This window comes from Apium graveolens, chromosome 6 (genome assembly GCF_009905375.1).
Source record: "Apium graveolens cultivar Ventura chromosome 6, ASM990537v1, whole genome shotgun sequence".
NCBI lineage: Eukaryota > Viridiplantae > Streptophyta > Magnoliopsida > Apiales > Apiaceae > Apium > Apium graveolens.
The window spans coordinates 137,323,324-137,395,412 of record NC_133652.1 but is presented as its reverse complement, the minus strand read 5'-3'; the positions used below and the strand labels follow the sequence as shown (position 1 = coordinate 137,395,412).

The window sequence follows — 72,089 nt, the reverse complement described above, 5'->3', positions numbered from 1 at the left end:
CCTTCCTGGAACGCTATTACAGATGATCAAATTTTTTCTTCGTTTTGTTTTACACTTTCAGTTCTTGAAAACTTTTTTTTATCGCAAATGCCTATCCATCTAGATAAAACCTCGCACATGTTTGCAGTAATATCACACTAATTCTACCAAATTTTTGATATCTGCTAATGCCATAACTTCTTCCAAATTCCTAATTGCTTTGATTTCGGAACTGAAATTCATGTCAGAGTTTGACTTAATCTAATTGGAATCGATCTCCATTTAACTAACCATTAGTTGGTAAAGTTGATCAATTAACCCCTTTAACTGATCACTTAAACCAAGTGCTGACTAGCTAACTAGAATCAAAGACCAATTATATAAAGTCGGTTTGATCATAACATTCTTTCTCAAGAACCGAGATCGCAATCATTTGGAGTACCGATGAAAATGACAAAATACTTCTTTATCCTTGAACGTAGGGTAATTTATAAAAATTTGGGCAGCACTTCCCCTACACCATTGACTACCAGTCGGACTCAAGCCGACACCATCAATCAACCAAATCATCCACAATCATATCTACCCACTTCCATCAAACAAATTCATCAATTCAACATAATTCAGATTATATCATTTTGATCAGCATATGACTGGCATAGCATATATCTTTTTAATTGGAATTGGGTCTTACACCAAAAATGATTAATATAACCATACCTTTCTCAGTTCTTTCAGAATATTACGAATTGTTATTAATGAACTTAAAATTTGATTTCGTGATTCTTTTAATTTATTTCTGACCATTAATAATCGGATTATCTTTTAATAACCGCGCATGGTCTTCATTATTATCGTCGCAATCTGGTGGAAACTTAATCGTTATATCATTATTTCTTAAAAGGTTTCACAGTCGAGTCACCATTGCTTCATCTCCACTTATGGTTCCGCATCAAACTTTCGTCACTAGTCCAGTTATGGGTATCCAATTCACCATAACTTATTTACTCAAATTGGAGAACCTCACAGTTCCTTGAAGAATACGTCCGAAATTTGGTTGTAATTAAATTTTCTCCTATCTTGAATCTTCACGATAAATATCTTCCCGCGACGAAGGGGTGCTTCACATATTCATTTCTTGTCTGAATTATTGTTCAGAATTTCCTTGATCTTTGATTGTCATCCCGATACTCATTTGCTTTATCTGATGCACACAACCTTACTCCCTTATTTTGTAATTAATTTATTTGTTATGGTTCACTAACCATTCATTTCACGTCGAAATCCTCTGATTTGAAGTGCATCGCGTAATCTACCATACTGATGAGATCCTCGCAACACGAACAACTGTCTGATTTGTTATCTCTACCACGACCGCGTTGTCGGTGTATCCATTTTTCCTTGCTCACAATTGTCCACCATTTATCGGCTTGCAATCGTATCCTCCTTCGACACGTTATTCTACCCGTCACATGGGATTATTCCATTTCTTTTATAATCGTCAAAGAACAGACTCTACGCAAAAGGAGAGTTTACGAATATGACTTTGATTGGAAATTGAATAAGGAATAACAATCCACAACGATTTGGAGAATCTGTAAATCAGAAAATTGAAGGAAGAGAAATGAGTGAAGAATGAGATAACCATATTCGTACTCAAGATGGCCAGTCTTTCATACTATATGGCATACAGCACATGATTAGGTGGCGTCCCACCCGACTCTTCGTCATTTCGACAAAGTGTCATACCACAACACTGTTTGTCTCAATCAAGAATCAATAATTTGAGAAAAGAAATAATTTAGAAGGAATACAATAAATTTTCTTTCATTTTCGCCTCATATGATTTATCAACAGAAGAAGCTCATACGTATTCAAGAATCAAGAAGAACATATGTTATTGTATTAGAGGAAAGAATGTCAGTGTTGATTGTCGTCCATGCTTCACTTACGTATGCCTTCAAGAATCATTGGAACAAGAGATTCATAATTTAGATCACATCATTGCTTCGGAATGTTGTCTAGAAACGCCTTCACATCAAATATTTTAATGATTCGACCATAAGCACGTCCTTACGAAATTTATAATTATTCCTTCCGACTAATCAATCCCGCAACGTTTCAACTTCGTTGATAGGAACATTATTATTCTCCAATCATCTGGAAGATTCTTTCATTTCCTTCATTCACCCTCTAACCGCTCGAATCACGCATCTTATTAAATTTTGATAATTTCATGAATTGGGTAAATATTGTTTTAGCATGTTGATTCAATTATTGATATTATTAAATAAAATTCATGTTCGTTTCTCACAGAACTTTAAACTTTCTCCCTGTCGGTGGGTCTACTTGATCCTTCGGACTAACAACACTGAGTCTAACTCCATTCTTCTTTTTAGGTCATTCTCTGTTTATAATAACAAGAACATAAATAGTAATTAGACAACCAAATTGTGAAACTCATTTATCCAAAAATCTTCTAAAAGTTGATTAAGAGAATCTGTTTGGAAATCTCATTTTGAAATTTTGAAAGTCACATATTTAGTCGTCATTACTATATAAGTTACTTGCTATTCTCAGGATCTGCTAATGAAATATCTAATTAAAAGAATGCTCATATAAGGGTCTCTCCATTTTGGTACATCTTCTACTTTTCCTTGGATTCTGCTCGCACTTATTAGTCGACGAAACTTCATTTATCGTTGTATATCATTTTATAATGCTGACATCTGGTACTATCTTTGACATTTTGGTCATCGTCCGTGACGTTATGCTTGCAACCACGCATGCGATTCGACGTTCTTTCTGTAGATAAAGTCGCTGTTAGGAATATGTGTATTAGTTTGATGATAAGTTAAACAAAACACTTAAGTAGAAATCTAGTGTTTGTAGCCTCAACGGATAAGACCATCTTGGCTATCCGTTGAAGGAGTAGCTTTACTTAGCAATAAGTTTAGTATTGTAGCACATTTCATTCTCTGGATTCAAGTTGTAATTCTTAGATGTTGTAGGAAATTATCAGTCAGGTTGACTACTAATGGATATGCAAATAGGAAGGCTAATTGTAAATATTTCATGCCTTGTAATTTTGTATAAGTGAAGAAGTATCAACGGATATTGAAGACCTTCAACGGATAAGAAACAAAGCTTCAACGGATGTCTCTAATGCTTCAACGGATAATATCCATCAACGGATAAGTGCTTCAACGGATAAAGACTTCAACTGATAATGCATCAACGGATAAAGCTTCAACGGATAAATCCTCAACGGATAAGGCATCAACGGATGAAAGCTTCAACGGATGCTTAGTTCATTAGCAGTTGATAGTGACAATTCACAAGCTAACAGAGGCACATGGGTTGACAAAGACAAACTGGAATGTGGAAGCCTCTAGGAGGAATCAAGAAAATGCAGCATTTATATTCTGATGCAAACAAGGGAGTATTCAAAGATTCACAGATTATCCTAGATTGCATTGGATAGAGAAATGAAGAAGAAACATGTGAAGAATCTTTTTAATTGTATTTTACAGTTTTGTCTTCACTTGTAAACTTGGTGATATATAAACCAAGTAGCAGCTAGTAATTAGACGAGAATTTTCTAGAGTTGTTTAGAAATATCCAGAGAGAAAATCATCTAGTTTGTACTAGGAAGCAGCTGTGATTTAATTCTTTGAATCACAGATTTTCTGAAATAACACATCTCTGGTGGAACAACAAATCCACCAGAAAAGTTTTTAAGTTCTTTGTGTTCTTTACATTTGTGTTTGAATATATATCTGTCTGTATTAGCTTCAAGTAATTCACACACTTGTTCTCAAAAACACTTAGCCTTAGAAACTGCTCAAAACTTGAAAAAGTTTTGAGATTTACATTCAACCCCCCTTCTGTAAATCTCATTGTTAGTCCACTGGGAATAACAATTGGTATCAGAGCAAGCTCTTAACATACAAAGAGTTTAAAGATCTATTCTGCTAACATCATGCGTAAGAAGGATATTGGTATAAAGATTCCAATCCTGGAAAGAGATAACTTTCATCACTGGAAGGTGAAGATGCACTTACATCTTCTCTCTCAAGATGAAAGCTACATCAACTGCATTGATAATGGTCCTCACATCCCACACAAGATGGCAACAACTACTACTGCAACAGTTGCTGTTGGACAGTCTATTCCCAAGCCAAAGACAGAATGGACTGTTGAAGATATTGAAGAGGTCCACAAGGACAAGAAAGCCATGAACATTCTGTTTAATGGCCTGGATCAAGATATGTTTGACAATGTCATCAACAGCCAAACTGCTAAGGAAATTTGGGATACTGTGCAGCTTATCTGTGAAGGTACTGAGCAAGTTAGAGAAAACAAAATGCAGCTTCTCATTCAACAGTATGAATATTTTCACTATGAAGAAGGAGAATCATTGAATGATACCTTCAACAGATTTCAAAAACTGTTGAATGGATTGAAGCTGTATGGGAGAGTGTACCAAGTCAAGGACTCTAATTTAAAATTTCTAAGGTCTCTACCAAAGGAATGGAAGCCTATGACTGTTTCTCTAAGAAATTCTCAAGATTATAAGGACTTCACACTTGAAAGATTATATGGAATTTTGAAGACTTATAAACTTGAGATGGAGCAAGATGAGCTGTTGGAAAAGGGAAAGAGAAAAGGAGGATCAGTTGCACTTGTAGCTGACAGTGAAAAAGTTGAAGCCAGGAATGAGGAAAAGACAATGCCAAGTCTCAAAATTGGCACAAGCAAATCAGAATCAAGCAAGGGTAAAGAGCAAGTTGTTGAGGATGAAGACAATTCCAGTCAGGATGACTCTGATGATATTGATGAACATCTGGCCTTTCTGTCCAGGAGGTTTGCAAAGATGAAGTTCAAGAAAAATACAAAATTCACTAAGCCAAACAAAAACATGGTGGACAAATCAAAGTTCAAATGTTACAACTGTGGCATTAGTGGACACTTTGCAAGTGAGTGTAGGAAGCCAACTTCTGATAAAAAGAAATTTGAGCAAGTTGATTACAAAAAGAAGTATTTTGATTTGCTCAAACAAAAGGAAAGAGCTTTTCTCACTCAAGATGATTGGGCAGCAGATGGGGTCAATGAAGATGATGATGTGGAATATGTCAACCTAGCCCTGATGGCTAATTCTGATAAAAATGAAACTAGTTCATCAAGCAACCAGGTAATTACTACTGATCTCTCTCAGCTTTCTAAACATGAATGCAATGAAGCCATAAATGATATGTCCAATGAATTATATCATTTGCGGGTTTCCCTTAAATCACTAGCTAAAGAAAACACTAGGATCAAAGAGAATAATGTGTTTTTAAGTGATAGGAATGCTGTGTTAGAGAATCAGGTAATTGAGCTTGAAAAGATTAAACTTAAATGCTTGACTGTTGAGAGTGAACTAGAAGAAGCTGTTAAGAAAGTAGAAATTCTTTCTAAACAGTTAGAAAGTAAGCAAGAGGTAATCAAGGCCCGGAAAACATCTAGGGATGTTAGTGTTCAAATTGCCAAGGTTCAGGGAATTGAATCATTCTGTGAGGATGCCTGGAAGAAAAACAAAAAGGAGTTAGAATTGATTGATGGATTGTCAACGGATGTGGAATCAACGGATGATGAAAGTTATCCGTTGAAGGAAGAAAAGGAGCATCTGTTGAAGGCTCATCAATTAAAACAGGCAAGTAATTTTAAAAATAAAAACCTTAATAAGAAGAATGATTCTACTCTCAAGAACTTTGTCAAAGAAGGAGCTAGCACATCCAAAGATGCCAGTAAGGTGAATATAGGACACATGACTTTGGATCAGCTGAAAAATAGGCTTAAGTTGGTTGAGGATAAGAAGGAAATTAAAAGAAAATCTAAAAGAAATGGGAAGGTAGGGATTAACAAACATAACAATTACACACCTGATAGGTATGCTCCTAGAAAAAGCTGTGTGCATTGTAAAAGTGTTAATCACCTATCTGATAATTGCAAATCTGTTAAAAATGCTCCCATGCCTTCAAATCCCTCCATGCCTAACATGTCTATGTCACCTCTGCATGTTATGCCTGTTATGTCTCATCAGAATCCTCATGCACATTTTGCAAACATGCCATATATTAATAATCCTTATTTTACTGCATTTAGTATGCCTCACATGCCATACAATATGCCTATGTGGAATAACATGTTTGCACAATCTATGCCTTATCAATCAAATGTGCTAAATGATTCTGTGACTAACCCTACACTTCAACCAACCACATCTGAGATCAAGGTTGACCCAAAGTTACCTAAGTCAAAAGATGCAGGAGGAATGAAGTCTAGGAAAAAGACTAACAAGGCTGGACCCAAGGAAACTTGGGTACCAAAATCAACTTGATTGATTTTGTTGGACAAAGAAGGAATCTATGGTACTTGGACAGTGGCTGTTCAAGACACATGACAGGAGATTTCACCCTGCTCACAGAGTTTAAGGAGAGAGCTGGCCCTAGCATAACCTTTGGAGATGACAGCAAATGATTCACTATGGGATATGGCTTGATTTCAAAAGGAATTGTCATCATTGACGAAGTTGCATTGGTTGATGGTCTCAAACACAACTTATTGAGCATCAGTCAACTATGTGACAGAGGGAATACTGTTTCCTTCAATTCTGAAGCCTGTATTGTCACAAGTAAAAAGGACAATAAAGTGGTTCTAACTGGAGTTAGAAAAGGGAATGTGTACTTAGATGACTTCAACTCTACAGATGCAGAATCCATTACTTGTCTTTTCAGCAAAGCAAGTGCAGTTGAAAGTTGGCTATGGCACAAGAAGCTGTCCCATTTGAATTTCAAGACAATGAATGATCTAGTCAAAAAGGACTTGGTTAGAGGAATGCCTCTAGTGGAATTCACAAGGGATGGACTGTGTGATGCTTGTCAGAAAGGAAAGCAAAAGAAAGTATCATTCAGTAAGAAGCTTGAATCTGCAATTGATGAACCATTGCAACTGCTACACATGGATCTTTTTGGACCAGTCAATGTATTGTCAATTTCAAGGAAAAGATATTGCCTAGTGATTGTTGATGATTTCTCTAAGTTTTTATAGGTCTATTTTCTTGGATCAAAGGATGAAGCTAGTGAAATCATTATCAATCATATCAAGCAAGTCAACAATCATCCTGATTTCAAAGTAAGGAATATTAGGAGTGACAATGGAACTGAGTTCAAGAATTCAACCATGAAGTTGTTCTGTGAAGAAAATGGGATCATGCATGAGTTCTCAGCTCCAAGGACTCCACAACAAAATGGTGTGGTGGAAAGGAAGAACAGATCACTAATTGAGACTGCAAGGACAATGCTTGAAGAGTCAAAACTCCCAACTTACTTTTGGGCTGAGGCTGTTAACTATGCATGTTACACTCAGAATATTTCTCTAATCAATCAGGCAAAAGGCATGACTCCCTATCAATTATTCAAGAGAAGAAAACCAACTTTAAACTTTCTGCATGTCTTTGGTTACAAATGTTACATCTTAAGGAATCAATCTGATCACAAAGGGAAGTTTAATGCAAAGGCTGATGAAGGAATATTTGTTGGTTATTCTGCTGGAAAATCTTATAGGGTCTACAATCTAAGAACCAACATTGTCATGGAATCTGTGCATGTTGTGTTTGATGATAAAAAGATTGATGGACTAACAGATGAGGGACATCATGAAGGACTCAAATTTGACAACATTGAGATATATTGTGATGATAGTGAAGATGAGAATGATGAAGAAGGCATCTCAAGAAGAATTCAGAATCTGCCTTTGGATAATGCACAGAATGCTGCATCCGTTGAAAGTCATAATTCAGCTTCCGTTGAAAGAAGCAATGCAGCATCCGTTGAAAGACAAAGTGCATCATCCGTTGAAGTTCATAATGAAGCATCCGTTGATCACAGTCTGTCAACGGATAATCAATTCACTTCATCAGTTGATAGAGCTCCCAATTCCTTTCAAAGGATCAGCAACTCAGGGGGAGTTTCAACCAATCAACATTCTATCTCACATCATGACAATACTGAGGCAACCTCATCTAGAGCTAATCTACCACCTCAAAGAAAATGGACCAAGAATCACCCTTTTGAACTGATCATTGGTGATGCTACATCTAAAGTGCAAACTAGAAGGGCTACTCAAGATGAATGTCTGTATAGTAGCTTTCTATCACAGGAGGAACCTAAGAGAGTGGAAGAAGCTCTATTGGATCCAGATTGGATTTTAGCAATGCAAGAGGAGCTAAACCAATTTGAAAGGAACAAAGTATGGAAGTTGGTACCCAAGCCAAAGAACAAGAGTTCTATTGACACAAAATGGGTATTCAGAAACAAGATGGATGAAAATGGCATTGTCATAAGGAATAAAGCCAGATTGGTTGCTAAAGGCTATTCTCAACAAGAAGGAATAGATTTTGATGAAACATTTGCTCCAGTTGCCAGACTTGAGGCCATCAGAATATTTCTAGCCTATGCAGCTCATGCCAATTTCAAAGTCTATCAAATGGATGTCAAGAGTGCATTTCTAAATGGGGAATTGGAGGAGGAAGTTTATGTAAGCCAACCTCTAGGATTTGAAGATCCAAACTTTCCAGACTATGTGTATTATCTGTTGAAAGCACTCTATGGACTAAAGCAAGCACCTAGAGCCTGGTATAAGACTTTGTCAAAATTCCTTCTAGATAATCATTTCACAGGAGGTACTGTTGATAAAACTCTCTTCTTTAGAAATGTTAATGGCTCTAAAATACTTGTTCAAATTTATGTAGATGATATTATATTTGGATCTACAGATGATAAGCTTTGTAAAAAGTTTGCTAAGTTAATGCAAAGTAAATATGAAATGAGCATGATGGGAGAGCTAACTTATTTTCTTGGTTTACAAGTTAAACAAGTTAGTGATGGAATTTTCATTAGTCAAACTAAATATATTTATGATCTTTTAAAGAAGTTTGACTTAATGGACTGTTCATCTGCAAAAACTCCCATGGCCACTGCCACCAAGCTTGAATTAAACAAGGCTGAAAAGTCTGTGGATATTTCAAGTTATAGAGGCATGGTTGGCTCACTTTTATATTTAACTGCTAGTAGACCTGATATAATATTTTCTACATGTCTCTGTGCTAGATTTCAAGCTGACCCTAAAGAATCTCACTTAGTGGCTATTAAAAGAATCTTCAGATATCTCAAAGGGACTCCAAATCTAGGAATTTGGTACCCTAGAGAGTCTGGTTTTGATCTAATTGGCTACTCAGATGCAGATTATGCAGGCTGTAAAATAGACAGGAAAAGCACAACTGGCACCTGTCAATTTCTAGGGAACAAGCTTGTGTCATGGTTCAGCAAGAAGCAAAATTATGTTTCTACATCAACAGCTGAAGCTGAGTACATTGCTGCTGGTAGTTGCTGTGCACAGATACTATGGATGAGGAATCAACTATTTGACTATGGTTTGACTGTTGACAAAATTCCAATATTCTGTGACAACACAAGTGCCATTGCCATTACTGAAAATCCAGTGCAGCACTCAAGAACCAAGCACATTGATATCAAGTACCACTTCATTAGGAAATATGTGATGAAAGGTACAGTGGAACTTCATTTTGTTCCAAGTGAAAAGCAGATTGCAGACATATTTACCAAGCCACTTGATGAATCAACATTCACAAGATTAGTAAGTGAGCTAGGTATGCTTAATTATTCATAAATTTATGTCCTCTATATAACATGCATTGAAGCCTGAAATGAATTTACTGCAAGAACAAAGTTGGCTTCAAGAAAGACCTATCCTATCAACGGATATTCCCTATCCGTTGAAAGCCAAAATTGTTCTATCAACGGATGTTCATTATCCGTTGAAAGACAAATACATTTCTGGTAATTTTATCCCTCAACGGATAAAATAGTGTTGGTCATCAACGGATAACTATTTACCTTATCCGTTGAAGTGTCACATCAGTTACTTTCAGTAAATCACAGCCGTTGATTTCTTTACTTAACCGTTGATACAGATATACACTGTTGTATGTATTTATTTTAAAGGCAGTTTAGAATTTCTACAGTTTTATTAATTCTTAAACGGCTGTAATTTACTTAAAAGTATCATTTTATTTACGTTTTAATTCAAGAAAGTATAAAAGCGCATTGAACTCTTATTTTTCACTTTACGCTTTCTTGCAATTTTCATTCTCCTTCTCTTCCAAAATTCTCAAGTTTTTTTCTGCAACCTCTACTCACAACTATGGCACCAGTAGTCAAAATTATGTCTCAAATAGGATTTGTTTATGAAAAGAATAATTTCGTAGCCTTGGTTGAAAAGAATGAAGCCCATTCTGATTATCACAAGATGATGGACTTCATCAAACACTGCAAACTGAGCTATGCAATGCTGGAAGCCCCAACCATCTACTGTGAGGTGATTGAGGAGATTTGGACAACTGCAGAGTTCAACTCCATAGATATGACTATTGCCTTCTCTCTCAAAGGTAAGGATTATTGCATTAACTGTGATGATATGTAGTCTTGCTTTAAGTTGCCTGAGAATAATGCCATAACACCACACACTGATAAAGATGTATCCGCTATGTTAGATTCTATAGGCTATGCTTTTGATTCTGCTAGTTTAGGTAGCATTAGAAGGAAGGTCTTAGGAAAGAATGGAGTTTTCTTGGAGATGCCTTTATTAAGGTTTTCTCTGGGAAGATTAGCAATTTTGATGCCATAACTTCATCTCTTGTTAATATGCTTTATATGCTAGTTTCTGATAGGTACTTTAATTTTAGCAACTGTGTCATGCTAGAATTAGGTTCCAGATTATGTAACAAAGCTAATAGACCACATAACATCTACTATGCTAGATTCTTTATGTTATTGGCTAACCATGTTGCTGAAGGATTGGTTATATCAAATGAGAATAATAAACTCAAATGCTGGGCACAAGAGAAAAGGGTCCTTGCAGACCTTTTGAGAATGAACCTCAACAGCCAGGTGTCATTGGTATATTTGTCAATCATGAATGCACCACAGGTAAGTGAGGTAAACACTTCTATAACTCCTACTATCTCCAACCCCATTGTTTCTTTATCTTCAAGTGTGGCAATGGGATCTGTGTCTTTGCCCAAACAGGTTCCTACCAAAGCCACCAAAACTAAAGTTTTAAAACTCAAGTCAAAGAAAACTACCTCTGTTGTTTCTCAAAAGACAACAATTGTAACAACTACCATAAACCCTGAAGGGAGTGAACAGGGTGTGAGTGGTGAGGGGAGGGGTGAACATCAAGAAACCCCCCAGGATAAGGTGGGAGAGGTGAGTGGTACCCAAGACAGCCAAGCCATAGTCTCTCAAAAGACTGTGGTGGTTCAAAAGAAGTCTAACACATCCCTAGTTGCATCCTCCCAAAAGGGTGCAACTATTGAAAATAGTCCCCAACCAGGGACACAGACCAAAAGAGGGAGGGACACTGAAGCCACACATTCACCAATTAAAGCCTTTTCAAGGAAGAAGAAGGTCAAGACCCTAGTTTCCACACAAGGGACACACACAGCACAGATACATCCACCTGTATCCGTGCCTTCACAAATTCAGCTTGATGTGATTCCAGCAAATGTGGAGTCACAGCTCCATTCTCTCATAATAAAAACACACAAATCATCAAACTCTCCATCACCCTCTCTGAATGTGGATATGATATTCACATCAATTCCTGATTCTCCCTCATTAAAACTCAGGGAGGAGCCCCACTCAAAACCTGATGATCATCATCTTTTAGATGATTTGTTGGATCATCAGCCAATTCTTTCAGATGTAGTTGAAGAATCTGTGTTACCTCACTTAAAATCAATTCACACAGATTCAACAATTATGTCACTTTCTATATCTACATCTTTTCCTTCTTCAACGGATATCTCTCATCCGTTGACAAGTGGTTGTTCTTCAACGGATAAGCTTAACAGCAGTTATCCGTTGATACCATCAGTTTCCACTTCAACGGATACTCCCTATCCGTTGATGGTCTCTACACACATAACAGAAACAATTCCAACTGTAGAGGACATGGCTACTGTACAATCACTTTTAGGTTTGAGGGAAGGGAGTGATCTTTTGAGTGAGAGGCTGGGTTGCTCCCAGGCAAAAGGAGAGGTTGAGAGTCACCATATGCATGTTATTTCTTCCAGCATGGCAAAAGTGAGTGAGGGGAGTGCCACCTTAGAAGGTGAGGGTGAGGGTGTGAGGGTGTGTGTGAGCCAGGGGGAGCCCCTGATGCAAGAAAATAGAGAAAAGGAGAGAAAGGCAGGTACAGAAGCTATAAGGGTGAATCCAACCATTGCTAGTGAGTCAATGAAAGTGGATGATGCAGAAAAGGAAAGACAATTTCAGCAACATTACAAAGCTGAAATTGATAACATTTCCTTGGATACTGACACTTTTACTCATCCTGTTTCAGCCTATCAATTATTGGCTGCTCAGGGCAATATGGAGGCAGAACAAACATTAAACATTGTACACACTTCAGAATCTCTTCTCAGAGACAAAGCTGCTGTTAACAAGCTGCCTTCTCAAGCTTGTGAGCCATCTGAAGAATTTGGAGTAAATTCTAATGATGATGACTCTGATTCTTTGGATGAGAGCATGAACTTAGGGGGAGTAGCAGGCCCAAGTTCTGTTCTAGATCTTCCTGAATGGGCATGGGCAAAAGCATCAACACCAGGAGAGTTTGGTATCACTTTGGTCAGACAAGTCATGACAATTCAGAAGGCCCTTCAGGAGACTACAAATGCTGGTACCAAGGCAATTCTTCAAGCTCATCTGGAATCTCTGCATCTCCTGCAGTTGCAGCACTTCAAACAGAATCTAAGTGTGGATGAGCTCAAGCAGGATATTGCAGATCGAAAATCCTACAATGCTGAGAAGTTAGATTCAGTCATACCTTATGGTACTATGTAAGATTTGTTGGGGAGACTGAGGAAAGAATCTGATGCTGACAAGAGACTGGCCAGATTGGAAACCAGAGTTCAGATCATTGAAGACTCTATGGTCACCATTCTTCAGAATCAACAAACTCAAACAAATCTACTCATGCAGCTGGCAAATGCACAAGGCTTGACCCTTACCCTTGATGATAACAAAAAGGGGGAGAATAAAGGGGAAGGGGAAGGAGAGCCATCAACAACAGTTCAAATTTCTCAAGTGCTAGTTCCTGCCATCACCACTTCTCCAATTATTCAAATCAAAGGAAAGCTTGATGGAATTGATCTAATCCAGATAGCAGCAGCTGAATTGCAAGTCAAAGAGCAAAGGAAGAAGATTGATGAAAAGATGCAACAAATATTTGGTTCTACAACTTCTCAATCATAATCTGTGAAGCATAGCACAAAAGTGGAATCAATTATTATGGAACTCAAGCCAGTAGGGAGGAATAAGGTTGGAGAGACTTCTTCCAAGGATCTGAAACCTATAATTCTCAAGCCCAACAACAGATACAATAAGGACTCTACAAAGAATCCTCTGAAAGAAGTGGATTTTCCTCTTCCAAAGGCTGATGAGGACAAGCTTTTTGGTAGAAGTATCTCAAAACTCAAAGAGACCATGGATGTGGCTGTAAGGAGGAACATAGCTATTATCTTCAGAGAGGGAAAGAGCATATGTGTGATGCAAGGACATCCCAAATTCTCAATAGCCAAGAGGGAAGAAACCAGAAGGTTGAAGGAAGAAGCCAAACAGCTAAAGGCTGACAAAAGAGCACAAGCAAAGCTTGAAAAACAGCTAAAGTCAAGTCAGGCTGAAGAACAGAAAGAAATTGAAGACAAAAGTGAAGATGAAGCTATGAGGGACATGGTTGATACTGATATGGAGGAAAGAAGTAAGGGAATAGAAGAATGGCAAAAAGGGAACAGAAAGAAGGTCAATGCAAAGAGAAAGATGGTAGATGAGACTGAAGAAACCCAATCAATATCCAAACCACTACCCTCTATTCCTGAACCCATTGTGCCTGACCCCTTCATGAACATTCATGGTGAAACAATCATTCCCAATGGGGAACCAATTGATTGGGACACCATCAAATTGCCCACCTTCCTAACCTCTTCTCCACCATCAAAGAAGCTGAAAAGAAGAATCAAATCAATACCCTCTAAAGCCTCAATCAAATTCACACAGAAGCCTAAGCCTAAGCCTCAAGCCTCTAAGGATGATTATGTTCACATCTGTGATATAAAAGAATTTTTAGACATTGAACTCTATCTGGATGAGCTGGAGGAAGTAAGGGGAATAGCTGCCTACAGACAGCTACCAGAAAGACTAGTGTTCAAATATAAAGGAGATGGGGAAAGAACCTGGCCTCTTTACAGAATTCTGAATGAAGGCTACTCTACCTTGATTATAGTCTACTCAGCCATACAAAGGGATTCTGGCTTTACCAGGACTGCCAAGACTGAGATTCTCAACAAGATTGCCAACATAAGGAAAACTTGGAGAGAGCCCAATGCTTTTCCTAGAACATTACTCATTCAAGAAAGAGGAATTATAATTCACAAATCACCTCATTGGTTGATGGAGTTCAGAGACAATAAAGGAGTCAGAAGATTTTTCAGAATTGAAGATCAGCTCAAGATTGCCAGTAATGAAACTCTCAAGGATATGCAATCTAAGTTAGACATCAATGAAGAAGATGAAGCTGAATTCTACAGACAACTTCAACTTCAAATAGAGGAGAATGACAGGAGGCTAGGAAAGAAAACAAGGAATCAAAGGAAAAGAAACTAATCTGCTCAGGCTAAAGGAGCACCCTTGGAAATAATGTAACTCTTCAATTCCATCTCAGCATACACATTTTTGTAGCACTTTTGAATTTCTGCTTTATTACAGTTTATATATTTGTCAAGTGTTTTGTTATCATCAAGCTAAATCCAAATTTATGCCTGCAGTTCTAGTAGACATAAATAGGGGGAGATTGTTAGGAATATGTGTATTAGTTTGATGATAAGTTAAACAAAACACTTAAGTAGAAATCTATTGTTTGTAACCTCAACGGATAAGACCATCTTGGCTATCCGTTGAAGGAGTAGCTTTACTTAGCAATAAGTTTAGTATTGTAGCACATTTCATTCTCTGGATTCAAGTTGTAATTCTTAGATGTTGTAGGAAATTATCAGTCATGTTGACTACTAATGGATATGCAAATAGGAAGGCTAATTGTAAATATTTCATGCCTTGTAATTTTGTATAAGTCAAGAAGTATCAACGGATATTGAAGACCTTCAACGGATAAGAAACAAAGCTTCAACGGATGTCTCTAATGCTTCAACGGATAATATCCATCAACGGATAAGTGCTTCAACGGATAAAGACTTCAACTGATAATGCATCAACGGATAAAGCTTCAACGGATAAATCCTCAACGGATAAGGCATCAACGGATGAAAGCTTCAACGGATGCTTAGTTCATTAGCAGTTGATAGTGACAATTCATAAGCTGACAGAGGCACATGGGTTGACAGAGAAAAACTGGAATGTGGAAGCCTCTAGGAGGAATCAAGAAAATGCAGCATTTCTATTCTGATGCAAACAAGGGAGTATTCAAAGATTCACAGATTATCCTAGATTGCATTGGATAGAGAAATGAAGAAGAAACATGTGAAGAATCTTTTTAATTGTATTTTACAGTTTTGTCTTCACTTGTAAACTTGGTGATATATAAACCAAGTAGCAGCTAGTAATTAGACGAGAATTTTCTAGAGCTGTTTCGAAATATCCAGAGAGAAAATCATCTAGTTTGTACTAGGAAGCAGCTGTGATTTAATTCTTTGAATCACAGATTTTCTGAAATAACACATCTCTGGTGGAACAACAAATCCACCAGAAAAGTTTTTAAGTTCTTTGTGTTCTTTACATTTGTGTTTGAATATATATCTGTCTGTATTAGCTTCAAGCAATTCACACACTTGTTCTCAAAAACACTTAGCCTTAGAAACTGCTCAAAACTTGAAAAAGTTTTGAGATTTACATTCAACCCCCCTTCTGTAAATCTCATTGTTAGTCCACTGGGAATAACAATCGCACCTTCTTACTAGTCTTACCTACACCTAGTAAGGTAGACCATCATTCCTCGCGCAGCGCCCGGTATGTGATAAGAATCATCTCGCAACGGTGGTGCCTGTGCAGCTTGCAACTTTGGCTCTTTCTCAACTTCTATCAACTCGTTGCCTCCGGCGTGGAGCTCGTCCTACTACCTAATTCTAAGTTAAATCGTAAACACTCACCTAGCTTCCCTTACACAAGTGCTCACCAAATCAATCGTATTTTCTTCAAAACCACATGAAAAGTAGGGTAACATACCCAGTCTCCGTCGATCCGTCAATTCCTCATTATTGTAGGATCTGAGAACTCAATATACCTATAACGTTACGATATTCGCCTTACACTTTCTCAACAATCCTATCTTATCAACTTCATATCGGATCTACCAATCCTAATTCACACTAAACTTAACTTAACATGAGTATGCCTAGGGTCTTTCCTACCTCAGATGGCTTAATATTCCTATCTTACGCTCACCTATTCTTATTTCAGTGACCAATAACCTGTAGCACTGATGCCAACTTATAACAACCCAAATCCGGGGTTAAGATTTGGTGTCACTAAACAATCTTTACATAAAATAAAATAATAAACAAATAACCCGTTGAATCCGGATCGTTTACAGGTTATGGTATGAAACAAGAATCTAACCTTCTACAACTCATAACAATTACAATACAAGTTTAAATACCTTTATGCTAACGTCTTTGTCATATCTTTCTAACATCTTCGTCCTCTCGCATCGGAGATCTCTTTAACTTATGTTGTCTAACGAAATCTATTCACTTTTCTCTTTATCTGCTTCTGGAAAAAAATAAGAATTTACAAAGCAAGAGTGAGCCAAAAATGCCCAGCAAGTATATAATTTGAGTTTCAAGCATTAGTATCAAAGGAACATTTCCGGACAAAATCTTTAAACAATTTTAAACAATTCTATTTATTTGAGTGAGTTGAGCGAATAAACGTTGGCTGTCACCAGCTTTTGATTATAAATCCAAAAGTGACAAGCGATTCCCAGATTCATCTCCTGAATCAGGGTTTTGTCCGGTTTTGGAATCATAAAACCTTTCGAGAGAGAATGCCGTTAATGGCGATCAACAACAAATTAGACTGGACACTAGTTCACACTTATATCCTGCTGATCAGTCAGGATATAGTGTAGATCTATACCCAACCGTATAGATCCATTCAGGTACCTAGGCTCTATTGCCCAAGGGTCCGGTCCATCCCCGACCCATAGGATCCAGCTCATCACTTGCCCTTACAGTAAACATCCAGCCCGTAGAGTATTTTGATGTCAAATTATTTTGAATTCAAAACATCCCAATTCAGGGTTCGTAAATAACCCGAAAGAATGGGTATTTGCTCTAGAGAACAATTGAATTATAGGAACAATAATGAAAATGACATGCATAACAAGAGTAATTGCGGCGAAATATAAAACATTTAACTATTCTGAACTTAGAATAGGAACGAAGAAATAATTGCAGTATTTTAAAAGAAAGTTCAGGAATACTTGCCTCGAGAAACTTTAACCACTATTATCAGTTGACTTTTGGATTGCCTTGAACGTTTATCTTTATCGTCAAACTACTATCCCATTTTGGATACAACCCTATCCTTCGTGTCCTTCGATTGGAATCTTGTTGAGTCTGATAATTAATTACTAAATCATTCCTAGTCCAACGTCACGCCTCAGGTCTTCCGACTAGAACCTAGAGGATTGAAAGTACATACACTCGTCGTTTTGGAAAATAGGGTCATCAATTATTCATAAAATATTTTGTCACGACACGTAATTTGGGTTCGTATAATGTAATTATATTTCCTCGTTCGACGTCTCTGATAATTACATGGTACGTTCCCGTATTTTTCGGAATTAATTTTCCAAAAATCGGGCAGCGTCTCCTTTATTTATTGGCCTACCCGTCGAACATCCCGACGTCAAATCAATCACAACCAAATTCAAACCAACTACAATTCAATTCCCAACCACCGATTTCAGTTCACAATATTAACTCGCAAATTCATAAAAAAACAATTATCAATTAATACTCGCATTTTTACGTTTTAATTCGCATTTTATAAATTTTATTCATATTTTGTATTTTAAATCATAGGGCTCAGAAATATTCATCATAGCCCACCGTCGGCTCGCTGAGGCTCATCGCCGACGGCGATAAAATTTACGGGTTCCCGTTTATACCGGGCATCCTACGTAAATTCCATCGATTAATTAGTATAATTCTCATACAAAATTTATTTAACGGAAATTAATCAAATCGCTCCCTGCAAAATAAAAAGTACAATCCTGAGTTACAGCATGCAAAATAAACAGTAACATCACAACATAACAATCATGCCAACACCCGGAAAATATAGTCGGAAAATCTAATTCGCCGGATTCCACACAACCCAACACAAACACACTCACACACACACACGACGCACACACACACGGTATATACAAACACACAATATACGCACACACCAACACGCGCCACACAACACTCGCGTGCAGCTACACAGACCACAGGAACAAGGTGGCACCGGAAAGAGAAGGGGCGGCGCCAGAAAAAGAAAAAAAAACAGGCAGCATAATACTTACCAAGGAGAGGAAGAGATGGGGAGAGAGATAGGAGTAAGGAGAGAGAGAGGCGACGAGTGAAGGGGGGGTGTGGGGGGTTTGGTTTATATTTTTTTTTCTTTTTGTTTGTTTTCTTTATTTTTATTTTACTCCCGTGATTATCCCTGTTTGTACCGTAATTTAAGAATGGACCGAGTATTTAATGGGGAAAATAATTCAAAATTTTCAAAAATAATTTCTTTAAAAATCCCCAAAATAATTAGGGGTTAATAAAATTAAATGTGCAAGATTTTTAAATCATTTTTATAACGCGCATTGGACGTGTATTTTTTTCAATTTAACGAATATACGTGCGGTTAAATAAAAGCCAGAAAATTTCTGAAATAATTTTGAAATTCTTTAAATATTCCAAACTTAATAAAATAAAATGTTCATGATTTTTGAAGCATTCTGGAATTAAATACTGATTTTACAATTTAATGAAGTCAGAAAATTATTTAAAATTAAATAATTAATAAAATATTGATTTCTAAATTTTATAAACCCCTAAAAATAATAAATAAAATTATAGAACAACAAAAATAATTTTAGAAACAATTTTAGCATTTATAAAAATAAATATACAATGAAATCACTTTAAGAATGAATTAAGTTCATACAACTTGGTAATTAATTATAAAATTAATCTTCGCGTCCAACAAATCACAAACAATTTATAATACAGCATCACATAGCCGACATACCCATCACATATTTTATTTATTTAATAATCTGATAATTATATTTACATATCGGATCCGAAAATAGGTTACTTAGCCGCTAAGTAACTATAAAGACGATACGATTTTAGTACCAGATTCAGATAATTATTAAAACAGAGCCTCTTATAAAACATTTTACACGAAAATGAGATAATAATATCTCGCCTTTTAATAATACGAATTTTTATCGATCTATAAAATGATTTGCGTATCGAAATTTTCATGCCGGGACTCGTACAGGTCAAACCGTACCCCAGATCGAAAAAGTCAAAACATGAAAAGTGTTCAGAATTATCAGATTTGGTTAGGAAGGAGTTTTCGAAAGAGTTTCGGGTTGTAAAAATGCAAAAAATGATTGAAGTGGGACGATTTCTGATTCTAAAAAGTAATTTTATAATCACGTAAAAATTATCATTATTGATTCTATAAATCCTTATAAAATCACATAACACTCCAAAAATTACCAGAAAATACCAAAGCAATCTATATTTTATTCTGGATAATTAAAGATTAAAATATCTAAATTTTTATCAGAAATCAACATCCAAATATTAATATCATTCATCAAATAATCCACTAAAATTCACATAAAATCACATAATAATTATTTATTGATAAAAATAATTATATAATATTTCTCAGACGTTACATTCCATCCTCATTTGCTGTGTCCAAGTCTGCAACAAATAAGCTTCCCTTCATTGCTCCTTTCAGAGCAACTTCACCAGTATTTTTGCTGATAAAAGTGCATTCTCCTTTGTCAAATGAAACCTTGAATCCTTTGTCTGCAAATTGACTATCACTAAGAAGATTCAGTTCAAGACCAGCTAACAGTGCTACATCTTCAATGGCAAAATTTCCATAAATAATCTTGCCATATCCCATTGTGAACCCTTTGTTGTTGTCTCCAAAGGTTACTAATGGGCCAGCCTTCTCCTCAAATTATGATAGCAGGGCCATAACACCTATCATATATCTTGAGCATCCACTGTCTATGGTCCATATGACTTTCTTTCCTTTGCCCTGCACACAATGAGTTTAGGTGTGTTTAGCAACCCAAGCAGTGTTGAGTACTTTTCTCTTGTTAACATATTTGATAGAGGTTGAGTTTGATGATTTAGAAATAATAGAATTCATTGAATGATGTGTATTGTCCTTTTTAGCTGAAGACTCAATATTGATTTTCTTAAGATCAACTCTCAGCTTGTGGCAACTTGTCATTACTTTCATGTTGCAAGGTATGCAATCAAACTTGTTACAGAATAAGTAGGGATCTTCAACTTTTGCTTCATTGTACTTGCATGCTGCCACTCATGGCTTACTAACAACCTTTTTGCACAGGTGAGTTAGATTATTAAAAGAGCCACATCTTTGACATTGTTTTCTTGGAGCATCTGCAACAAATGCAAAGTTATTGCTTTTGTTTACCCCTAATTTCCCATTTCTGTTTTTCTTCTTCTTTCCCACATTCTCAGTTTTGATTTTCTTCATTGGTTTCTTGGGTGTTTGATCTACCATGGGCTTCTTCTCAGCTTTAGGAGTTGTAGTTGATTTTATGCATTTCTTCTCTTTGTCGTCATCAGCAAGTTCTTGCTTTATCAGCAACTCAACTTCACTAAAATTTGCTTCACATGCTTTGAACAAAGGTACATCCACTTTTTTCAGCATAACTGGGACATTTTCATCTACTTTGGTTTTGCCTCTGTCACCTTCAACCTTTTTGTTGTTGTTCAAAGCATCATAATCCAAGCCAGTAGCTATATTTTGTACATGGCTTATTCTTGTCATGGTACTGACCCACTAACTAAGATACATTCCTGAATGATTTTAATTTCACCTCATTCTTTTCAATCTTCTCTCTTTACACAACTTCAATTTCATTGGCACACTTCAGCTTGTTCTTTAGATACTCATTTTCTTGCTTGACTGTCTCAAGCTCCACAAGCAACATCTCAAACTCATGTTTCTTACTCTCAAACTTCTCATTAGTCTTAGTTAGCCTACTGACCTCCTCAGTAGCTGCTACCATGATAGTGTGGATATGAAATATTTCTATGCCCATCTTTTCAACAGTCTCCTTATATTGACTTTCATTTAAATCAATAGTGGTAAGATTTGGTACCTGAGCTTTTGATGAAGATGACTCTCCTTGTTCCAATGCCATGAGTGCATAGTTTCCTACTTCCTCATCATCATCATTGTCTGAATCTTCCCAACTCTTTCCCTCTGCAATATAAGCTTTTCCTTGTTGCTTTCTTAGAAGAGCCTCATACTTTGCCTCCAATTCAAGATAAGCCTTGTCCTTCTTCACCTTTTTAGGCTTCCTGCATTCTGTAGCAAAATGACCCAATTCATCACAATTGAAACACCTGATCTTTGACCTGTCTACATATCCTGTTTTATAGCAATTTTTGCTTCCAGAATTGAACCGTGTCTTTCCTTCTAGTTGTTGTCTTTGTTGGATGTTTGACCCTTATTTCTGAAGCACTTTGGCTTCTTTACTCTAATGTTAGAGAATTTTCTTGCTAAGTAAGACATGGAATGATCTAACTCATCCAGGATGTAGAATTCATCCTCTTCAAGTTCAAGAATAACTTGCTTCTGTGGTTCCTTGTTCTTTTGCTCACTATTTAAAGCAACTGGAGTCCGGACTTCTAACTCATCATCAGATGACTGGTTGTCATTCACAATTAGGGCACTTGAACCATCCACAATGTGTCCTTGACCAGCTCTCAATGATTTCCTTTAAATCATTTCCGATTCATATATTTTTAGAATACCATACAAAACCTCCAGTGTCATCCTGCTCAAGTCTCTCCCTTCTCTTATTGCTGAAATCTTTTGTTCTAAGTGGTTAGGAAGGGTGAGCACAAATTTAAAGTTAACCTCCTCAGCTTCATAGTATTTGTCATGAAGCTGCAAGTCATTTATCAGCTTGTTGAATCTTTCAAAGATATTAGTTATACTCTCCTTTGGTTTAGCCATAATACCCTCATATTGAGAAACCAAAATTCTCCTTTAATTTGACCGAACCTCCTATGTTCCCTCACATAGAATCTCTATTTTCTCCCAGATCTGTTTGGTTGTGTCACAATTGATAATGTTGTTGTACAATACATTGTTAAGTGACTCTATTAGAATCAGTTGCAAGCCACTATCTAGATAGACTTTTTCTTTTTCAGGTTCAATGTACTTTGAGGGATCTTTAGGTGTATAATAAGTCGGGATGACCACGTCTCTATATGTAAATTTCCCAACTCTTTCCATGGGAGTGAAAAGACCATTCTTGAGAATCTGAACATATAATGAGTTGGCCATCTTTATAAACAGCAGCATATTCTTCTTCCATAGTGTGTAGTTAGTTTTATTAAAGGCTGGGATTTTAATACTGCTAATCTTCTGTGTATTCATTCTTCCAATATCTTTAATCTGTTTCCTTTCAGATTTTGCTCTGATACCACTTGTTAGGTAATGAATACAATACGGGGGGGGGGGGGTTGAATGTGTTTTAGACAATTTTAATGGCTTTTTGATTGTCTTTAACTTGGTGATGAAAGCAGATAAGAAATGTAACAATATTATGCTAGTTGAAATAAAGACAATGCATACAATATTTCAAAATTTACTTAATTTTATATAAAAATCAAGCTAGTGTTTTGCTACAAATTCTGGGTTCTTCGTATGTTAAGAACTCAACTTCTTCCCTGAGAGAGTTACAAGAAAAACTAGATCTGTTTGATACAATTAAAAGCAAAGGACTAGTGTTTACTTTATAGATTAGTAAAATACTGGTTTACACGACATGCAAAGAAGTGTACTGAACTCTACTTTAAGTTATCTCTAAAGCTTTCCATTTCTGACCTAACAAATCTTTGCATATCCTGTTGAATTGTGACACTCCTTTTTCAGTTAATCCTGGCCTTTGATCTTGCACTTTTCAAGCTGCTTTTGTAGACTTGTCAATCTAACTCATTAGATCGCTTGTTGATTGATAATATTGGATCTTTAACTTTTCTACATTCTGTACTTGAGCTTCATTCGAGATCTCCAGTTTGTTGTGTAGAGAACTGATATCTCGATAAGTATAATGGCTTATCGAAATCTCTTAGTTCTCTATAAGTGTCTTTGACTTGTCGAGATCTCTTGAATCTCCATAAGTGAACTTGGTTTGTCGAGGTCTCCAAACTTCTGCATTTGGAATTGACTTGTCGATATTTTAGAGATCTCTATATGAATTTTGATTTGTAGATATCTCCGAGATCTCTATTGATACTTTGACTTGTCGATATCTCCAATTTTCATGTTTTCATTTTGTCTTGTCGATATCTCTGAATTCTCTAGTGCAGAAGTGACTTGTCGATCTCTTAGTGATCTTTATAAGAATTTTGACTTGTCGATATCTCTGAGATCTCTAATGAAACTTTGACTTGTCGATATCTCCAATCTTCACATGTTCATTTGGCTTGTCGATATCTCTGAGACTTCTCTATAAGCTATCTTGGAGTTCTCGATAAGTCATTCTGGAGTTTTCGAATGACTTCTCTATATGACTTGATCTCTGACTTGTAGATATCTTAACTTAGAATATTTTTTCTAAAACATATTTATTCAACTCCAAGCCTCTTCATAATTTCTTTGAGACATGATCTTTTTTCAGAATTTATTCTTAGGATTGAGACTGTTTACAGAAAAATACTCCACTCCAATCTTTCACATTTTTACAGACTCAAATAATACAATACAAAATACAAATTTAGATTATCAAACAACTGATTCATAGAGTTGTCAGTTTGACTTAGTCTTATTATCATACATGCATGTCTTGCACAACAATTACCTTATATATCAACTTTAACAATCGTTTATTTACATCTCTAACAAAATGTGATGTAATCGGTTATATAATTTATTTTATATTTTCTCGAGTATTTATAGATATTGTATAATTTTTTTATTACTGAATTCATTTCCCTTAAAAGAAATAGATAACATAAACTATAATCTTATTATATAACTCTGAAAGTCCGACAAATATAAGTTTTAGCTAAGAAAAATATTTTGGACATTACATATTTTATAAATTTTATTTATGCCATGTTACATGCAAAAATCGTGTTGATATAATTTATTTCAAAATAATGTAATATATATGGATAATTATTACTATAAGTACTAATTACTACATTATAGGTGACACATCAATGTTTGAAATGGAATTTACGAAATATTAATGACCTCTAGTCGATGTTCTTGTTATTTAATTTATATAACTAATTTAATCAAAAGTACTTGCAAAATGCCAGTTCCTTTTTTTATAATATCTTATTTCAATATATTTTTGTCCCCATTTTATATTAGTATTTCACAACTTCAGACTTTTTTGGCAAGAAGTTAAGAAATTTAAATAAATTTTAAACAAGTATCATAGGTTAAAATTATACTTAAAATGTAGATATTTAATAAAAGTTATAAGATATAAATATTATTAAGAAATATACAAGATCTATTATGTAAATTGGATAAAAATATTGTACAATATTCTTTTTTTACAATTTTGAATAATTTAATATATTCAAAAACATTGCATAATAAATGGTAATATAATTTAATTTGAACCTATTGATTATATTCCTAGTTAGCAACTCCAATAAATTAAAAAATACTAAATAAAACAATTTGGCGCCATTTCCAACCCCACTCACACCTCATTTTCCCCTCTCTCTATAAAACCTCCCCCACAAATCCCATCCAATTCAAATCAGCAAACCCTAAAAATGGTGCTTCTCCAACACACTACATCCTCTCGCAAGCGATCCAATCCCAATTCATTCGTTTCCCCCTTAGCTCAACCTCCCAAACTCTCTAAAAACCACCACAATCAACCTCCCCAAACCCTAACCTCAATCGATAAGATGGCGTCCGTGTTAGCGCAAGCCGGATGCACTCTAATCAACTCTTTAGGTCCTCCTTGTCTGCCTTCAGATACTCATAAGTTACGTAACCACCTCCAACGGCTGTTCTCCGATGAGCCACCTGTTCGATCCGAGTTTTTGTCCGGTTTTACTTCTTATGTTGCTTCCACTGAGAATCTCCGTCGGTACTGAGTTGAATTTCACTTTTTATGTCTAATTAGAGTTATGATTTGTGAAATTATTGAGTTTACCAAGCTTAATTGTCCTACTCCCTCCGTCCCTTTAGGTTGTTAAATGTTAACATTTGAAATGGAGTGATGGACACGCATTTTAAGGCTCTTGTTTAGTATAGTTAAATAAATTGTTTTAAAAACTTTTTTTCTTCTGAATAAATATTAAATGTTTAAACTTTTATTCAAAAAAAGAAAATTTTCAAAATAAGTTATGAAACTATATTAGATAAGAGCCTTAAAATGCGTGTCGAACCCTCTATTTCAAATGTTAACAATCTATTGGGACGGAGGGAGTATTAGTCCTTTTATTGTTTCCGTTATGCATTATTGTACTTGTGTTGAGTATAGTCGATTGTTGATATGCATTTATCTCTATTATTGTTTATTTTTGTGAAACAGTTGTGAGTTTCTGGTTTTTAGTGTACCTGTGGTAAATTATAGAATATGTTAATTTTTTTAGATAATTAATTTAGGTAATTAACTAGTGTAAGTAATAATTTTGCCAGGATTTTACTACCTACGAATGGTGATAGTTGCGGTTCAGCAAAAACAGATAGTCTTGTTCGAGTACTCTTGTTGGTGCCTTCTATCCAGTTAGACATTCAAACTATATTACTGGAGAAAATGCCGGAGTATTTTGATGCAGAGCCTGTTAGTGGTTATGGACAAAGCTCTTTGCGACTTGATGAGGATATTGCAAGGCTGATACTAAACCAATTTCGATGGCTTGACTTCCTTGTAGACTCTGAGGCGTTTACTAATAAGCTTTTGGAGGTCTTATCCATTTGTCCTCTTTATTTGAAAAGGGAGATTATTGGGTCATTGCCTGAGCTTATTGGTGAGCAGAACAATGAGAGTGTAATTAATTCACTTGAAGAGATCTTGCAAAATGATCCCAATGCAATCATTGTGCCCGTTCTAGACTCAATTTCGAATTTCAACTTGGATGATCTGTTGCAAGACAAGGTTAACCTGCACACTTAACATAATTATAATTTACATTTATATACTTGCTACTGTCGGCTGCTGATACTTAATAAGTTGTTAGCAAGTAACATATTTTAGACTGTGTTCAACTAAAGTAAATCTAATCTTTTGAAGGTAACTACATTAGCATTGTCTTATCTTCGAACAATTGATGTGGAGCACATGCCATACCTACTGAAATTTTTGCTGCTCTCAGCAACACCAATGAATATTCAGAGAATAATCTCCAAAATTCGTGAACAGTTAAAAAACTTTGGAGTATATAATTTAAGTATGACACAGCACAATAAGCTTAAAGGAAAGTCTGTTGCCGATAATGTAGATGGATCGATTCTTGATGCTTTAAGGTCAAGTCTTCGATTTAAGAATGTAAGTTTGGTTATTAAACACTTGTATTCGGTCATTTTCATATCCTACAATTGCTCATGTTTTACATACATCGGATTGTGTGCCTCTCCTACAGATGCTATGCCAAGAGATTTTGAAAGAACTGAAAGGCCTCAATAAATCTCGGGATCATAAGCTGATTGACGTATGGTTGCTCATGCTCATATATATGAATGGAGAGACGATGCAAAAGAGTGTTGAAAAAATGATCAAGTGTAAAATAGCTGAGGGATGTATTCAGGGCATTATGTTTGAACAATGCATTCGTGGAAATAAGCGATTGGTGCAGGTATGGCGCCTATCACATGATCTGCTAGGATGAAACAGTTTCATATCAATGTAACAGTGTGATTTGAAAATTTGCTTGAATTAGGACTTTTTTGCCTCATTCCTATCACTGTCCGAGTTTTTATTGGCGTGTAAAGAATCAAAAGCAAGAGAAGTTGCCATTCACATGTATAACTGTCTATTTGAAGTGTTTGCTGACACTTATTCGAGACAGGAAGTAAGTTGCCACAAGTGTATATAACTTAGTTGCATGTCTTCTTTTGCTTAATCAGAGCAGACAGGGATATCGCATAAGTCTAATCAGTAGTGACATTGCAGGTTCTAGGTGCAATAGTTACTCACATAGGCTCTGGAATTACTTCTGAAGTGGACTCTGCTTTAGATGTCATGATTCTGCTGGCATCTAAGTATTCACAGGAAATGTTACCACTTTCTTCCCATATTAGTGGTACATAAACCAATACATTTAAGTGCTCGCTCCTTAATAGTGTCAAGTTCAAATATTTTCTGATATTCCTCAAATTTGTTTAGGTGTTCTGGATTACTTGGAGGGTTTTAATGTTCAAAGTCTGCATAAGGTCATTATTTCGCTGTCTAAAGTGGTAATATAATTATAAAGAAACTCTACCAGATTTTTAACTGTTACTGCAGGTCTACGAAATTTTCTGCCTTCTTGCCATGTCAGCTCGATCTAGTGCGGAGAGATTTGCATCTTCTATTGCAAATGAGCTTTTGATGATCATACGGAAACAGGTAACACAAAGTATATATTCCTTGTTTTTATTGCTTTGAGGACACTTGATAATACTCTTGCAAATTCGAAGCTTTAACTTTTGATGTTGTGCACATTGGTAGTTGTTAGTCTATGCCACTTTGTAACTGACCAGGAAAACTGATCAGGTCGGTAATCCAGATTTGAAGTACAAAAAGATGGGCCTAATTGGAACTATGAAGATGGTTTCTTTTCTTGCGGATGTAAATATTTCACCCAATCTATCCTCATCCCAAGTAAGAGCCATTATCATTCATATTTACATTTTTCAAAATTGAGTCACTATTCATCTACTTAAATACTACTACTATTATCTTTTGCTTAAGTTGGCTACTGGAGACTCTATCTTCGTATTAACAGAGATTTTCTTATCTAGTGTATATTAGATGAATCAACTTATTAGATTCTTAAAAGTTTGAAAATAAAATCTCACTCTTTCCATCGCTGTCATCTATATATTTAGTTTTGTTGATACCGTGCATTTATATATATGTACTTATTGTTGCTTTCTTATAAGTGTGTCGGTTTCTGGTTGTTTATTGTTTACATTACTAGGGTTCCTTCAATATCATGATTGTGTTCCACATTATTTTCCAACTGTATGTGTATGTATGCACCTCTCATTGCGTATCAGTTTCCTTGAATAATACTCCCTCTGTCCCGACCATTTCTTTACAATTTCCTTTTTGGGATGTCCCATCCAATTCTTTACATTTCAAAACTTATCAAAAATAGTCAATGGGTCCCACCACTTTCCCACTTTTCCTTCCCTTTCGCACTACTTTTACTCCACTATCTCATTTTATACATTAAAAATCAATGGGTCCCACCACTTCACCCAATTTTCTTTCTCTTTTTCACTACTTTATACATATTTCTTAACCTCCGTACCCAAACCAAACGTAAAGAATTGGCCGGGACGGAGGGAGTAACATATTAACATGCTTCTAAAGTGGTTATATTCATTTTAAGCATAAACAGTTAAGATTACACAAGGGCTTAATAATATGATGAACATTGTTTTTGATCAAGGAGAGGTGGTATTATGGTGGAAATAATGTAGGGTTAAGTATTATGCTGGGATCGGTTGTAGAATTGTTGTTGATTCTGTTCTACATGTCGTGAATGATAAAAGTGGACTGTGTCTAATTTTATTTTGTGAAAACAGTCCCAAGTCTTGGCGGCCGATACTCCCATTCATGAGGTTTTTCCCTGTAACGATTAAGGTTTTAACATATTAGTAACAGCTTTTTTCACCTGTTCAAGTGCACTGCTGTTTCCGGAGGTTATAACTTTTCAATTTGCTGTGATATGCTAGCATCACACAAATATACTGTACAGGATCATGCCATTTCTTTGGTGAACCTGTCTTTGATTTTGAGCCAAAAGATCAACTAACTTGCTCTTAACGGTTGATGAAACAGAAACACACTTCAAAATGTATTTTTGCAAATCAACTAATATGAACCAAGATAACAGTAATGGTTTTGCTAAATTATCAACTGTGTACTTGTCTACAGATAAATAACGTTCAAGCACTATTGGAAACAAAAACAAGGACATATACTGTAATTATAAACCCAAAAGATAGAGGGAATCTTCATGATTTATTGGTGAAAAGTATATTAGTTTTCTCATACTGAAAGGTATCACAAAGGTTAGGTAGCGTTTCCCCCCTAAGGTTTGAGACTCTACGGAGGGACAGCAATTTATTTATATCTGTTGAAACTGGAATTAACTTTAGTGCAGAATTTCCCAGGCTAATAGAATAATTATCAAATGCCAGTGAGTCTTCAAAAGCTAATTAACCAAACACACGTTTCTTATCTGATGAAGGATTTAGTAAAGACATCCTAATATCTATCTTCCTGCACCACAAACCAACTGCTTATGTAGTGTTTTCAAAGGGACATCTCATTATTTAATCAAAACCTTTACTATTACATGTTAAAGAAAAGTAAGCCCAATGTGACAATTAACAACCAAGTAACACAAGCTCTACAGAAAAGTTATAATTTTTGGATAAAGACTGGACTGCATCTAGCTGTTCTTAGGGTGTCTACACAAGACAAGTAACAACCTCTATATTACTTGCACGATTGTTTCGTATGTCGACAGTCTTAAAGGTCATTTGGTTGACATCTAATTACCCAGGAACTTGAATTACCCAGGAAGAACCATTTGATGAATTTTTTGGTTAACAAAAGTAAGGGAAGTAGAACTTCCTTGGAAGATTGAATTCCTATCAAATATGGGAAATTGCTCACCCACCTCCCCCTTGGTAACTTACACTTCCCATGTTGAATGATTACCCAGATGACCACCAAACAATATTTTTTACTTCCTAACTATTATAATTTTCATAGGAAATATAACTTAATTGGTAAATAACTTCCTAATACCAACCAAACAAGCACTTAGTATGGTATTGATTTGGGATAATTAAGAATTTGATTTCGTGTCATCTTCTTAATTTTTTTGTAGAAGTCAAACAACGAAGAAGCTTTGGAACTTCTAAAAGTATCTTTGGACTCTTGTCAACAGTTTCCATTACCATCAATAATTTTTTATGATGAACTCATAGCCATGCTGAACCAGAAACATCTTCACCTAGAGATCATGGAATGGTGAGTTATGTGTTAAAGCTAAATCATTGATCACCTATAAAATTAACTGTGTTATCTTATAGGATTGGTAGGCATATGGGAGAATTTGAATCAAGATTCTTATCTGATCTCGAGGATGGAAAACTGTCTGATAAAGAATCACACCTTGACTTGGAAGGTAATTCCAGTTATACAACAGTAACCTGGCAACTGACTGTTGCAGCCATAAAACTCAAGATGCTTTCAAAATTTATATTGCTATACTTTGTGCAGGGGAGCTGTGGATGAACTTAGATGGTGACATATCTCCTATATGTCTGAATATTTTGCCTTTGGTTGCCTCTTCTATGAGGTAAACTATTACATGATTGATTCAGCATTCTATCAGTTCTGTCCTGCACCGATCTCCAAATTCTAAGCTAGGAAACCCAAAACAGAAGGATTAAAGTTTTTTTTTGTTGCTATGAAGGATAATAGTTTTACTATACCAAAAACGTTTAAATATTCTTAACCTTTTGCAAAAGATAATTGCATGAGATAAAAAGAGCGATTTACTTTAATGGATAGCAGCTAGTGGTTGTGCTAGAGGCAGAAAGGTAGCTTAAATTATGAAAAACTGGTTATTGCTTTACTTCTTTCCTTTAACATTTCGTTCTGTGTATAATTTAGAACCTTACAAACTGAAAATCTGATTGAAACTTCACTGAAATTAATTCGCACACTAACCAATATTCTGATACTGATCTCGTGCAGATCCGCTTCACCTTTACAAATTCTGCCTGCTCATTTTCTTCTGCTATCCACGGTAAGTGCTTCTTCACGTAATGAAGTAAGAATACATGGACAGATAGTGAAAACCTTTTTTGAATATTCACTTTTAATCAGATAGAGAGGTTGTCTAATCAAGGATCCCTTGGTGGAATCGATGCTCTACTTGGATGTCCTTTACACCTTCCCTCCTCTAAGGTACAACTAAGCGCTTGTGATATTACATTAAGAGTACACCAAGATTACTCAAAAGACTCTATGTTAAATTTTTAACTACTCTTTGTGTCACAAAGGATCGTTGTAAGTAATTATTTGTATTACTTAGCATATGCCACTCTCTACCACAACGAGCGTATCTATAATTTTATTAAAATATGTGTGTTTGGTTCTCTATTTAGCTCCAACAAGGCAACCGTTATTAGCTATATGTTTGGCATAATGTAATAGAGTGCTTTATTTGTTTCATTTATCTTAACATTATTGATTACGGAAATTTTGTATCATGTATCTGATGACATTTATCGGTCTGCACTTGCCAGCTTTTTCTGGGATCTACATGGAAATCACTGTCTGATAAACAAAAACAAGTTTCGTGCCTTTGTCTATATTATGCTGTCAACTGGATGCGAGAGCTAGTAAGTATTCAGTTTTGAGGTTTTCATGTAAAACAGATCTGTGATTTAACAAACTTACTGTAATTTAGAACCTAACTATCTGGATGCTACAACAGATTAATGCTTTCTGTACCCAAGTTGCTGGAAGATTGGAACACATAAGTCAGGCAACGGAGAAGGAAATTGTTGACAAACTGTTGAAGCGCTTAAGAGACCTCATGTATGTTCCGTAGGTACTTGCTTTGATATTTGGAACAACTATTCTTATTCACAAGCATCCATATTGCTTTGCTAATCCTGCTTAGGATACCAGTTTTCCTCAGAGTGTTATAGAATTACGATATCACAGTATATATATTTATATATATATATGGGAGTGTTACCATGTTTATATAGACTATGAGATGTATTTTTTTTTTAGTTTTGCCCTCCTTACTGGATTTCCTATGTTGTCTAAGAGACTGCTTGCGTAAAGCTCCTTTTCTAAGTTACATATTATCATATAATTTTTATTCTCCATGATAAACATATTACAGAATATGCCACCAGCACATCTAGATGCTCAACATATATGGAAGTGTATGCTGAATAATATACAGCATGTAGGTATGTGGTGGTTTAATGGTGCTCAACTCTTAGAGATATGTCATATGAGTTCTATAGTTGAGTGAAAATTCAAGATATAGAGTTTCGTGGTGGGAGGGAGAGCAAGAGGCTGGGAGACGGAGGTTGGAAATAAGTAACTGTTCTGCGTGATTTTAGAGAACATTTTTTGGTGGAAACACTATACTAAAGAAAAGGAATTTGAGTAGATAGACTATCTGGAATAGATGGAAGATCTACATATTGTCCAGGATCAGTCCATATATTAGTACAATATCATCAATTTATTATTCATGCACTTTACTTTCTGCACCTACTCTATAAGCATTTAATGTTGAGGATTGGTATAAATTTTCAGCTATCTGGAGAGCTTGTTGAACGCCTCTCTCAAAAAATACCCTGTAACTTTACCAGAGCTGTACCCTCATGGCCAGCCTGCCTCCTCGCACTTTCTAGGACGGCCTAGTTCTAAGATACTTGCTGAAAAGTCTACTGAGCATAATTCAGCAGATGAGAGTACCTCTCAAAATAACAAGAGAAAATATCGAAAGACCTCAAAGCTGGCAACAAATTCAGACACCAATGCAAAAAGTAGGCAACCTACAATCATGGATGTATTGAAGAAAGCAGGTGTCCTCCCTAGCGTGTCAAATGAGGATTCATCTGGATCGCCTGTTAAGGGAACTGCATCTGAGTCCAATGAACAAGTCAATACGTATGATTCAGAATATATAGACGTCTCGGCTTCCACCAAGTGTTTAGAAGTTTACAGATGCAAATTCAGGCCTCTTTTGGTTGAGTGCTTTTCTATGTTGTCATTTTCTCAGGTACATAGTGTACTTTATGCCCCTTTAATTTGCATCATTAATGTGGGCATTGATCTCATATGAATAACAATGTGCTTCATCTAAAGAATGAAGGTGATTTTTCAATCAAAGATTATATGATATATGGTTTTAGATAGCTACAATTTTTAGGTATGACAAAGTAATGTGTGCTTAACTTTCCCCAAACATATTAACGTTGGCGGAAATGAATGCTTTAAAATTTATAAATCTTTTTGCTGGCTTTTAAGAAAAGATAATGCATGCTTAATAATTGTACAACTTTTTTTTCTCGAAATTCCTCCATGTTCCTCCTGATTGGTTAGCCAAGGAAAAATCATGTCAAAATGAATTCTTGAAAATTGGTTAGTTGATAAGCTGGGTTGCATGCTTATAATCAATCTGAACTTGTATTAATATTTTAGTTTGAGACAATATGTAGTCCATAATTTAGTTTGTATTATTTCACATCATTTCTTTGTAAGGATCCTTACAAATTCTACACGAGTTTCTGTGATTTGGTGATTGATGCATCTAGTTAACCTACAGCTCTTACAATTGTGATTAGAAATTCATAGAGAGTTCTTAATTTTCTCAACAGTTTATTTTTTGAATTGTCAAAAAGAAAAAAAAACTTCAAGCAGCTTTTGTATTCCTGAAATTAGCATGCTGTATTACCTTGTTTCTTGCACTTTAAACAGGAAGGCATCAATGCATGCGCTTATCTTTGCAACTTTCTACAGTTTCCTAATTAAGTTCATTTTCAAATGCAGAATATGGATTCTTGTTGTGCAGACCCTTCTGCTGAGGTATCATATTTGGTCTATCTGCATGGTTTAATATCTCATTTATTTTAATGATATACCTATCTTATATTCACACGGTATATGCCGACTCAATGACACATCACACATGCAGAATATAATAGAATACTTGAGTTTATTTTCAGTTACCTCTACATCTCTACCTCCTACGTGACCTTAATTACAAGCTGGAATACTTTAGTCCCACTAGCAAGCACATATCAGCCAGATGCTCAAGTAGTCCACCTGGTTTGAAAGGGATGACGGTGATTGAATTTTTAAGCAATATTCGAGCACTATTTCCCACTTTTAGGAGACATTTTAATTGTGCAATTTGTGTGCTTAAAGAAGGTAACTAATACGCACATTAAACCTCCAAAATGAGGTGCTTCAGTTCTTGATATTATTATATCGTATTACTTATACTATTCTTGCAGGTGACGAAGCTTGTCAAGAACACTGGAAGGCTCATTCTCTTTTGGCCGGGATTCCAGATGTAAGCAACATGGTGGTTTCAAAGTCATCAGTTTCCACCTCTGTGTTCGTTGAGATACTTCATGGCTATAATAAGGTGTCCCCCCCTCCTTTCTTTAACGCATACTAGAAAATACACGCACGCATAGCCAGTTGGAGGGGAGTCGCCCTAGGCACGGATGTAGGGCCACCAAAAATATTGGGGCCACTTTTTTTTTTCTCCATATTTACATTTATATTTAATTTGATTAGTATTTTGGTAAAGTAATAATTTATTATCAAACACGTGCCAATATTTTTTATCACGCCTCATCAATTATATTTAATAGTCTACCTTATACAAAAACAAAAGATAAACGATGTCATCCAAAGTATAAACTCTGGTGTCACTCTATATTATTAATTTGATGACATCATAAGATATTTTATATTATTACTTAATCTCTGTACTAATTCTCTTCATTCTTTTTCCTACTCTCCTCTAATTCTCTCCAATCCTCAATTATTATTCTTATGTCTTTCTATTCTCTCTCTTCATTTTTCATTCTTATATCTTTTCTCAATATTATTTACACAAACATATAGTATTAGTTTATGTTACATATTGATAATTTATACATATCAATTATTATTTTTAAGTATTTGTGTAATACCTAGGAAGCACCGACACTGATACGGTGACACGGGATATGGGACACGGGACACGGGGATTTGTCAATTATCAAAGTGTCCTGGATACGGGACACGACAAAAAAAAGTAATAAAATATAAAAAAAATATAAGATTTGTATATGTCAAATATTAAACAACTTCATTCAGAATAATAATAGAGTTTACTTCGTAATAAGTGATAAAACTACTGTAAGATCTATTCTAAATTTTCATTCAAGTGATCAAGTGATCATCTTGTGTAAAAAGAACATCCTGCTTTCTCCTTCCATATATGCATGACTTTTCCTTGAGAGAAGACGAAGATTTGTGTGAACAAATACCAAGTCTTCAGCTCATTGTGCTAGTATTTAATTCCCTCTCATGGAATGGATAAACGAATATGTGCTCCAATTTCCTCCGCACCTGCAGCAGTGTTACTATTTGCGCTGGAACTCATTGACCCACTCATAGTATGTGTCCTTCAAATAAACAAGAGGATATATAGAGATAGATGTGTTATATATAGAGAGAGAGATGTATGCATATGTTTGATTGTATATATATAGGGTTCTGTATTTTATCGGATGAAAGATGAAGATGGATGTTGTAAAAGACCGAGAGACATGAAATTAAGGTTAATAGAAGATGTTTTGGGCTTTTTAAAGATGATTTTGGGCTTTTTGAGATGGGCTGAATCGGTGGGCCGTGTCGGCCGTGTGTCGAACCCGTGTCGGTTGTCTTTTTCTGTCAACACGCCACATGGCGTGTCGGACACGTACTCAGCCGTGTCGGTGCCGTGTCGCCGTGTCGGCCGTGTCAGACACGCATACGGCGGTCTTTTTGGAGTGTCGGTGCTTCCTAGTGTAATACTATTTTACTTTACCTATTATAATTATTTGCTGACTAAAAATAAAACTCAAACCATTTGATAAATTTGCATATATGTTAAAATTAATTTTAGTTAAAATGTATTAATAACATTTTTATAACATAAATTTATTATTATTATTGTTAGATTTAAATATTATTTTTAAATAAATGTAACATAATACATCTGCACAAGCACAAACAAGAAACAACCAATCCTGTTAATATATCTGCAACATATTTTATTCTTTTTGTTATATGTAGACTTTCTTCTGTGATTTTATTTAAAATTTCTAGATTGCTTTCATTGAGCAGATGTTAAACCTTCCTGATATTTTGACTGAAAAAATGCTCCTTTCGGATCTGCTGGAGAGCCTCCAACCCCTCAAAGTCCCGGATTGCACTTTCTCAGGAATGAACATGATCCCTGCATCAGGAAGCATAGATTACTTATATATTGGTGCCTATTCTTTCTTGGCAGAGGCTTTGGATGTTGGTACGCTGTTTACATAATACTCTGTTCTTTTGACCTCAGTTTTTTCCTGTTAGATTACCAGTTACTAATTGCACTCCTATCTTATTTTTATTGGATTACTAGTTACTAATTGCACTCCCATCTTACTTTTTGCAGCTTGTACATTCTCATTTATGCTGGCTTCAGAAGTATTACTTACTATGAATTACGTTGTTACCTCTGTTGAAAAGTACCTGACTAAGTCTCTGGAGGAAGCTGGTAAAGGAATACATGCAGAAACAACCCGTGGTCTCCTTTCTGCATTACGCATCAAACTAGGGATTTCAGCTCAAAAACTCCTGAGGCATGACTGGAATAGTGATACTGATGAAAATTGTTGGAAAAGAAAAGTCAGTCCATTACACTATACCAAGATATTAGGATAAATTCTTTTTGAATTAGTTTTTAAGCGAAACATTATGTTTGACAGTAGTATATTAGTCCGTTTTCTCTTATCGCTGCAGTGTGAGCTGGTACAGAGGACAGTGCACATATACTTGGGAAATTGCGAGTCCACTTCTGATTTGCTCAATGAGCTTGCTCAGTCTATACTGCCTAAGGTTCATAGGTTCTTCTTTTTCCAGAGTTTCAGTCTATAAATAAAAAAACATGATATAATGCAAACAGCCTTTTCTTGAAATTTGGAATATCAAAATGCCCTATCAGTCCATATTGACTCACCAAATAAGATCTTATAAATAGAATGTTAAAATAGCATAAAAATGATAGGTGTATATACTCTTGATCAGACATGTATAGTCCAATCATAAAATTTAACTGAAAAAACTGGTTGTCACAGTTGCTTAAATTGGTTCTCAACTTTTACACCAGGTGTCATCCTGCAAGACAACCAGCAAAGACGATTCTCATGGTTTTCCAACATTATGTGCTGCTACATTCATCGTGTGGTATAGAGAGCTGGTAAATTATTCTTTTGTACAAAATTATAGTCCTGCTGTTTTCCAACTCATTTTGGTACGTTGATTAAGACAAAAAACTAATTCATAAATGATCTCTCTCTCAGATACCTTATCTTTTTATATAGATTCACAGTATTGATATTAATCTTCTGGTGTATATGTACAAAATAGTTTAGTCCTGTTTTGATCTACAAATGCTTAAGAATTTTTCTTCTTTTTTTTGTTGGGGGAGGAGGGGGTTCTGTGGACTGCAATTGTTCTCATTTGTTGTTATAGTGTTTAATAACCATTCATGGTCTATTTGTGCAGCACGAAGAAAATATTTCCATCCTTAACAAATTGGTGAGCTATTAAAATATCTTGTATGAACCATGAATAATATACTAAGCTGATATACCAAGTCTGAAGCATATAAACCCTGTTCTCATGTTGCCTTGTTAGGTTAAAGAAGTTGTTTTAGTACAGAAATCACGAGTTAGGATTTCAGAAGAACCAATTGAAAAGCTTCTAACTAAGTTACGGCAATCTGTGGATGTCTTTGTATCCTTAATCAATATGTGCAGGGCACATAAAAAGGTAGTTGCATACTTCGGAGGAAGTTTTTCTTTTACAGTTTATTTATTTTCTTGTTTTTTGAGTCCTCAATTATTAATATGATGACACAGGTGACTGTACATGCCTTGGCTATCAAGTATGGTGGAAAGTTTATCGATTCCTTTCTCAAAGGTATATTTTTGAGTTTGTGTTTTTCAAAAAATTAAGGGCTCCCCGTAGTTTGAGGTTACTAATTGAAATTGTTTCTGCAGTTTTTGATTTTCTAAAGACCCAATTTGACAAGCATAACGAGCATATAATTGAACTAGTAAGATTTGTTTTTTCTTTTTGTTCTAATTTGTATAATGAACTAGTTATGAAGTTTTCTTTGATTATATAACATTAAGTTCTCACAGTAGAACATTCCTAATTAGGAGTTCATACTACTCTTGTCTAATATGTGACAGGTCAAAGAGCTACCGAAAGCAACAAGAACGATACAGACCCTTTGTTCTGAGGCAAAGGTTAGTCAAAGGATGTTTCATCTATTCATATAATTGCATTTGCTTCTGTACCCTGTGATTGGATAAACACTTACTTTTTGCATTGTTTTTATTTATGTTTGAAGAGCCTGAAACAAACAGTGATAGCCAGCAAAATTCCAGCTACGAAGAGATCGTTAGAACGATTCTTGTTCCAAGTAAAGGCTCTCTTCCATAGCGCATCAAGTGGATGCGAATTCTCAATAGGTATGCAATTCATTCTTTGTAAATCAAAGAAAATCTTTGGGCTCTCTTTATTTGCTCATTGTTGTCCATGTATGAGTGACTCTCCTGGATAAGGCAGTGATTATTATGAGTATGTTAGATTTACCATAATACTTTTTGCAACACCCAGTTGAATTTCTGTCAAAATTGCTGCCTGAAGTATATGCGTTATTGTGCTTGTTTATTTTACTCTTGCATGGCATCATAATGCTGGCCATCATTGTTTTCTGCAACAAATTCTCTTTGTTACATTATTTGTTCTCAGATAGCATAGCCATGTTACAGTTGAACCATATCCTTATCGTGCGTCTCTTGTATTTGCAGCAAATCTTAAACATAAAGACTTGGCAGGGCAGGTAGTAAGTTCACAAGCATATATAGATCAAGATGAAGATATTGATAAGGATTCTGTGGACACTGACCCACATGACCATGACACAACTGTTTCTGGTGAGGGAGATGGTGGAACAAAATATTGGTGATTGCCATCAGCTGACCATGGTTATACCTCAAGTACTTGATAATATCATTTGTCAATTCGCAAATCGCAATACCATCAACTATCAAGAGCCTTAACCAAGGACGTGCAAGATTCAGGTAAGACCAGGTATTTATCAAAGCCGGCAGTTTCTTATCATGCTTTGTGACATAAGATGAGAGAGATACATGCTCCTTTGGGCCAGATCCGCAGGAGCTACAGAACGGGATGTAAATTTGTGGAATGTCTTGACAATAACGGTTATAAATGGTGAATATGTACTTTATTTTTTTTAAAAGTATAATATATTCATGGTTTTGTTTATAAGTATGAGATTAAACTTAAAACATATTCTTATAGTCATAATAGCATTGCATGCAAAGCATACAGAATATTGTAAGTAAAGGTGGCCACTTGTGCGGGTTCGAACCGCCCGCCTGGGACTGGCTCGTTCTAAAATTCAGTTTTATTCGGCCCGATTCGGCCCAGTTAAAAACCGCACAAGTCGGTTGACGTCAGGAGCCGGTTACGAGTCGGTGCCCGCAGGACCGCACGAGCCTGTAGTAAAATGGACTAACTGGTACTGCAACTTAATTCTACATTTTGTTTATTGCTGGGAATATAAAGTGTTATTTCTAGTAGGCCACGTGGACCGCACGTGGACCAACCACGTCCAAAAGTTAAAAACGAATCCAACCTGCCAAGCCCACACGGCTCAGCCGCACGACACGCGAGCCCAATGCCGGTTCCGAGTCTGTGTCCTTTGGTTCGAGACTGGCCCAGCCCGATTCATTCAACTTCATTATCGGTTCAGTGCTCGGTATTCGCGTGTTCAACCTGTAATAAACCCGGTCCGGACCGCTTGAACCGCACTAATTGCCACGTCTAATTGTAAGCGTAAAGAACAGGCACGAAGTAGCCTCACAACTCACAAGTCACAATCCTGGTGGTGGAACTAATAGTAAACAGGACTCGAACACTGGACATTGGCAAGCAGAGATGAGTAAAGTACTATAATCTAACGATATTCAGGAACGAAGCTACATTCGGCTGAAATACTGAAACACATATCCCCATAAATCCTTTTTATTATATTTGTAAACAATGTAACTCGAGAAACTTTAATGTAACGCGCTCGTAAATTATTCTTAACCCAAAAAGTTTCTAAATTTTGAGATAGGTGTATTCAATCAAGATTTTAAAGGATTTTTTTGAATTATTGAAAATTCAATTTGGATTTTAAAAAATCATTTAAAATCCGATTGGTATTCAATATAGATTAAAAAAAGCCTTTTAAAATGTGATTGTATTTAATTTAGATTTTAAAAAAGTCTACTGAAATATGGCGGTATTCAATTTTGATTTTTAAAAGTCCATTAAAATCTGATGGTATTCAAAAATCTTTTATTTGAAAAAGTTGTGGATTTTAATGGATTTGCTGGTTCATTTTTAATCTTTTGAATCTTTTTAAAATAAATGAGATTTTGAAGGATTTGTGGAAAACTTCGCAAAATCAGCAAGACTCTGCAAGTTTTTTTCATCAACTCCGTCAAAATCCACGAACAATTAAAATCAACGAAAATCTTCTAAAATCGATAAATTATTATCAATTTTTTAAAATCTGAAATGAATACACCCCAGAGTTATGAGCACCAAATGTCAATATTTTGAGATAAAATATCACAAATGCATAAATTGAAAAAAAATGGCACTCTAATTAAAGCACGAGATTAGGTAGCATTTTGTATAAGACATTTTTATGTTAATTATGTACATAACCCGTAAACTTCATGTTACTATGTTTTTAAAACAAAACTATTCTCTCAGTCTCACTGATTAGTATACATTGGGGTGTGGTACAAATATTAATAAAAAATATTATTTAATAAAGAAAACTAAGAAAAGTGGATAAAATGTTGGAGCCGATTAATATTTTATGTATAAAATGAGTATAGTCAAAGAAAGTACTGGGCGTAAGTGGGTGTAGTTATATTTTATATTATAAAAATTTACTATTTTTGGAACGTATACAATTGAGATGGGCGTAGGTGGGTGTAATTATATTTTATATTATAAAAATTTACTATTTTTGGAACGTATACAATTGAGAGGGACGTCCCAAAAAGGAAACTGTATAGAATTGAACGAGACCGAGGGAGTAACATAATAACTCGTGCGAGGCACGGGCCTAAAAATATATCGGAATTTGAAGTATAAAGTTTTTGAATTTCTTTTAAAGATTAATAAATAAAATATAATCCCTAATAATTTAATTAGAATATACCGTTTGAGAATGGACTAACGGGTGTTTTTCCTTTGAGTGGATTGGAGAATGGACCGTTTGTAGTTGGTCAGACGGCTACAAAAATAGCCGAGTCAAAGGACAAAAATAGCCGAGTCAAAGGTGCGTAAACTTGATCAGGCATGCAAAGATAATCAACACGTGTTCATGACTTTTGCTTTCGACCCATCTGATGCTGTTAAGTTTCGTAGGAGAGTGCATAAGATCATGAATAAAAATGTTATGATTGTAGTGTGACGGTGTAACAGCCCGCACTTCCTGGGACTATTAAATCTAAATGCAACAAGTTAAATAGTTTCTTATTCGATAATTCAAAATATATAACCAAGGTCAAAGCAGCAGTCAAACTCAATAATCAAAATCATAAAAATAGAGACGCAGCTCCATAAATTCGATAATAATTGTCTAAACAAATATCAAATTATTCTTAAGGTACGAAAGTCTTTATTCAAATAGGACGGTACTAAGCAGCACGGATCTCCACACAATTCTCATTCCTTATTCTTACTATGCTCCAAATATTCTGAACCTGAAATGTTAAAAGGGGTGAGTTACAAAACACAGCAAGTACAAATTGACTAACTCTTAAACAGAAAAATAATTGGTGTTTTAATAAAACGATTTTTCTTAAAACAATAATAATTTTGTAAAACATTTTCTAAAATAAATCCAGCCCAAAGTTTTATATTTTGAAATTCAGAATTTAAAACAGAACAGAGCATATTTATAACATATCATGACAGAATAAAATAGAACGAAACGATAATTCTTATAAATACCACAGTCTTGATCTACGGCCACACTTTACCGGCCGACATCTAATTCTTATTCTTTATACCACACTTTGCCAGTGGTCGACATCTAAAATTCAATAATTACGCGCCCTTAATAGGTATCTAAAATTGCACACTCGTGCGCCTACTAAGGGTATCTAAGGCTAGTTCCGGAAGTATAGCGTAAATTATGAACGGGTTCGAAAACGTAGAGACTGGGTTCTAAAATCACAAATACTTATATCTTATAATTTCAAAATCAAAATTCTTATATTTTATACGAAATCAAAAACAGAATTGAAATATCTTTTTCGAAAATTAAAAGTAAGTCAAAAATACTTACCTCGAAGTCGACACTTAAAATCCCAATTAATAAACCGAACAAGTCCTAAAATTTAATATGCACAATAGAATTAATTATTTAATACATAAATTATATTCACACACCACAACAGACCACGTATTTTACATAATGACTGGACAAAGACCAAATTCGAACTCAAAATCAAATATAAAAGCAACCCGAAATTTAGAAAATTTGGAAGTATGATGATTGTTTCTGACCAAAATAAATTGATTCTACTATACAAAACTGAGTGGGCCAAGCATTACAGCCAAACAAATTTTCAAAAATAAAGGTAAATGGGCCAAAAGCCCAAACAAGTCATGCACGTAATTGTCTTAATTCAATAAACAAGCTACAAAAGAAGCTTTAATGATGTGCATATTCATTAACTAGTTAGCCAAATATACTAACATGTACTAATAAACAACATTAAATATGTGACCTGTATATATCACATTAAATATAATCATTTAGACTTTCGTTAAAATTAGACACTAATATCATGCTAGAAGTAGTAAATAAATAAAAATACATGTTTGTACTTAATTACGAACACATCGAAATCGTAAAATTTAGAGAATATATATTATTAAAAGGAGTCAGGTAACAAGTACCAGCTAGTATAATCTCAAGGCCAACAAATATTAAGAATATAATAACCTTAACAGAAAAGATGAACATGCGGACCCGCAATTAATAGTACATGATTTTACGTAAATCATAATATTAATATGAAACTAAACTAGAATACCTCCACGTAAACATATTCTTAATCAAAAATTAAAGTAAAATAATAAGTTTAAAATTCTATAAATCTAATAATTATTTAATACTAGCAAGAATCATGATAGGTTATACCGGGCTCAGAAACTGAATAAGAAGAAGCATGTTTATATTTTAAAGAACAAGAAACATGGCAGATGAGACTTCAAATATACAAATTGGCATACTGCTAAGGTCTAATAAAAAAAACACAATTAATATTAAAGCATCAAGTTGCATGACATGACTTATGACTATAACACGTAGACAAAAATCATGGTACAACAGGTAAACAAAGTATATATAAAAACATAATAAACGAAGATGGAAAAGGTTTACGCACGTTTCGACGAATTTTCTTTACGAATATTTTCATTATCTACGGGGGTCTTATATAAGCACATAAAATCCTAATTCTAATAATAAAATTTCCTTTTTAAAATTTACGACCTCTCCAAGTAAATTCCAAAATTAAAATATTTGAGACACATAATTAGCTAAAGTAAAAAGATTTCGATTTCTCAATTTATTCTCACACTTCTTTCCACAAATAACAAATCTTTTTCTAACTCAAATAATTTGTACAAAAAATTTCTGAATATTATAAATAAATATTTATCTAAACGAATTAATATCCAATATCTAATAAATAAATAAATAAAATACAGATTTTACAGACGGCCTCAACCCCGGGGTTAGGAGTTGACGTCACCAAACATAACAAAACACAAAACATAAACTACAAGATTATTTTTATTATCACGACCCCAAAATCAAGATCCGATCCAGGTTCAAGTATGATTTAAGCTACTCACTATTACAAACCATTTATTAAAAAGTCTTACACACTAACTTATCCAGCAACTCATCAGACCGCACATGGTCTAATACAAACTACCTCAGAGGAGCCAGGTCCGGAAGGGGCTGAGACTTTGTTTTGTCCAGGTCTGATAGGTTTTCTAGGCATCTGCGATATATATATATATATATATATATATATATATATATATATATATATATATATATATATATATATATATCAAAGGTTGTAAGGGTGAGCATATAACTGCTCAGCAGTACCAACATATGAATATCAAAGTTAAAACATTAAATAAACAGTTATATGAACAGAACTGTAAATCAATGTGAAATCAGTAACCTGTAATCATTTCGAACAACAGTACATAAACATCAATAAAAGAAACTGAATATCACTGACTAGCATGCTCTTTATAAAACAAATGTAGTTGTGTGCTGTGTAAACACTAGAGTCAAATTTTAGCATGCTATTCACATTTGTTATTCAACGGTATAAATCACTTATTCCCTTATGGGATTCACAAAGCCAAATCAGATATGTAATGGATATGTGAAGATAGCTGATCAGACTATCAACACTAGACGGCTCCAACTGCCATCCCATACACCTATTCCGGAACTCAGAGACTAGCTAGGTCTCCGACCTGCTGGACTAATCGGTTATGAAATGCGCGCAACCGAGTTAGCCTTTTACGCCACCTCAATAGGCCACTCTGGCCCCTATGTATCCAATATCTGATCATTTTATCCAGTTTTCAAATCACTTGTACCTATCTCAATTTAAAACCGTTCATTTAACAGCACACGTAATATTGGTTCATAAATCATTTTCATTCGAGATAGGTACCTTTCGAAGTTACTTTTCCCCAAAACAGGTTTAAAATAATTAATTTATAGCTACAGGGGATACATAACTTAAAACATTTCTGTTCCTGTATGAGAATAAAACAATAATTTATTCATATGCAGTGAACCGTAAAAGAATGGTCAGGGGTACTTGCCTTACAACACTTTAACAGAAATCGTAGGTAGCTTTTACGCTGACTTTGGTCCTTGCGAGACTCGACTGAGATCTACAGTAACAGAATAACCTAATTAGTTATACCGACATGCTTGATATCCTCGAACCTAAATAACCCAATCCGATAACCCGACTCGTATAATGTATATACACATAATCATGTAATTAATATTCACAATAAGGGTAAATGTTTTATATCGTATAATACGCTTTTCGTATTTAAAATAAATTTTCAGAAAATTTTGATTGCGACTCCTCTATTTATAAACCTACCCGTCGAAACATAATCGACGTCAATTCCAAACAAATCACAATTCCACAATACGATTTTTATAATTAAATAACTAATTACGTACGAAAACTAATTATACGAATCACTTTATTTATTTTATAAATTTAGGACTCAAATAAAATCATCACCGTCAACTCACCGATGTTCATCGTCGACGGCGGTAAAATTTTGCGGGTACCCGATTAAAATTCGGGTTTCCAGCGCAAAAATTCCACCGATTAATTACAATTATTTCCCGCACGAAAAATATATTTTTATCACGAATATTACTCGAATAAATTCCTGCAGAGATTAATATATAATATTAAAAAATAAGCGAAACCACATGTGCCATACGCGCAGAAACAGGAACAAGAAACAAAACAGCCAACAACAACAGGAACCAAGAAACGACCGGCGGCAAAACGCCAGAACCACGCGCACCAACTGTGCACACACATATCACACATATACAAATGAGTATATATATATATGTATATAAACATAAATTATAGAACCAGCCAAGCCAAGCACGAAGGCGGCGACTCACGGGAGATGGCCGGAATAACCAGGAAGACGATGACAACCGAGAGCAACAGGAAGAGGAAGAAACGGAATAGATAAGAGAGAGACTGAGATTGAGAGTTGAGAAAGAGAGCAAGTGAGAAAGAGAGAGTAGAGATTGTAGATTAGGAAAATAAAATTAATATGTTAAAATTTCTAAGGCAGCTACGCAATAATGAAAGAGGGGATATGTGTTAATTCCTATTTTATGGTCTTGACACGTGTCCCTGATACTCAAATAGACTGAATTTCCGACTCGCTTTTGTCAATTAAACGTACCAAAGTGCACATAAAAATTCAGCGAAAAATCACAAATATAATACCAAAATTCTCGAAATATTCGAAAGTTAATAAAATAAAAGTTTCGTATTTAAATACGAATTGCTCAAACGCGCACTTTATCCGGAATTAGCAATTTAACGAATAAACGTGCGGGTGAAATTAATCCCAAAAATTTTCAAAATAATTTTAAAAATCTCAAAATATTCCCAAATTAATAAAATATGAGCCATTTTTTATTAACATAATGACACCGAGCCCAAGCTTTTTGTAAGTATATTGTTAAATTTCGTAATTTTTGAAGCATCCTGAAATTAAATACTGATTTTACAAATAAATGTAATCAGAAAATTATTTAAAGATAAATAATTACTGAAATATTGATTTCTAAATTTTATAAAATCCCAAAAATAATTATTGAAATTATAAAATCATAAAAACAATTTTAGAGATAATCCAAATATTTATGGAAATAAATCTGCAATAAAACCACTTTTAAAAGTGAAACAAAGACTATACGGCTCGATATTTAATTACACAAATAATCCCTATACACCAATACTCACACATAAATAATAATAAACAACACACAGCTATCAAAACCAATACACATATTTTATATAATTAATTATTCAACAATTACATATTGAAATCATACAAAAATATACGAGTCGTTATATGCAGGCTTAGCTGAATATGTTTTTCGTAGAGATAAGATTTGTTATTCAACGAAATATTGAGGCGCAGTTTGTTACCCGCTTACTTCGTACACTTGTATACAATTTTTTATCCCATTAATTTATTTTATTAAAAAAATGTACAAAAAATAGCATTGTAGATAATTTATGTTCAAAGAATATTTACACTCTAAATTGATGATTTATTATGTTACAATTTTGTAATTTTTGCAGGTTTGATGATTCTGGTGATAACAAATATTTTGATTGCATGATCTCTAAGTCAAATAAGCTGTTATTTTTATTATAATTTGCGTATTTCATATATATGAGTTTAAGGTGATTATGCATATGATGTAGAAGATGTCTCAGCCTAATCACAAATTTTTCGTGTTAAAGTGTTAGTATAATATTGTTAAATTATTTACGATGGTGTTTAGTTTACAAATATATGCACATCTACGACTATTTATACATGAGATATGTAACTTCGAATATGTTATTGTGTGTGATATGGTTTGTGTTATATTACATATTATTTATAATACAGTGACTAATGTATCATTATTTTAATCATTGTAATTTTTGTGTATATGATTTCAAACTTTTTTCATATACATGTTCAGTAATTATATATACTAGTTGATAACCCGTGCCAAGCACGGGCCGAGATCAAAATATCAATATTAAATAATGATTATAAAAATTTATACTAAATTATTATTAAAATATATAATAAATAAAATTATGCGATTAATTGCAATTTTTTAAATCATATGTAGTTTTCACAAACTCAAATCTTATTTGAACAACAAACTCAACATTATCATCGAAACTTTAGTCAATCAACGAGCAACACGATTGACGGATAATTTAACAAAACATTAAATCAACATTACTAAATAATTGCATATTAGATTTGTTATTGTTAGCTGAATTCGTGTTTTTATATAGTTTATGATTGCATATTTTTCCTAATAAAATATTCTATATATATGTATAAATTTGTATTTGGTGCTAAAATAGAATTCTGTAGGTATGAATCTAAAAATTAGAATGTATATACGATTCCGTTTATATAAAATGTTAGGTCACACAACACTATAGAAGGGGGTTGAATATAGTGTTTATATAATCAAATCGATTTATCAACACAAGTATGTAACAGTAATGAAGTATTTTCAATATAATAAACTCTGTTACAATAGAACAGTTGTTCTCTCTCAGTGATGAACAATATCACTAAGAGCTGCTAGGGTTATTAAGAATAATTTTCTCGTGAATGATAACACCTATAGTGTAAACCCTAAGCCGTGTTTATATAGTACACAATTACAAGATATCTTCTAATTGGTATGGAATATAATTCTGTCTCCTAAAGTATATCAATCAGATATTATTTTTACAAGTCTTCTAGTCCTCTAACTCTTCATGCATATCTTCTTTTGTTTTAGTCCAGATCCTCTCCTGTAAATCGGCTGCATTCCTTATCTGAAGTACCCGCACTTAAGTCCTGATATAAATCCTGACGGCCTTAAGTCCCGATATAAGTTATGACTTCCGTATGTTCTGATTTCCAGTAAGTCCTGATATTAAGTTCTGAAACTAAACACAACAGATTAGACATGACATCTCAAATATATCTAACAATCTCCCCCAACTTGTAAATTATGAAAAATATACAAGTTAATAGATTTGATGATGTCAAAAATATTTAAGTACAAATGCAATGTGAGTTTATTTAAAAAACTACAACTTACAGTCCTTGTAGCTTTTACCAATCTTACCGAGTCAATCTGAATCCAAAATGATTCTTGACAAAGTTTGATATCAGCTTCTCTTCTGCATTTCTCAGGACTTGAGCTAATGTAGCCTTGACTTGCTTCATTTCTTCATCTTGACTTCCAATCTGATAGATTGCAGTCCTAGGTGCTGAGATATGATTTCTTTTGAATTCATCACCAAGTCTTATTACTCTTGGATGAGATGAGTCTTCATTATAACACAGACATTTCTCCTTCAGAACAACTTCAAGTTTAGCATAATTTTTCTTCATTGGAATTTCACTTCCATCATCTTCAACTATATTTGGAATGATTTCTGTAACCCTTGATCCAGAAATTCTTGCTTTATCTCTTATGGTCTTCATAATGTAATTTGACCATCTCCTAGTAATCTCAGACTTTATCTCCAAAAGATAATGAAAGAATTGAAGTTCTTTCAAAGATTTGTTCAGCACATCTGATTCTAACATTCTGTATGTTCTTCCATCTTCAAGAAACAGAATCAACTTTTCTTTGACATTACTTTTATCATGAGCATCCAGTACCACTTGAACAGATATAACCTTGTCAAGGTGTTTCTGTGTAACTTCTTCAAGAGGTTTGTCAGTCAATAAAAATGGATCTCTAGTAAGTACTTCAACTCTTGTCTTGATTTTGGCTTCTTCACAACCTAATCCAGCTCTGTCTCTTGCTTCTCTAGCTTTCAATCCAACAGTCATGAAATCAGATAACAATTGACTTTTCTTAGGATCTGATGGATTAACATTCTTCCATAGGAGTTTTCTCTTATCAGTAATCGTCATTTTGTTCAAATCAACTTAAGCTTTGTCAGAGGTTGATGTCTTAATGACTTGATCAGGATTTGCAGATTCTTTAGTAGCTTCACTCTGAACAACTTGAGCTATGTTAGAGGTTGTCTTAGATTCTTCTGATGTCTTTCTTCTTTTCAGAGTTTCAACAGTTTCATCTTCTGCAGCTGTATCATCAAAAACTTGAACCATTTTGTACACAGGTTTCATCAAGATTTGAGGAATCTTCATCCCCTGTGTCTTTGTTGGTTCATCAATCTTTCCTTTCCCTTTTGCCTTGGGATCAATTTCAACTTGTGATCTTGTCTTGGGCTTTGATGCCTCTGAAGTTGACTTCCCCTTGATCACAATGCCTTTTTCTTTAGGCCTAGGAGGTTTCTTTGCATTAGAAGCTTTAGACTTAAGATTTGTCTTCTCAGCTGCAAATCTAGCTTCTTCCTCCTTTAGAGTCTCTAAATCCATTCCAGGATTATGCTTTAGAAATAATCTTCTAGCAATCTCTTCATTAAGTGTCTGAATCTTGGGATCTTTATAATAGACTGTAGTCTCCTTTCCCTTAAGCTTCAGAGTTTGCAAAAACTTCTGAGAGTCTTGACTTCCTCCTTGAATGAGAAGATCAGAACTTGATATCAGACTTTGATCATCAGAACTTGCTTTCAGAACTTGAGCATTCACAGCTTCAGAACTTGTAATCTTCTGTGTAGAAGATTTGCTAGAATCAGAGATTAGTTTCTTTGAAGAAACTTTACTGCTTTGAACTTGACCTTGACCCTTGCCCTTGTTAGGGTTTCCCTGGTCATCAGCTTCATCATCCTTTTTCTTCAGTACTTGACTAGTTGAGCATTTGTATTTAACTACCTTCTCCCCCTTTTTGGCATCATCAGATAGAAGTAGAGAGAGAAGAAGTTCTACTGAAGATTGAATTTCATTCAGTTGAGCTTGTTGAGAGGCTTGATTGTGCAGGACCTCAGTCAATTGAGCCTGTTGCTTTTCTTGAACTTTCTCAATAGCCTCTACTTTTTCATGAATAGGTCTGATAAACCTGTTCTTGTCTAGCTTTAGCATCAGGTCCAGCTTATCATCATTTTCCTGTAGTTTATCAACCTTAGCATGAGTAATGGAGTGTTGACCTTGAAGACTTTTAGTACTGAGAGCTGTGACTTTAAGTTGAGCTTTAAATTCAGAATTTGTCAACAACTCATCAGCTTTTGTAATATGTTCTGACAGAACTTTGGAGCTTGGAATGAATTCAGATTCATTCCATTTCTTGGTCCACTCAACTCCTCTATGAGTTTCTTCCCATGATACAGAAGCATCTTCTTCAATAAACTTTTTAATCAGTGCCTCCTTTCCAAGAATTTGAGCTGGTGTGTTTACTGGAGCTGGCTCTCCAGAACTTGCAAGAAACTCATCATCTTCTGACAACACAAGTGTGTGTATGGATGTAGGAGATTCTGGTACAACTTCATCTATTTCCACATCCAGAATTGGAGTGGTAGGAACTTCAGCATTTTGTGGAGAAATAGGTGGAGTTATCACTTGTCCTTGTGGTACTTCCAGAAATATGATAGATGGAATGTTCAGCCTATGAATGTCAATTTCAGGACTTAATCCTGAATCTTCAACTGGAACATTTTCTTTGATAGGAGAGACATGAGGTGTGATCACTGTGTCATGTACAGTGTTTCCAGGTGCTGGAAGGGCTTCAATGATTGTAGGTTCTTTTGAGATCAGAGATTCCTGATCCCCTTCCTCAATTTCTGTAGCATCCTCAGATTGAGGTTGTGCCATATGCCTTCCTGCTCTCATCTTCTTAGATCTTCTGGATGGTGGAGGAGTTGCTTGAGCAACATCAGAACTTGAAGTTCTTTTCCTCTTTAAAATACCAGAACCCTCAGCTTCAGTTTCCTTCTGAGGATTTATCTTTTCAGCTGCTACTTCCTTCTGAAAAATTAAACTTTCAGCTTCTAACTCTACAGGTTCTGATGTGGGAACCTGTACCTGTTCATCTTCATCAGATTTATCCCTTAGAATAATCCTTCTTTTTCTCCTTGGTGGAGATCTAGGCACAGAGATATTCCTTTTAGGCCTAGAGGATGAGGTTCTGATTGTAGGTGCTGATGGTTGTGAGGATTGTGCTGGTTGGAAATATGTTCTGATGGTAGGCTGTGATGGTTGTGGTTGAGAGTTGGAAGGTTGTGTTGGTGGAGGTCGAGAGGGTTCAACTTCAGGAAATTTGGGTGTGTATGTGTTGGGGTCAGAGTTTACTAAGTACTGCTTTACTGATGTAGGAATTTGAAGGGGTCTTAGTAAAGCCTTCTTATTATCAATAGATAATAAGTCTGTGAAAGCCCTTTTAGCAAGTTTAAAAGGTTGAATTGTCTCACTAAAGTTTTGGGGCTCATCAGGACAACATAAACTGTAGATGAGTTGATAAAATCTAGCAAAGTAAACAGTATTTGGGTCCTCCTTCATCCTATCCCCAATAAAACCCAATATAGCAGTTGTATAATCAAAGTGAGTTTGATTTAGAAGTGCATACCCTATTTGCTGACTCAGAATGGGAATGGCATCAAAGTTTGAGCATTTATTGGCAAAAGCTCTGGTGATGCAGTCAAAGAAGTAGCTCCACTCCTTTCTGATGTATGGCCGCTTCAGTTGTCCCAGCTTAGACAAACTTTTCTCATAGCCAAGGTTGGCCATCATACTTTGTAGAAGTGGCTCCTCAATCTGAGCATTAAAAGTGCAATTTTTTGGTAAGTGCAAAGCCTGTCGAACTGTTGACAATGTTACCAGATACTCTTCTTCCCCTGTTGTGAAAATGATACTTGGGGACCCAGCTTCACCACCATCATCATAAACACCACTCCTCCAAAACTCCAGTATTTGAGTTCCTGAGAGTGATTGTGGTTGGGTCAAAGCATACCCAATCTCACTTCGAGCAAGAAAGTCTTGGATAAAGTGAAGATCTAATGGAGCTTCATCCTTGCTAAGGATAACCATGTAGTTATTAGGGACGAAATTAGCTCCATTAAAGATGATGTCCTTGGGTGCCATATCTGTAAGAAATTAAGTGAAGAATTGTGTGTACGAAAGGTGTTTGATAAAATGCCTGTAAGAAATAGCTTCAGAGAATATTAGAGAGTGACAGAGAATAAGAGAGATTAGAAAATAAGAATAGTAGGTAAAAGATTGTAAAATCTTTTAACTCTCTTATTTATACACCCAACGTGACGACGACTAATTTTGTGAAGCAGAACAGTCTTTTTACACCTGGCAGCATGGAAACAATCAAAAAGTAATGAGTGGGCACGGTAAACGTGCAGTAATTATTGCTCACATGCTGTTACCAAAATAAACACGCAACCCATAAACCAAATGATTATTACTGTTTTTATCTCACTTAATCATTTTCTGATAAATATGACCGTTAAAGTAAATACCACAAATAAGTCAAGTAATTAAATAATGCCACGTAAGCATCAGAGTTTCCATCAAGATTTGCATCAGAACTTGACTATTATCGAAACTTAACAGTCACCAGAATATGGCTTCTGTACTCAAAAAGTGAATGTCTGTTTCTGTGATTCTTCACACAAATACTGACTTGTTTCTTCAGAGTTTAATCATCAGAACTTTCATCAGAACTTGTCCTCAGAATTTATGCAAACAATACTTAACTGTTTCTGAAACAACTTAATCACCACTGTAATTTTCATCATTTATATGGAGTGAGAGTGTGTGCATTTGCAAATAATTAGATAAAGATTAAAGTCTTATAAACTTCAGTATATCTTAGAAATAAGGCATAACTAAGAAAAGTGCTTAAAAACTGCCTTTAATTTTGAAGTCTACTATGGAATAAATTTATGCAAGAGTCCACCTCAACTGTTTATGCTCATTTTATGCATCTTTTGACATTCTTTTTAAAGTGGCTTCTCAGTGTAACTGAGTCACAACTGCTATCAGAATTTATGCTATTATCAGAGTATTTCTCCAGTAATCAGAGAATGTGAAAAGTCACCAAGAAAAATTTATTTGCTTTTCTAATGCATATAACTTAATACCAACAATGCACTTGGGTCTTCCCTTCCACATATTTACTCTAGATCTCAAAGGAGTACCAAACTTCAATTCTTTTCTTTTCTTTTGTTTTCTTCAGATAAGTGAGGCTTATCAAGAATGTAGTTCATTCTTAAGATTTAGTGACATTAGAATTTGACAGATAAGAAGCAAGAATCTAGTTTGTGACTTAGTAATAAGATACACAAAGTAAATTTGACTAAGCTCAAAATTAGAATTTGCTGTGTTTGAGATTTCCACATAAACAACTAATTCAAACATGGGATATATAGTTTGTTAAAGACTACCACGTTAGCATCTAGCACAGTAATCCTCATTGGATTGAATAATCACTGAACATTCAAAACACTATTAGAGTATATAGAATCACATCAGATAACAATCAATATTTAATATATTATAATTTAAGCACAAATTACATAGAGATAAGACAATCTGTAAACACTGATCATAAAGTCTAATGCATGAGAACAAAAACTAAGAAGATTTTGAGAAAGAACATGAAACCATTCCAAGTTCATTTACCAGTCTTGTAAAAGTAGCTTCACGTAGTGGTTTTGTGAAGATATCTGCTAGTTGTTGATCTGTTGGGACAAAATACAATTCCACTGTACCTTCCATCACATGTTCCCTAATGAAATGGTACCTAATGCTGATGTGCTTTGTCATTGAGTATTGAACTGGATTTCCAGTCATAGCAATAGCACTTTGATTATCACAGTAAATGGGTATTTTAGAAAATTCTAACCCATAGTCCAGTAGCTGATTCTTCATCCAAAGAATCTGTGCACAATAGCTTTCTGCAGCAATATATTATGCTTCTGCAGTTGATGTGGAAATTGATTTCTGTTTCTTGCTAAACTAAGAAACCAATCTGCCTCCAAGAAATTGGCAGCTTCCACTAGTGCTTATCCTGTCTATTTTGTATCCTGCAAAATCTGCATCTGAGTAACCTATTAACTTAAAATATGATTCCCTAGGATACCACAATCCGAGATCAGCTGTACCCTTAAGGTACTTGAAAATTCTTTTCACAGCTATGAGAAGAGGTTCTCTTGGATCAGCCTGAAATCTTTCCCACAGACAGGTAACATACATGATATCAGGTCTACTTGCAGTTAAATAGAGTAAAGAGCCAATCATACCTCTGTAGTTAGTAATATCTACTGATGCTCCAGTATCTTTATCTAACTTGGTTGCAGTGGCCATGAGAGTTGATGCAGTAGAATTGTCTTGCATTCTAAATTTCTTGAGTAGATTTCTGGTGTACTTGGATTGACTGATGAAAGTGCCTTCATCAGTTTGTTTGACTTGAAGTCCCAGAAAATAACTCAACTCTCCAATCACACTCATTTGATATCTTGATTGCATTAGCTTGGAAAATCTTTCACAAAGCTTTGTATTTGTAGAGCCAAAGATGATATCATCAACATATATCTGTACCAAAAGTAAGTCCTTTCCATGGTTGAGGTAGAACAATGTCTTGTCTATTGTGCCTCTGTTAAATTCACTTTCCAGAAGAAATTGAGCTAAAGTCTCATACCATGCTCTTGGAGCTTGCTTAAGGCCATAAAGTGATTTGTTAAGCCTGTAGACATGATGTGGAAATTTTGGATCTACAAAGCCTGGAGGTTGTTCAATATATACCTCTTCTTCCAATGCTCTATTGAGAAAAGCACTTTTTACATCCATTTGAAATACTTTAAACTTCTTGTGAGCATCATAAGCCAAAATAGATTCTTATGGCTTCCAATCTAGCAACTGGAGCAAAAGTTTCATCATAATCAATACCCTCCTGTTGAGAGTAACCTTTAGCAACCAGCCTTGCTTTGTTTCTTGTAATTATGTCATCACTGTCAGTTTTGTTTCTGAACACCCATTTTGTGCCAACAATAGATCTGTTCTTTGATCTTGGCACTAGGGTCCAAACTTTATTTCTTTCAAATTCATTTAACTCTTCCTGCATTGCTTGCACCCAATCAGCATCTTGAAGAGCTTCTTCCACTTTTTTTGGTTCAGTCTGAGATAGAAAGGAATGATAGAGACATTCATTTGATGTTACAATTCTAGTTCTGACACCTGCTTCAGGATCTCCAATTATTAAGTCAGGTGTGTGTGCTTTAGTCCACTTCCTTGCAGATGGAAGTTGATCTGTAGAACTGGATCCTCCCCCATGATCCATGCTGTCTCCATTAGCATTTTCTGATGCTCCCCCTGAAGTTATGCTCTCTGAAATTTCATAATTTGAGTTGGATTCTTTAGGAATTGAAGAATCAGAGTTTCCAGAATTATCAGAGTTTGGCTCATCAGAACTTGATGAATCAGAACTTGAAGAACCATTTACAGGTTCTGATGCTTCTTGAGATATGGTAGGTTCATCAGCTTGCTCCCCCCGAACAGGTGCATTTTCCTTTGGAGTAATTACCATAGTTTCAATGACATCAGAATTAAACCCGTCAGAACTTACATGATCAGGATTTAGGTTATCAGAACTTACAGAATCAGAATTTAAATCTTCATTTTCAAATCTTAGCTGATCATGATCATTGAAATCTTCAAGTACAGTAATCTTTTTATCATCAAAAGATACATTGATAGATTCCATGACAACCCTTGTTCTTAAAATGTAGACTCTGAAGGCTTTTGTGGAAAGTGGATATCCAACAAAAATTCCTTCATCAGCTTTTAGATCAAATTTTGACAGCTGTTCAGGATGAGTCTTTAGAACAAAATACTTGCATCCAAATACATGAAAATATTTCAGATTTGGATTCTTTTTCTTCACCATCTCATATGGTGTTTTTCCATGCTTGTTTATGAGTGTAGCATTCTGTGTAAAATAAGCAGTCTGCACAGCTTCAGCCCAAAAGTAGGTTGGTAGCTTTGCTTCATCAAGCATAGTTCGTGCAGCTTCAATAAGAGTCCTGTTCTTTCTTTCTACAACTCCATTCTACTGTGGAGTTCCAGGTGCAGAGAATTCCTGCTTTATTCCATGCTCTTTACAGAACTCTTCCATGATTAAATTCTTGAACTCAGTGCCATTATCACTTCTTATGATTTTAACAAAATCTTTGACCAACTTATCCAACTGTCTGACATGATCAGTTAAAGTAGATGTAGTTTCATTCTTCTTGTGCAAGAAATACACCCAAGTGTATCTTGTGAATTCATCCACTAAAACCATAACATATTTCTTCTTTGTAATAGACATGATATTGACTGGACCAAATAGATCAACATGCAGTAAGTGATAAGGCTCAAGAATTGAGGATTCAGTTTTGCTCTTGAATGAAGATTTTCTTTATTTTTCCTTTTGATATGAATCACAAAGGCCATCAGGAGCAAAAATAGATTTTGGCAGTCCTCTCACAAGATCTTTCTTTACTAGCTCATTTATGTTGTTGAAGTTTAAATGAGAGAGTCTTTTGTGCCAATTCTAGCTTTCTTCAATTGATGCTCTACTCAATAGACAGATTGCAGAACCATCAGAACTTGTTGAAAGTTTGGCTTCATAAATGTTACCATGCCTGTAACATTTATGCTGACATGCTGTTTATCAGAACTTATACCAGACTTTGCATCAGACTTTACACTAGAAGGAATTAAGGTAACTTTCTTCAAAGAAGGTTTTATTTGATAATAATCATAGTATAAACTATGATATTCCTTACAAGTATAAATGGAATGCCATAAACTACCACAATGAAAACAAGGATTTTGTGGCTTAAACCTAACAGACTGACTCTTAACTCCTGACTTAGGAGGTAAATAGTTTATATTCTTATTCTTCCTGCAAAAAGAAGTAAGATGGTTAGTGTTTCCACAGTTATAACATTTCTTTCTAGGAGCATTAGGAACATGCATATTATTATTGCTTTTATTCACACCTTCCTTTCAATTCCTATTTTTCCTAGCTTCCTTTACCTTGTTTACATTCCTAATCTCTTTCAGCTTGTGCTTAAGCTGCTTCTTTGTCATCAAACCTATGTTTACTGAAGTTGGTTTGTCCTGTTTTAATTTTTCAGAAGTTGACTTTTCTTTAACTTCTGTCTTAGAATCTTTCATCTTTTCAGAATCAGACTTTTCAGTTTTTGCTGCAAACTTAACAGGATTAACTTTAGACTTTTCAGCTTTCTTGGTAAAGTTTGATTTAGATGACACAATTTCCTCTTCTTCTTTATTAATCTAGATAACCTAGCCCTTCTTTCCAATTTCCATTTTCTAAAATTTTCTGAGTTGTTCTTCCAGAGTTAGTCCCAGTTTTGATTATCTCTCTTTCCTTTTCTAAATCAATTTTTAGAGATTCATTCAGTTTTAGCAATTCATTCTTAACATACACAGAATCATCTCTTTCTTTTTGAGTTTGATGAAGAAAAACTAACTCCTTTTCGAAGTAGTCATTTCTGTTTCTAAGAGCAAGATTTTCAGATGTTAATCATTCATTAGTTAAGGTCTGATATCTAAAACTAATGAACATGGTTTTAAGATATAATCTCAACTCAGTAATATCATCAGTATGAAAAACAAGAGTTGTTTGAGGTACCTTCAATTCAGCAATTTCAGAACTGCTATCAACATTTTCCATCAAGGCATAGTTCACCTTTTCTTCAGAATCTGAAGTGGCTGCCCAGTTGTTCTTCTTTGTGACAAGTGCCTTGCCTTTATCACCTTTTCCTTTCTTGCAATCAGGAGAGATGTGGCCTCTTTCACCACAATTATAGCATTTGACATTTGAGTTGTCTCCTCTGGTGACCCTTTGTAACCAGTCTTGCTTTATTCCTTGTAACAATGCCCTCACTGTCAGTTTTGTTTCTGAACACCCACTTTGTGCCAACTACAGATCTGTTCTTTGGTCTTGGCACAAGAGTCCAGACTTTGTTTCTTTCAAATTCATTGAGCTCTTTTTGCATTGCTGTGACCCAGTCATCATCTTGTAGAGCTTTTTCAACCTGTTTAGGTTCAGTTTGAGATAGAAAAGAATGGTAGAGACATTCATTCTGAGTGGTTTTTCTTTTTCTTACACCACTGTCAGGGTTTCCAATGATTAAGTCAGGTGTATGTGACTTAGGCCATTTTCTTACAGATGGAAGTTGACTCCTAGAAGACGAATCTCCCCCTTGATCCATGAATTCTCTGTTATTTCTTTGAGTAGTACCACTGTTGTTTCCTGATGCTTATTGAGTGGCATTTATGACACTTTATAACGCTCTGTAAAGCTTTGAATTGATGATTTGTACTCAAGTTGTTAGTGTTTTTAACGTATTTTTGTAGTGTTTTAGCATTTCAGGCATTTATCAGGAATACAGGTTAATTAACATTGTTTTGATGCTAATATGGTGTTAGGAGGATGTCTAGAATAAAAGCTCGTGAAAGACCAACTCAAATCAGCAAGGAAAAGAAGAAGTCAGAATTTTCTCTGGGGAGTCAGCGCGCCCGTACTGTGATAGCGCGCGGCCGAGCCCAAAGAGCAGAGACACAGCGCGCCCGTACTGATCAAGCGCGCGGCTGCACCATGCCAAGATAAAAGAATCCTAATTCTCTTGTGATTCTGATTGAAGGACTTCTAATCTGCATGGGCTGCTATTTAAACATAACTTATGCTCGTTTTTCATAACAAGACGTACCAGAGCTTAAGGAGAAGGCGTAAGAAGACCGAAGAGCACAATTCAACCAATGCGAAGAAGATCTAGTTTATACTTGTGATTCTTTGTTTTAAGTTGTAACTTTGGATGCTAATTTTCTTATTCGTGAGCCTATACTCTTGTTTCATAATTGGTTTATTATTTATTCAGTATAAAGATTACGTTTATTATACCATGCTTTCATCGGAACCCACGTTGATGATGAGTCCGATTATGGGCTAATCGTTATCGTGGGGTTCTAACGGATTTATTTATGGATTTATTTAGTTAATTCGTTTTGATGCCTTAGTGTGTGGTGATTGTATGATAACCTAGTATTGATTGTGCTTATTCGTCTTATGAGCATCGCGAACTTATAAGATAGCGTGTTAATTCTTAATGAAGCGAAAGTGAATTTAAGGGTTTAGAACTTGCCATGCTAGCATAAGTCCATGTATTTGATATGCATGATTCATAGGTAATTTTAACCATCTAACTTGCCCTATGTAATCACGATAGATAACTTGTGCATTAAACCGTTACATTGTCAAATTCTATAGACATATAGGGTTTCAATATAATTAGTGTCTATTCAGGTTCTATCTCTTTTGTGGATGTCTGGTAGTATGGTATTCGTACAACGAAAGTTGGTATTTATCAGTTTCGTGTTATCTGATTAGTATCATCACCATTGCATGCTAAGGTTAAGAATGAAAAGGCTATTGAATGAAGTATTTAATGAAGTTAGAATCCCATGTTTGTGTTATATAGTATTCAACTCTCTTTTAATTCTCTTAGTTAATATTCTTTAGTATAATCTCTTAAGTTAATCTTAGTTATAAATAACCTCAATTTTTGATTTGTCTTAGCATTGGATAATAACCATACCATTGTTGCATAGATACATTGATTAAAGTTAACCTAAACCTATCCATGTGGGAACGAACTAGAAATTATTCTATATTACTTACGAACGCGTATACTTGCATGAATTTTAGCGCGTGCTTAGCGACTAACAAGTTTTTAGCGCCGCTGCCGGGGACCACGGTGTTAATTTTTAGTTTATGTATTTGTCACCAGTGGTCGTTAAAGTTCTTTGACTCGGACATTGTTACTTATTTGTTTCCTTATCTTGTTTCAGGTACTCTAGCGGGCGTGTATGCATACGCGTTCTCAGACTCGTAAGAGAACTCTGGATCAAGCTGAGGAAGAAGTTGTAATAGTTAGAGAGAAAGTTTAAGAAGAGATCGTAGTTGAGGAAGAAAAAGAAGCACTTGTTGCAATGGGAGAACCATAAGCGAATCCAAAGGCTTTGATGGACTACTCTCAACCGAAGATCAATAATATTCAGTCTAGCATTATTCGACTAGCCATCTCGGCTAATACTTTTGAGATCAAGTCGAGCACGATTCAGATGATACATAACTCAATTCAGTTTGGGGGTTCTCCGACAGAAGACCCCAACATGCACATCAGAGATTTCATCGAGATCTGTGACACTTTCAAGTTCAATAGAGTTTCTGAAGATGCTATTAAGTTGAGGCTTTTCCCATTCTCTCTGCGGGATAAAGCTAAGTGCTGGTTATATTCTCTACCACCAGGGTCTATCACCAAATGGGAGGAACTTGCTCAAAAGTTCTTAACTAAATTCTTTCCTATAGCGAAGACTGCGGCAATCAGAAACGCACTTACTCAATTTGCTCAACAATTTGGAAAATCTTTGTGTGAGGCTTGGGATCGCTACAAAGAGATGCTTAGAATGTATCCTCACCATGGGATGCCTCACTGCATGATCATTAACTGCTTCTATAATGGATTGGGTGCTACTTTTAGACCCATCCTTGATGCAGCATCGAGAGGAGCCTTGTAGGCTAAAAGCTATGATGAAGCTTATGAATTGATCGAACTGATGGCTGTGAATTAATACCAGAATCCTTCTCAGAGACTAACTCAGGGCAAGGTAGCAGGAATTCTGGAGTTGGATGCAGCTACTGCTATAGCTGCTCAACTTAAGGCTTTGATGATGGAGGTGGATTCTTTGGCTAATTATGGAGTTAATCAAATCACTAGTGTCTGTGAGCTTTGTGCTGGTGCCCATGAGACTGATCAGTGTGCTATTTCTAGTGAATCAGCTTAGTTTGTGAGTAACTTTCAGAGATCGCAGCAACCTGTGCCAGCCACCTATCATCCTAACAACCGCAATCATCCTAACTTCAGTTGGAGCAACACTCAAAATGCGGTTCAACAGCCTTATCAACAGTATCCAGCAAAGCAGTACACCCCCTGGTTTTCAGAAACCGCAATATGCACCAAGGTAGCAACTCCAGCTGCAACAGGCTAACGAAAAATCTAAATTGGAGGAGTTGAGGCTCATGTGCAAGAGCCAAGCGATTTCTATCAAAACCTTGGAAAATCAAATTGGACAAATTACCCGTGCTTTGCTGAATCGTCAACCTGGTACACTTCTTAGTGAAACTGAAGTACCAGGAAAGAGGGAAGCTAAAGAGCAGGTAAAGGCAATCACATTGAGGTCTGGGAAGGTTACAAATCCCGAACAATCTCAAGTTTCGGATGAAGAAGCTGTGGCTGAAGAAGAAGTGCAAAAGGACGCAGAAGTGGAACCAAGGAAGAATATTGTTGAACACACTCCTCCTGAGGGTAATACAGGGGAGAAACAGATCTATCCTCCACCGCCCTTTCCTAAGAGGCTGCAGAAGAAAAAGTTGGATAAACAGTTTGAGAAGTTTCTGGAGGTGTTCAAGAAACTTCATATCAACATACCTTTCGCTGAAGCTCTTGAGCAGATGCCTAGTTATGCGAAGTTTATGAAAGGTATTCTCTCTCAGAAAGTGAAGCTTGATGACTTAGAGACCTTGGCTCTCACGGGGGAATGCAGTGTTGTACTGCAACAAAAGTTGCCTCCGAAGCTTAAATATCCTGGAAGCTTCACTATTCCTTGCACTATTGGAAAAGTATCATTGGAAAAATGCTTATGTGACTTGGGAGCTAGTATTAATCTGATGCCCTTGTCAATCTTCAAGAAGCTGGACTTACCTGATCCAAAGCCGACTTATATGACCTTGCAGTTAGCCGATCATTCTATTACTTACCCACGTGGCATTGTAGAGGATGTCTTGGTCAAGGTGGATAAACTCATCTTTCCTGCTGATTTTGTAATTCTTGATTTCGAGGAGGATAAGAAGATTCCCATAATCTTGGGAAGACCTTTCTTTGCTACTGGCCGTACCTTGATAGATGTGCAGAAGGGTGAGCTTACTATGCGAGTGCTAGATCAGGATGTGACTTTTAATGTGTTCAATGCCATGAAATTCCCTACAGAAAATGAGGAGTGCTTAAAGGTGGAGTTGTTCGATTCTGTGGTTACTTCAGAACTTGATCAATTGCTAAGGTCTGATGCCTTAGAGAAGGCCTTATTGGGGAATTCAAATAGTGAAGATGATGAAGGTGATGAGCAATTGAAATATTTGAATGCTTCTCCCTGGAAGCGGAAGATGGATATGCCTTTTGAATCTCTTGAAATAGGAGCTGTACAAATCTCCAAAATGCCTCAAGCCATCTATTGAGGAAGCTCCTACACTTAAGCTTAAACAATTACCCGAACACTTAAGGTATGCTTTTTTAGGTGATGCATCTACTTTGCCTATGATTATTGCATCTGACCTTTCAGGTAGTGATAAGGAAAAACTCCTAAGAATTCTAAGAGAGTTCAAATCGACAATTGGATGGGCGATAACAGATATTAAGGGAATCAGCCCTTCTTATTGCATGCATAAAATTCTGCTAGAGGAAGGTAGCAAGCCTAATGTTGAGCAACAGAGAAGGCTTAATCCAATCATGAAAGAAGTGGTGAAGAAGGAAATTCTCAAATGGTTAGATGCATGAATTATCTATCCCATTTCTGACAGTTCTTGGCTGAGTCCAGTTCAGTGTGTACCGAAGAAAGGAGGTATCACCGTTGTCACTAATGAGAAGAATGAGCTCATTCCTACTCGAACAGTCATGGGGTGGAGAGTTTGTATGGACTATAGGAAGCTGAACAAGGCCACAAGGAAAGATCACTTCCCCCTTCCTTTTATTGATCAGATGCTCGACAGGTTGGCTGGGCATGAGTACTACTGTCTTCTGGATGGCTATTCGGGTTATAATCAGATTGTATCGCTCCAGAAGATCAGGATAAGACTACCTTCACTTCCATTTTGGTACCTTCACCTTTAGAAGAGTTTCTTTTGGTCTGTGTGGTGCACCCGCCATATTTCAGAGATGCATGATGGCCATCTTTTCTGATATGATTGGTCAAAATGTGGAGGTGTTCATGGAAGACTTCTCTGTGTTTAGCGATTCTTTTGATGAGTACTTGCAGAATCTTGGCAACATTCTTAAAAGGTGTGTTGAGACCAATCTGGTTCTCAATTGGGAAAAATGTCACTTTATGGTGCGACAGGGCATTATTCTTGGTCACAAGGTCTCTAGTAAAGGTCTTGAGGTTGATAAATCCAAGGTGGGGGTCATTGAAAATCTCCCTCCACCAATTTCTGTTAAAGGAGTTCGCAGCTTTCTTGGTTATGCGGGTTTCTATAGGCGGTTCATGAAGGACTTCTCAAAACTTTCGAAACCTTTGTGCAATCTGCTAGAGAAGGATGTCCCGTTCAAGTTTGATGACGAGTGCCTAGCTGCTTTTTAGTTCTTGAAGAAGAGTTTGATCACGGTACCTGTCATAACTGCACCTGATTGGAATGAACCTTTTGAGATATGTGCGATGTAAGTGACTATGCAGTTGGAGCAGTTCTTGGGCAGAGAAAGAACAACATATTTCATGTAGTCTACTATGCTAGTAAGACCCTCAATGGTGCTCAACTGAATTATACTACTACTGAGAAAGAACTCTTAGCCATTGTCTACGGTTTTGAGAAATTTCGATCGTATTTGCTTGGGACAAAAGTGACAGTTTTCACTGACCATGCTACAATTCGATATTTCATTTCTAAGAAGGACTCGAAGCCTAGATTGATTAGATGGGTTCTTTTGCATCAGGAATTTGAATTGGAGATCAAGGACAAAAAGGGTACTGAGAATCATATAGCTGATCATCTTTCTCGTTTGGAAGATCCTAGGGCAACTTCACAGGATAAGGCATTGATAAATGAGTCTTTTCCCGATGAGCAGTTGTTTGGAGTGCAAGAGGAAGAACCATGGTTTGTAGACATTGTGAACTACCTTATGAGTAATATCATGCCTCCAGACTTGTCTTATGCTCAAATGAAGAAGTTTCTTCATGAGGTGAAGTGGTACATGTGGGATGAGCCATATCTATTTAGGCAAGGAGCTGACCAAATCATCAGGAGATGTATTCTGTACAACAAAACGGGGGGGGGGGAGGATCTTGCGAGATTGTCATTCGACTATTTATGGAGGCCACTATGGTGGAGAGAAGACATCAGCTCGTGTCTTTTAAGCGGGGTTCTTCTGGCCTACTTTGTTTAAGGATGCACATCAGTTTGTTTTGAAGTGTGATCGATGCCAGCGTGTGGGTAATATGTCCAAGAGGGATGAGATGCCTCTTAATGTGCTTCTCGAGGTTGAAGTCTTTGATGTTTGGGGAATCGAATTCTTGGGGCCGTTTGTCTCATCTTGCAAAAATCAGTATATCTTGCTGGCGGCTGATTATGTATCGAAATGGGTTGAAGTCAAGGCTTTGCCGATAAATGATGCGAAGGTAGTGCTTAATTTTCTTCATAAGCAGATATTCACAAGATTTGGGACTCCAAGAGTCATAATCAGTGACGTGGGATCGCATTTTTGTAATCGTAAGTTCACTGCCATGATGTAAAGATATAATGTGAATCATCGCATTGCTACTGCCTACCATCTTCAGACGAATGGTCAAGCTGAGGTGTCTAACAGAGAGATCAAGCGTATTCTAGAGAAAGTTGTATGTCCATCAAGGAAGGATTGGTCTTTGAAGCTTGATAAAGTTGTTTGGGCGTATAGAACAACATACAAGACTCCGTTAGGAATGTCGCCATTTCAGTTGGTTTATGGTAAAGGGTGTCATTTGCCTGTAGAGCTCGAGCATAAAGAGTATTGGGCTTTGAAGAAGTTGAACCTTGATTTGGATGCAGCTGGTAAGAAAAAATGCTTCAATTGAATGAACTCGATGAATTTCGGCTTCAAGCGTATGAGAACAACAAAATGTATAAGGAGAAAGTCAAGAGGTGGCACGATAGGGGTCTAGTGCTCAAATCATTTGTGCCGGGGCAGCAAGTTCTTTTGTTTAACTCTCGTCTCCGTCTTTTTCCTGGAAAATTGAAGTCGAGAGGGTCCGTGTGGCGCCCTCCAAACCCGGGTCAGAAGTTTGGGGTCCACACACACACCTTATTAATAACCTGCTTATAACAATAATAAAGATAATAATAATATGTAGTGACCCTACTTACCAATTACCATAGACCGCAACAGGTTAAAGTATGCACACAAGCCAACCACACTTACTTATATTACAAACGTTCAAATCCCAACTATTCAAACTCAGAACTGAGTAATAAACATTATTACAAACTTTTACAAATTTATATTATCCCAAAAGAAGCCTACTAGCTCAACTCGATCAACCTGAACCCCTAGCTCTCGCGCTGGACTGGGGATCCTCGGTACCAACCGGTTCCTTCTTAACTGGAAAAGAACATAAACAATATCGCACAAATGAGCTAACTAGCTCAGCAAGTCACAATGACAAAACTGAGAATAATGATCATCAGGTGAATATGGTTATGATATCAAGTGAACAATGGATTATGGTTTAGAATTGGATATTATATTTTCATTTTAAAAACTAAGGTTAGGCTGCTGATCAGTCACGCACTAACCCCGAGCAAAGCACACAACACTGCTCTAACTACTGGATCCAAGGCACACATTGGCCTAACTTGACCATTATATGGTATGCCCACGAATCTGGTCCAATTCTAACATAATAACAGAATAAACAGTAATAAGCAATAAACAGAATCATTAACAATATTGGACGTTCAATAATGAAAATGGTTTCAATCTGCATAAGGATCATTATGGCATTTTCAAAGCATGGATGTTAGGTAGTGAAAGAATTGGATAACAAAGGAAACAATATTTCAAGGTTTCAAGGATTTGATCTTTCAAAGCATAGGATACAATGGTTTGAATATGTAAGTAATTCGGGTCAGTGTTTGGTATTTAGTTTGTATGTATTTGTGGAGTAGTATCGTATATTTGTGGTTCGTATCTGGGTACTCAACAATCAATGGTCTAGAAAGAATCAGGTTTACGGCTCAAGATCAATAATTGGAATCAGGTTTAGGCTTCAGTGCTTCAAAGCACTTGCAATATAAAATAGAACTATCAATCACTACAATATCTCGAGAAAGTTCAGAACACTTGCCTGGTACTAGCTTATTATACTGCACTCGCTTTCAGTCACGACTGTCTTACTCCTTGACTACCTGTTTCCCTTTCCTACGCCTTGCCTCTTCTGCTCACATATCATAAGCATCTATCAATATTTAACTTATACGATTCTATTCGACACATACTTCTATCTACCCTTCGTTTCACCCAAATCCGATTAACGGATTGAAAGTTATGCAATAAACAAGTAAACATCGAATATATAGACCAACAGTTAACCAACAAGTCACATATAACACATAACACGTCACATAATCAATGATATAACGTTTATAACGAAGTCTCGGGTCATAAACAGGCTTTCAGATGTTTAAAATGATTTTTAAAACATTTTTCGGAATTAAAACGGATCGTTGGATCAATTTTGGAGTAATAAACACGGTTCGGCTGGCTAATTCTGGCTTCAAAACAATTTTATGATAATTATCGAGCCTTGAAAACAATTTAAAATAATATCTTAAAGCTCGAAACTATTTTTCAGAATTTTTAAATCATTTTTAAATAGTTAAATCTAATTAAATAATTAATTAAAATCAATTAATAATTAATTAAATAAATTAATCAATTAATTTTTAAATTAATTGACCAATTAATCAATTAAAAATTTATTGAAATTAATTAACTAATTAATTCAGATTTAATTTTAAATTAAAAGTAATTTTTGGAATTAAAATAATAATTTTTGGAATTTTCAGAAATTAAAATCGAATTTTTATAATAAAAATAAATAGGAAATATGATTTTTGAATATTTTTGGAACAGGAATCCTAAATTTGCAAACTTTGGAAACTTCAGGGACCAAACTTCATCATCCCCAAAAGTCCAGGTACCAAACTGCAATTTTACACTCCCCGTCGCCGAAAAATATAGGGGTGGCCGGAGAACTCGATTTCGGCACCCTCACCTCACCATCTGCTCCAGATTTACACTACACAACACCAGGAATCTATTCGTGCAATCAAAACACATCAATCATCCCTGTCCTGGCTGGAAATTGGCCAAGAACATCGCCGGTTTCCGGCGAAACATCGAAAACTTAAAAATATAACTCCCTTCGATTCATTAATCCTCTGTTAACGAGCTATATACCAATCGATTGCAAATTTCATAAGGAACACAACCTACTATAAATCAACATCTAATAACCCCTAAATCAAAAAGCCCCAAATTTCAATTGAAAACATTCATACGGGTTATAAACCCTAATTTTAAAATTCGAGAATTAAACCCACTTTTGAGCATGTTATTGAACTCCAAATCAGACGTATGACATATGAAAATCATCAGGAAAACAAGCTCTACAACATGCAATCATCAAATCATTCAAACAATCATCCAAACAAAAATTCATATTTTTAATAAAAATAATTCGAAAATAAATAAATTTTCAGAAAACAAACCTTGATTTCTGCAGTGATATGGAACACATAATCTGATAGTACTCCTTGAGACATTCGATTTGGTTACTCCAACTTTTCCAACTGATTTCAATAACACCTTGAAATGGTAGTTTGATTCTCAGAAGGTTTTATGAATTTAGGGTTTTTCTCTGGAAATTTATATAATTAACTGTCTGCAAATGATTTTGATACGAAATAAAATTGTAAAAGGCTATTTATAATTACGGAAAATTAGTATCCCGTTGGATCATTCTGGATATAAAACGGTACGTTTATTTATAAAAACTGATCCAAACGGTGTCGGTTTTCGGGATAATTATCCAAATCAGTACAATTTGTACTGCGGTCTTGGTCTCAGCGCCTGGTTACACGTATTACGAGGTGATAGTTGTGATAGTTTAATAAAAAGCTCCCGTTTCTCAAAAATACGAGTTTTATTGATTTACCGAAACGAATATTGTATCGAAAATGTTACGCCGGGACCCGCGCAGGACAAACCGTACGCCGGATCGAAAAAGTCGAAACATGAAAAATGCTCGGAATATTGCAATTGGGTTAGGAAGGAGTTCTCGGTAGAGTTTCGGGTTCTAAAAATGTAACAACGGATGACGTCGGTTGGTTCCCGTTTTTATAAAATAGATTTTAAATACCGGAAAAAGATTTTATAAAATTCATATGATTCCTATAAATTCATAAACCAACATAAAAATAATTAGGAAGAAATAGCAAATATCTATATTTTATTTTGGACGTATAAAAATTAAAATACTCAATTAATAATATTTTTAAACATCCAAACACATTTAACACTTAACAAATAATTCACATAATAGATACGGAACACATATAATAATTATTTAATAGCAAAAATAATTACACGATATATCCCGAATATTACATCCTTCCCCCCTTAAAAGGATTCTGTCCTCAGAATCTCCTAAGAAAACAAATGAGGGTACTTTTCTCTTATATCACTTTCTAACTCCGAGGTTGACTCTTCAACCTTTGGGTTTCTCCACAACACTCTTACTAGCTTTACCACTTTATTCCTCAATACCTTCTCTCTTTCTTCTAGAATCTCTATCGGACTCTCTATATATGACAAATCTGCCTGAAGCTCTATTGGCTCATATTCTATTACATGCCTGGAGTCTGGATTATACTTCTTAAGCATTGATACGTGAAAGACATTGTGAATGTGCTCCATGTGCGGAGGTAACGCCAATTCGTAAGCTACTTTGCCAACGCGCTTTAGAATCTCAAAAGGTCCGACATATCTTGGGCTCAGCTTTCCTTTCTTTCCAAACCTCGTTAGTCCTTTCCACGGTGATACTTTTAGTAATACTAAGCTTCCTTCTTCGAATTCCATGTCTTTCCTTGATTGATCTGCATATTTCCTTTGACGGTCTTGTGCTGCTATCAATCTTTTCTAGATTACTTCAACGACTTCCTTTGTATGCTGCACTAATTCAGGTCCAAGTATTTTACGTTCTCCTACTTCGTTCCAATACACTGGAGATCTGCATTTGTGTCCATAAAGGGCTTCATAGGGTGGCATCCCAATACTGGCATGATAACTGTTGTTGTAAGCAAATTCTACCAGAGGTAAATGCTCATCCCAACTTCCTTTGAAATCAATAGCACAAACACGCAACATATCTTCAATCGTCTGGATCGTTCTTTCACTTTGGCCGTCCATCTGTGGGTGGTAAGATGTACTCATGTCCAGTCTCGTTCCCAAACATTCCTGAAAACTTTTCCAAAATCTTGAATTAAATCTTGGATCTCGATCCGATACAATGGACACAGGAACTCCATGACAAACTATAATTTCCTTCAGGTACATATGGACTAATTTGTCGAGCGAAAATCTTTCATTTATAGGCAGAAAATGAGCTGACTTGGTAAGTCTATCCACTATAACCCAAATGGCATCATGATTAGCCCTTGTCCTTGGTAATCCAACTATGAAATCCATGGCAATATGTTCCCACTTCCATTCTGGAATCTCCAATGGCTGTAGCAATCCACTTGGTCTCTGATGTTCTGCTTTAACTCTCTGACATGTATAACATCTGCTAACCCATTCCGCAATTTCCCTCTTCATGTCTGGCCACCAATAGTTCTCCTTTAAATCTCTGTATATCTTGGTACTCCCTGGATGGATTGAATACCTCGAATTATGAGCTTCCTGTAAAATTTCATTCTTCAGCTCCGTCATCGGTGGAATCCAAATTCTAGAAGAAAACCTAAGAATACCTTGATCGTCCTTTTGCGTGCACAATTCTCCACCTACCAAATGATTTATGTCTTGATCCATTATATCTTCATGACACTTCTTTATTTTCTCTAACAACTCCGGCTGGAAAGTCATACTGTACACCTTTGCTTCATCAGGCTTGCAAACTCTAATCTCCAATTCCAGTTTCTGAAATTCTTTATATATCTCTTCGGGTACTGATAACATATTTAACTTTTCCTTTCGACTCAACGCGTCTGCTACAACGTTTGCTTTACCAGGATGATAATTAATCGAGCAGTCGTAATCCTTGATCAATTATAACCATCTCCTTTGCCTCATATTAAGCTCCTTCTGTGTGAATATGTACTTCAAGCTTTTGTGATCCGTGTAAATCTCACATTTTTCTCCATACAGATAATGTCTCCAAATTTTCAAAGTGAAAACTATGGCTGCTAGCTCCAAATCATGAGTAGGATATTTCTGTTCGTGTGGTTTCAATTGCCTTCACGCATACGCAATCACCTTATCGTGCTGCATTAGAATACACCCTAGTCCTTTATGAGAAGTATCGCTATAAATTACGAAATTCCCTTGATCATCTGGAAGTGACAAAATAGGTGCCATGATTAATCGTTGCTTCAATTCCTGAAAACTTTCTTCACATTTATCATTCCATATAAACTTTTCATTCTTCCGTGTAAGCTTTGTCAATGATGTTGCAATCCTTGAGAAATTTTAAATGAATCGACGATAATATCCCGCTAATCCCAAGAAACTTCTTATTTCGGTGGGTGTTCTCGGTCTTTCCCAATTTGTAATGGCCTCAATCTTTGCTGGGTCCACTTTGATCCCTTCATTACTGACTATGTGCCCTAAGAACTGAACCTCCTGTAGCCAAAACTCACACTTCGAGAATTTATCATATAACTTCTTTTTTCTTAAAATCTCCAAAGCTGTCCTTAAATGTTCCGCATGATCCTCTTCCGTCTTTGAATAAATCAAAATATTGTCTATAAACATAATAACGAACTTGTCCAAATACTCCTTGAAAATTCTATTCATCAAGTCCATGAACGCTGCCGGTGCATTGGTCAATCCAAAAGACATTACTAAAACTTCATAATGTCCATACCTTGTTCAGAAAGCTGTCTTTGGTATATCTTCTGGCTTGATCTTTAGTTGATGATATCCCGATCTTAAGTCAATCTTGGAGAAGTACTTGGCTCCTTTCAACTGGTCAAACAGATCATCTATTCTGGGTAACGGGTACTTGTTCTTAATTATAAGCTTGTTGAGCTCCCTATAGTCGATGCACAATCTCATGCTTCCATCCTTCTTTTTAATAAATAGCACCGGTACACCCCACGGGGATACACTGGGTCTGATTACTCCCTTCTCTAATAACTCTTGCAATTGCTTCGTTAGCTCCTTCATTTCAACAGGGGC

At 35.6% G+C, this 72,089-nt stretch overlaps 1 protein-coding gene and 1 non-coding gene across 3 annotated transcripts; one reads left to right on the top strand and one right to left on the bottom strand.

Annotated features, from left to right (window-relative positions):
* Positions 1-25,132: 25,132 nt before the first annotated feature.
* Positions 25,133-39,784, top strand: LOC141667045 (uncharacterized). 2 transcript variants are annotated; one of them, XM_074473366.1, is made up of 31 exons: positions 25,133-25,524; positions 26,079-26,538; positions 26,674-26,928; positions 27,023-27,235; positions 27,320-27,451; positions 27,553-27,682; positions 27,766-27,812; positions 27,886-27,987; positions 28,135-28,242; positions 30,491-30,633; positions 30,696-30,790; positions 30,886-30,964; positions 31,366-31,417; positions 31,498-31,578; positions 31,920-32,015; positions 32,111-32,214; positions 32,956-33,424; positions 34,195-34,230; positions 34,371-34,575; positions 34,662-34,795; positions 36,532-36,712; positions 36,848-37,080; positions 37,195-37,290; positions 37,562-37,651; positions 37,960-37,992; positions 38,092-38,226; positions 38,316-38,376; positions 38,457-38,512; positions 38,652-38,708; positions 38,813-38,933; positions 39,276-39,784. In XM_074473366.1, exons 1-31 carry the CDS (start codon positions 25,202-25,204, stop codon positions 39,431-39,433), a joined length of 4,485 nt encoding a protein of 1,494 aa, XP_074329467.1. In that variant the 5' UTR covers positions 25,133-25,201; the 3' UTR covers positions 39,434-39,784. The 2 variants fall into 2 exon arrangements, with proteins under 2 accessions (XP_074329467.1, XP_074329466.1); XM_074473365.1 differs by having other exon boundaries at positions 32,111-32,223.
* Positions 39,785-61,212: 21,428 nt separating this feature from the next.
* Positions 61,213-61,319, bottom strand: LOC141669319 (small nucleolar RNA R71). Its single transcript, XR_012553606.1, has one exon. It is a non-coding gene; the product is annotated as a small nucleolar RNA R71 (small nucleolar RNA).
* Between the last annotated feature and the right edge of the window lie 10,770 nt (positions 61,320-72,089).

Excerpts from the sequence above, each read along its gene's own strand:
- LOC141667045 (XM_074473365.1), top strand. The coding sequence starts at position 25,202 with ATGGTGCTTCTCCAACACACTACATCCTCTCGCAAGCGATCCAATCCC. Across the intron at positions 34,231-34,370 it reads GTGCAGACCCTTCTGCTGAG|TTACCTCTACATCTCTACCT; the intron begins GTATCATATTTG and ends GTTTATTTTCAG. Across the intron at positions 34,796-36,531 it reads TACTTCATGGCTATAATAAG|ATGTTAAACCTTCCTGATAT; the intron begins GTGTCCCCCCCT and ends TTCATTGAGCAG.